This window comes from Dendrobates tinctorius, unplaced genomic scaffold (genome assembly GCF_039654945.1).
Source record: "Dendrobates tinctorius isolate UK_male_01 unplaced genomic scaffold, ASM3965494v1 ptg000070l, whole genome shotgun sequence".
Taxonomy (NCBI): Eukaryota; Metazoa; Chordata; class Amphibia; order Anura; family Dendrobatidae; genus Dendrobates; species Dendrobates tinctorius.
Genome location: NW_027361738.1, coordinates 56,507,041 through 56,579,129, shown reverse-complemented (window position 1 = coordinate 56,579,129; position 72,089 = coordinate 56,507,041).

Sequence of the window (72,089 nt, the reverse complement as noted above, 5' to 3'; positions counted from 1 at the left end):
ACAAACGGATAGGCTGAAGAGGTGAGCAATGAGGTGAGTATAAGGATTTATTTTTATTTTTTACATCTTATGCTTATTATGCTCTGAAGTCTGGAGAGAGCATAAGGGATATTACATTCGAGTAAAATAACTTTTTCCGGGAATGTTTCTTCTATAGTCATGTCTAATTTTAAAACATTGAGTAAAGCTCATTTGATTAAAATTATCAAAGTGATGAATATTCAATGTGTGGATGGATCATACAGAACCATGTAGACAATATGAGTACAAGGTTAGTATATGCAGGTATTGCTATTTATCTATCTTGCAGTTTTGAGACCGCTTTGTCGTTGGTTGATGGGCATGCATGAATTGGCCAAATTGTGTGCTAAGTGTCTCACTTTTTCCTAGTATCCAGAATCAGTATTGAAATTCATATTTCATTTATTTCACATTTACATGCTTTAGCACTACAGAGGGCAACTTTTTTTGTTTATTGTATATGAAGGTGGCTGCTCCTAGTTTGCACCTGTTCACATTAGCTTGGAAGTGCTAGTCAGTCTTTTTGCCATTATTAATCTATGTAGTACAGCCTATGGATATACTAGGCATCCCCAACTACTTGAAGCTTTCTCAGTCACATGTTATAGGCTATCATTGGGTTAATGTGTATATTATGAGCAATCAATTTCTGTTGCAGGTGGTTTGACCAGTCTTGGGAATAATTTTCCTTCTCATGTGATTCCTACCAGCAGACACAAGCCAAACTGTCAATCAAATTTAAGTACAAGAGGTCACTGCAACATCTGTCGGCTCCGCTCCCAGTGTATTTCCGCATAGATTTTCGTCTTGGAAGAGGTCTTACTAAAAATTGTTATTTATATGGAGATCTAACTAATGGGATCTCAGGAGGTTTAAGTTGGGAATTGAACTCTCCACTCCTTCTAATGTTTGTCCCCTTTGCGCAGAGATCGTACTGTAGATTAATTTATAATACAGATCACGCTGTGAATATTATCTGACTTTTCTATCTAGAAAGCATTTGCTCACACATTAGATGAACAAAAAAATTCATCCAGGCATAAAAAACAAACTATGCTACTAAGGCTGGTTTCACATTTGCGTTTTTTAGCGCTGGAAAAAAACGCTAACCTGCGCATGCGTTTTTTCCCCTATATTTAACATGGGTGCGCATACCTGCGCGCTTGTAAGCGCATGTATGCGATTTTCATGCGCTGCGTTTTTTTGGGGTGTGCGATTGGATTTTCCAGACGCATCATGTTGCATTTTTTGGCCCTGCAAAAAAGCGCATGCGCACATATGCGCACGTTTTGCGCTAAAAATGGCCATTATAGCCTATGGATGCGCATATGTGCGCACTGGCATGCTCATGTAAGCGTTTTTTTGCATATGCGTTTTTTTTTTTAACCATGGAATTTAGGGGTTTGAGTTAGAGTTAGGGTTAGTTAAGGGGGTTTAGGGTTAGGGTTAGGGTCAGGGTCAGGGTTAGGGTTGGGTTTTGGGTCAGGGTTAGGGTTAAGTATGGTTTGGTTAAGGGTTAGGGTCAGGGTTAGGGTCAGGATTAGGGTTAAGTATGGTTTTGTTAAGGGTTAGGGTCAGGGTTAGGGTCAGGGTTAGGGTCAGGGTTAGGGTCAGGGTTAGGGTTAGGGTTAGGGTTAGTTAGGGTTTAGGGTTTGGGTTAGGGTTAAGTATGATTTGGTTAAGGGTTAGGGTCAGGGTTAGGGTTAGGGTCAGGGTTAGGGTTAGGGTTAGGGTCAGGGTTAGGGTTAGTAAAGTCATGGTTTGGGTAGTGTGAGGGGCCACCTAAAAATGTTGGAAAAAAACGCAAACGCGGTAAAAACGCGCTAAAAACGCATACAAACGCATAAAAACGCTGCGTTTTTTTCATGCATGCTCATAAAAATGCTTGAAAAAAACGCAGCAGTTGTATGCTTATGTATGCGTTTTTTCAATGCGTTTTTTTGCGGGAAAAACGCGCTGCAAAAAAAAGCAAGTGTGAAACTAGCCTAAGCTCTGCTATAAGTTTCTGAAACATATGTTTCATGGCCATTGTAAATTCTTTTTATCGTCTAGCAAGGCTGGTTTTCAACAATCACACTGGGTCAATGATCAGGTTGCCACTAAACATAGCAAACTGCTTTTATTTAGCCTTTAGGTCTGGCTATTTGTGTGATAATTCTGCAATGGGAAAATACAGATTTCTTGAATTTATTTTGTTTGTTTTACTTTTAGACATAATTTCCTTTCTAATGATTGCTTAGAGAGTTTATGTATAATAACAAGCCTATTACAGCTCTCTTCAACCAGTACAAAGCGATTACGGGGCACCTTATAGAAGACTTTAGGGTCCTACTCTACCTCTATTTGACTCTTGTCTCATACACAGGCATATTTATTTTTGACATCTTTTCTGTGGGTCGTATCAGAAATATGACTATGCAGTGCTCCGTCATATGACATAGCATGAAGTTGCATGGTCAATTGCAGTAGATGATAATTGGTTTAAAATCCCCAAATTTGGCCAGACCAGACAAACATCTAATGTGTACTGGGGACTGCCAACTCTATCTTCGACATAGGATGTTGAGGATGTTGAGAGAGAGAAGGCTCAGGAAGTTGGATTTCATTGCTTAATCCATTTGTTTTCATGCGAAATGAGGCTTTTGAAGTTGTGTTTGACAGCTGCCTTCACCCTGTGCTCTCCCATTTCTCATGTATATGGGGGGATTGGGAGAGATATCTGTCAGTTGACTCAATGTTTGGGCAACCACTATCTCTTGTGTATGGCCATCTTTACTGCTACCCCTGTACTGTTTAGGACTAACCTAAGTAATCATAAATACTCTCATTACTTTCCCACGCACTGTAAATCCCACGGTACCCATGGATTAGCAGTGTGAACACTAAGCAGTGGTGGCACTATTTATATTTCCTAGGGTCAATGCTTTAGAACAATTTTGGGCATTGAGGAAAAGAGGACCTTTATTATTGTATGTGGGGTAAAAAGGGACATAATGATCGTATGGGGCACAAAGCAGGCCTGTTGTGAGTTCATTTTCCCCTTCACCGTCGATGTCTGATGAATTCCCTCTTCTGGTGAAGGAAGGTAGTGAGGCTGATTACCAATCTCTAGTGTTGAGCGATACCGTTCGATACCCCAAAATATCGTATCGGATGGTATCGCCCGATACGAAAAAAATATCGGGTATCGCCGATTCCGATACCGGAAGTCCCATTCAAGTCAATGGGACTTCCGGTATCGGAATTTAAAAAAGCCCTTTATTTCCTTGTTGGCTAATTCTACATAATTGAAAACAAATAATAATCATGTAGAATGTATTGTGGGAGGTGGAGGAGACATTAAAGGCATAGTGGTTTATTAAAATCACATGGCATAGCATTAATTCCAATATTTTTTTTCAAGACGTTCGGAGTTAAAAAGATATTGACTATGTTAACTTTTTTATATTTAGTCAGATATGTATGTTTCACAACTTCCATGCGCTTCACCTTCTTTTGTACTTCTCCCACACTTTCTCCTTCATGATCCGCAGCAGTAGCATTTTTTTCATCAACTTTTTCTTCACCTAATATTCATCTTCTTCTTCTTCACCTTTTTCCCATTAATTTTTTTTTTCCATTCTTCATATTCTTCTTATTCAGCTATTATTAATTTTCATATGCTATTTCTTCATCTTCTTCCTATTCTTCTTTTTCTTCATTTTCTTATGGTGACAGGCATTCCTGTAGTACTTATATATAAAAGTTATAAGATTACACCTTATGTTCTGCCTGTCACAAAAGATTTACAACAGGATTTGTCCGCGTTCAGTTTGGCCTGCAGCAGCAGGCATTTTCCAGGGGCACCACGAGGAGGAACGGACTCACCCCCATTTACTGCTTAGACTTCTTCTGCTTATAATTTTGATTTCTTCTATGCTGATTTTTAGTCTTATGCTTAATGTTCTTCTGCTTTCTGTTCTTCTGCTTTTGCTTCTTCTGCTTCTTGTTCTTCTGTCTTTTGTTCTGTATCTTGGTGGTTGTCTTCATGTTCTTTGTCCTCTTGGTCTTATTATTTAGGGTCATATTTCTGGTCTTCTTTGGTGTGGTCTTCAGGGTCGTCATCATCAGGGTCATCGTCATGGAGATCAATAAGGATTACCAAAGACAATTTCAAAAAGCTTGATCTTGGAAAAGTAGCAGAAGGTACAAGAAGGCTGAGAAACTGGCGAGAACCAGCTGACAGTACTGGAACCCGTAGTGGCAGCAGAAGGAACAATAGCCAATGGCACTACTGAGGAACAGCTGACGGTGCTGGACCCCGGTTACTATGCAGGAGGTACCTGTGCTAGAAACCACTACCAAGGACCAGCTGACGTTGCTGGACCTCGGATACCGAGATGGAGGCACCTAGGCCAAAGGCTCTGGCGAGAACCAGCAGACAGTGCTGGAACCCAGATGGGTAGCAGAAGGAACAAGAGCAAATGGCACTACCGAGGACCAACTGACGGTGATGGACCACGGTTACTAAGCAGAAGGTACCTGTGCTAAAATGCACTACCAAGGACCAGCTGACGGTGCTGGACTTCGGATACCGAGATGGAGGCACCTAGGCCAAAGGCTCTGGCGAGAACCAGCTGACAGTGCTGGCACCCGGATGGGTTGCAGAAGGTACCCATCCAAAGCAAAGTAGCCAGGCCGCAAGCCGGCCGCAGTTACCGAAACCCACAGTCCTACAGGCGGTCCATGTCCCATTGGCACTACGGATCCAGCCTTCAGTGCCAGTTCCCGCAGCCCACATAGGAGTCACCTAAACTGCAGGCACCGTAGAGTCGGCTAACCCGGCCGCAAGACGACAGGACAACGGATTGGTGGCATAGTGACCTTGACACTACCCGGAAACAGCTGGCGTGCTGGAACCAGGCTGGGCAACAGGGAGTACCCGTGCCAAAGACACTGCCGAGAACCACCTGACGGTGCTGGAACCCAGATGGGTAGCAAAAGCTACAAGAGCCAATGGCACTACCGAGGAACAGCTGACGTTGCTGGACCACGGATACTAGGCAGGAGGTACCTGTGCTAGAAAGCACTACCAAGGACCAACTGACGGTGATGGACCACGGTTACTAAGCAGAAGGTACCTGTGCTAAAAAGCACTACCAAGGACCAGCTGACGGTGCTGGACCTCGGATACCGAGATGGAGGCACCTAGGCCAAAGGCTCTGGCGAGAACCAGCAGACAGTGCTGGCACCCGGATGGGTAGCAGAAGGAACAAGAGCCAATGGCACTACCGAGGACCAACTGACGGTGATGGACCACGGTTACTAAGCAGAAGGTACCTGTGCTAAAAAGCACTACCAAGGACCAGCTGACGGTGCTGGACTTCAGATACCGAGATGGAGGCACCTAGGCCAAAGGCTCTGGCGAGAACCAGCTGACAGTGCTGGCACCCGGATGGGTAGCAGAAGGAACAAGAGCCAATGGCACTACCGAGGACCAACTGACGGTGATGGACCATGGTTACTAAGCAGAAGGTACCTGTGCTTAAAAGCACTACCAAGGACCAGCTGACGGTGCTGGACCTCGGATACCGAGATGGAGGCACCTAGGCCAAAGGCTCTGGCGAGAACCAGCTGACAGTGCTGGAACCCGGGTGGGTAGCAGAAGGTACCCATCCAAAGCAAAGTAGCCAGGTCGCAAGCCGGCCGCAGTTACCGAAACCCACAGTCCTACAGGGGGTCCATGTCCCATTGGCACTACGGATCCAGCCTTCAGTGCCAGTTCCCGCAGCCCACATAGGAGTCACCTAAACTGCAGGCACCGTAGAGTCGGCTAACCCGGCCGCAAGACGACAGGACAACGGATTGGTGGCATAGTGACCTTGACACTACCCGGAAACAGCTGGCGTGCTGGAACCAGGCTGGGCAACAGGGAGTACCCATGCCAAAGACACTGCCGAGCACCAACTGGTGTTGTTGGAACCCAGGGACAATCATGGTGAAGGCCGAGGCCTACTTGGTGGTAGTTTTAGATTGTTTGTAGGCTACAACAGACTGTCAACGTGCTCCAATTAGGCATCTGTCTCCACTCTGTTTCCAGGATTTCACGTGACCACCAACACTGCCAGTTTATGCGTACAGCAGCCGTCTGCCCAATCCACACGTGTTCCTGTGTTACTGGGGTTCTGTAATGTCAGCAGATCCCCTGATGTGTGTCTGCCAATGTCTCCTGCTCTGTCCACATTCCCACCACTTGCATTGGGAAGGTGGACAGCGCAGGAGACTGTGGCGGACACACTTTGTGGGATCTGCTGACATTACAGAACCCCAGTAACACAGGAACACGTGTGGAATGCACGGACGGCAACTGTGAGCAGGAACTGGCGGTGTTGGAGGTCAGGGGAAATACTAGAGACAGAGTGGAGACAGAGGCCAAATCAGAGAATGTTTAAATCTGAAGTAGTTACAATTTGGAGGCAGCAGCACTTTGCCCTCCACACAGCAGGGGATCAGCTGACGTTACCGAACCCCACTTTCACATGAACGAGTGTTTTTTTCTGTGTGGACAGCACTTCCCAACAACAACTGACGATGTTGGAGCCCAGGGATAGTCATTTTGTAGGCTGAGGCCTACTTGGAGGCAGTTTAAGATAAGACGCTGTTTGAATTTGGAGGCAGCAGGAGAGTTTGCCGTACACACAGCAGGGGATCAGCTGACGTTACCGAACCCCACTTACACATGAACAAGTGTGTTTTTCTGTGTGGACAGCACTTCCGAGCACCAACTAGTGCTGTTGGAGCCCAGGGACAATCATGGTGCAGGCCGAGGCCTACTTGGTGGCAGTTTTAGATTGTTTGTAGGCTACAACAGACTGTCAATGTGCTCCAATTAGGCATCTGTCTCCACTCTGTTTCCAGGATTTCACGTGACCACCAACACCGCCAGTTTATGCGTACAGCAGCCGTCTGCCCAATCCACACATGTTCCTGTGTTACTGGGGTTCTGTAATGTCAGCAGATCCCCTGATGTGTGTCTGCCACTGTCTCCTGCTCTGTCCACATTCCCACCGCTTGCAGTGTGAAGGTGGATCTGCTCACGTAACAGAACACCAGGAACACAGGAACACGTGTGGAATGCGCGGACGGCAACTGTGAGCAGGAACTGGCGGTGCTGGAGGTCAGGGGAAATACTAGAGACAGAGTGGAGACAGAAGCCAAATCAGAGAATGTTTAAATCTGAAGTAGTTACAATTTGGAGGCAGCAGCAGTTTGCCCTCCACACAGCAGGGGATCAGCTGACGTTACCGAACCCCACTTACACATGAGCGAGTGTTTTGTCTGTGTGGACAGCACTTCTGAGCAACAACGGGCGTTGCTGTAGCCCAGGAAATAAAGTTCAGGTCATAGAAACATGAACACAACAGGAGACCTGGATCCTGTTGCCAGCCAATTATTTATTCTGGAAGAGGACTGGCAAATTCAGGTGAGATCCAGGCCTTGTTCATTTTCACAAAAGTAAGACGGTCAACATTATCGGCGGATAGTCGCGTGCGACGGTCTGTTACCACACCACCTGCAGCACTAAAGACACGTTCCGATTATACACTGGCAGCAGGGCAAGCCAGCACCTCCAATGCATACTGGCTAAGCTCTGGCCATGTATCCAGCTTAGAGACCCAATACTTGAACGGGGAAGAGTCGTCTGGGAGTACACTAACAGGGCAAGACAAGTAGTCTGTCACCATCTGACGGAAACGTTGCCTCCTGCTGACTGGAGCCGTCTGTGATGGTGTAGCCGTTTGTGGCGGTCCCACAAAACTTTTCCACATTTGGGCCATACTGGCCTTGCCTTGTCCTGCGGCACTGCCTCTGCTACCTCTTTGTGCAGAGCTTCCTCCACTGCCTCTACCCACATGGCTGCTTTGAAAAGCACTACCAGCAACACTTGCGGGGGGAATGGAGAACATGATGGCCTGCACAAGTGTTTCTTGGTACTCCTGCATTTTTCGCTCCCGGTTCAACTGTGGTATGAGGCTTTGTAAGTTGTCCCGGTAGCGAGGATCTAGGAGGGTGTACACCCAATAATCAGCCGTGTGGAGAATGTTGGCGATGCGGCGGTGATTTAACAAGCACTGCAGCATGAAATCAACCATGTGCTGCAGACTGCCAACTGGACCAGAAACGCTGTCCCCAGCTTGAGGCAGCATCTCAGCCTGCTCAGCACCACCCCACCCTCGCTGTACACACTGACTACTAGAGCCTTGTGTACCTCCCTCCTCTGGAGAGATGTGTTCCTCCTCCATTGACTCCTCGTCATCCTCCTCACTAAGTGTCCCCTGCCTGGGCCTTTGTGTGGAGGCACGATGCGCAGACTTGCCAGAAGCATATGGCATTTCTGACTCCTCATCCTCAACCTCTTCAAAAACCTCCTCACTTAGTGCTTGTAAGGTTTTTTGAAGCAGACAGATAAGGGGGACAGTCATGCTGACTAGTGCATCATCTGCACTGGCCATCCGCGTGGAGTCATCGAAGGCACGCAAAACTTGGCAGATGTCCCTCATAGTGGCCCACTCAGTGGTGGTGAATTGTGTCCGGCGCACAGTGCGACTTGTTTGCGCCTGATGCAGCTGGTACTCCATTACTGCTGCCTGCTGCTCACACAACCGCTCCAACATATGTAACGTTGAATTCCACCTGGTGGGGAGGTCACATATGATGCGATGTTATGGCAGGCGGAATCGGCGTTGCAGAGATGCAATGCGTGATCTTGCCATGCTGGAACGCCGCAAGTGAGCACACTCAAGGCAAACCTTGTGCAGCAGTGCATCAAGATCCGGATAGTCCCTCAGAAAGCTCTGCACGACCAAATTGAGCACGTGTGCCAGACATGGTATGTGAGTGAGGTTGCCTAGGCCCAGAGCTGCCACTAGATTTCGGCCATTGTCACTCACTACCAAACCTGGCTGGAGATTCGCTGGCACAAACCACACATCTCTCTCCTGCTTGATGGCATTCCAGAGCTCCTGTGCTGTGTGGCTCCGATTCCCCAAAGAAATTATTTTAAAGACGGCCTGTTGACGTTTGGCCACACCTGTGCTCATATCTGGCCTAACAGGCTCATTCAGTGCTGATTTCCGAGGAACTAGAGTAGGAGGAGGACTCATTATGTACAGACTGCATTCCTGCAATCCTTGGAGTTGGCAGAATACGTACAGAGCCACTCTCCAGATCTGTACCCGGCTCCACAACATTAACCCAATGGGCAGTGAGGGAAAGGTATCGTCCCTGTCCATGGCTACTGGTCCACGCATCGGTGGTCAGGTGGACCTTGCTACTGACGGCGTTTAGTAGCGCATTTTTAATTTTTCCCTCCACATGCTTTTGCAGGGCAGGGACGGCTTGCCTGCTGAAATAAAAGCGGCTGGGCACATTGTATTGTGGAACTGCCAATGACATCAAGTTCCGGAAGGTGTCAGTCTCCACCAGCCTGAATGACAGCATCTCAAGGGCCAGTAGTTTGGCAATGCCGGCATTCAGAGCCAGTGCTCGGGGATGGTTTGCCGAGTATGGCCGCTTTTTCTCCCATGCCTGTGCTACCGATTGCTGGTGAGTGGCCTGGGAGTGTGCTGATGACTGAGAACGTGGTTCAGTGGGTGGAATTTCACTGGGTCTCTGGACAACAGTGGCAGTGGTTCTTCCATGGTGTTCCAGTGAGGAAGCCGAACCAGCTGTGTGTGAGCTGGAGGAAGAGGTCCCAACACGAGCTGAAGAGGTGGTAGGTGCTGCTGAAGGTTGGCCTACATCTTCAGTGTGTCTGTGTAACTCCACCTCGTGCTTGGTACGCACATGTTTCCACATATTTGTGGTATTGAGGTTGCTCACATTTTTCCCTCGTTTAACTTTCTGATGACACAGCTTGCATTTGACAAAGCAAATGTCATCTGCAACTGTGTCAAAAAAAGACCACGCACTGCAAGTCCTGGGAGGGCCCGTTTTCTGTTTTGGAAGAGGATTGCTCCTCACGGGTGCCAAAGTGGAGGCTACAGGCAACCAAGTCTGCCCCCGCCCTCTCCCTCCTCTTTTGGCCGTTCGGGGAATCTCTTCCTCAGAGCTGCTCCCACCACCTTCCTGTGGCTGATGCCATGATGGGTCAAGGACCTCATCATCTCCACTCCCCTCTTCAAGCACCGGCTGGTCCTGGGTTGTCTCGCCAGCACCGTACGCACCAGAAATTGGCAACTGAGTCTCATCATCTTCAGATGAACACTGAGGTGTGCTGACAATAGACACTGGCCCACCCGCCTCTTCAGATTCAGAGGGACAAAGCAGTTGCGCATCACTGCATACTCCCTCTTCTACACGCTCTAGAATGCTGCTTGGCTGGCCACCTCTTTCCAAGCCAACAGATTCTGAGAACAGAAGTAAAGATTGAGATGGCTCCTGTACAGGGCTCTCAGACTGCCTGGGCAATTTGGCAGGTGGTGAAGAGACAGATGGTTGCTCTTCAGTGCTCTGGCCCTGGGAGGATGTGGAAGTCATTGAAGTGGATGTGTTAGCTGCCATCCATCCGACAACGGCTTCAATTTGTTCGTCACGCAGCAGTGGGGTACGGCGAGGTCCTACAAAGCTGCGCATGAAGGACTGTTGCCTGGTAAAAGTGGGGGATGCCGGGTCACTGGTGGCCGCAGCAGACACCGAATCCCCACGTCCTATCCCTGCTGAATCCCCCCGTCCTCTCCCTGCTGAAACTCCACGGCCACAACCACGTGCCTTACTCCCTGCCTTCTTCATCTTGGTAGACTGCTAAAGATAGGCAGAAAAGTAAAAAAGGGGTGGCTTAGTGTTCTTATTCCTGAACACCTGCTAACCAGTATAAGAAACACTAGTTTGGCTAAGAGTGTGTGTACTACACTTTAATATGATCTAATGTGGCCTACACAACTGTAAAGTGGAGTGTTTGGTGAACTTTATTTCCTTTTTTTTGGGGGGGGGGGGGGGAAGAAAAGGATGTGACCAAAGTTTGAAAGCTATAGTATCACAAACTTTTTGGAGCGATTACAATGCAGGAAGCTAACCTACAATGCAATTGATGTGGCTCCAAAAAATAGGGTGATACTAGTCTGGCTGGCCCTAAAGGGCACAAGCCAGCAAAAAGGCTCCTCTATCTAATCCTATATAGTGTTTGCAACCAACCAATGACAATGGATGCGGATGGAAGCACACTAATATAGGAACAAAAATCTGGATAAATTAGCTGCAAAAAAAGGACTATGTATGAGGCAGTGACGCACGCTGAGCGGACTACAGCTAGCGGTGGCTGTAGAACACACTGCAACGTGAGCTGCACTCACACACAGAGAGACCTATCAGACAGCCAAAAACAGTGCAGAGAAATGGGCTATAGCACTGAAAGGCTGCTGAAAGGCTCCGCTGTCCACTCCTTTAGTGTTTGCAACCAACGTATATAGATACGTATGGAAGCACACTATAGAGGAGAAAAAAAAAGCAGCAATAAAATAAAAATGTGTATGAGGCAGAGACACATGCTGGGCGGCCTACAAGCAGACGTGCCTGCAGGACACACTACACAGCGTGGTTCTGCACTCACACAGCCCTTGCAGACAGCTATTAAAACAGCGCTGCTGGGCTACAAAAATGCTACAGTGGTGGATTATGTAGCCTGGGTAGAGCAATAGATATTTTAGATGATCGCTATTTCTAACTGTCCCTCACAGTCTTCAACAGCAGCCTGTCCCTAACTGAATTCACAGCAGAGTGACCAGAAATGGCGGCTGCAGCGGTTTTTATAGTGCATCATGACATCATTTCAGCAGCCAATCACAGCCATGCCAGTAGTTAACATGCCTACATGCTTAACAGGATGTGCCCACACTTCTGAGGATCCCCATTGGCTGAATCAAATCGAGCGGGTTCCTAGCATTATGGGAACTTCCGATTCCGGTATTCGATATGAAAAAAGTATCGGAACTAAGTATCGGAATTCCGATACAGCTAATATCGGCCGATACCCGATACTTGCGGTATCGGAATGCTCAACACTACCAAACACCTGATCTGGTAGATGATGACTGGGTTACAGGAACTGCTGACTGGATATAAGGCAGCCGACGCCCTTCTGAGTCGCTGGTGATTTCTCTGCTGGATTCTTGGAGACCAGTCTAATTCCTGCTTCCCAAAGATAAGTTTTTGCTCTGCTATTGAACTTATTAGTTTTGTTTTGTTTACCTTGTTTTTTGGAGTTCAGCCATCCCCGGTCGGGGGTGTGCTGAGTTCCATTTTTGTCTCTGATCAGTTTGTCTCTTTGCTCTGTCTTCAAAATTTACCTGAGTGCTGATATAGTCATTTTTGAAGTCCTAGCGACTTCAGGGCCTGTTTTTCCTATCAGACGGTTGGGACATTTTTTGGTAGGGTTTTTTGCGGATTGCAGACAGCAGCTTTTCTATCCTGTCCTTTTTAGTTAGCTTGGGCCCCATCGTTTGCTCAACCTATCTTTCTATCTGTGTTAGTGTTTTCATCTTGCTTCACCGTCATTATATGTTGGGGGCTGCCTATTGCTTTGGGGTCTGCTCTGGGGCAGTTTAAATTTCCCCTTTCTTTCTTTAGGCCTATTTAGTTCTCCGGCTGTGATCGAGGGGTCTAGGGCATCGTAGGAACCCCCCACGGTTACTGTTAGTTGTTGTGGATAGGATCAGGGGTCTGCAATCCGATAGCTACCAACCTCTCTGGTTTTCTGGACTTAGCTTGTATTTTTGTATTTTCCTCCTTCGGTGACTCATTCAGAACACAGGCCATTTCCAAAGGGACATGACATCTTCATGGGGGAAAAAAGAAGGCACTATTGCTGTGTGGAGGCACAGAGAGGGCAAACTCCCTGTGTTTAGCTAGAAGGGCTACAGTGTTAGCTGTGGAGTGTCAAAGGACTGTGGTATGGAACTGGGGGATGAAATTAATGTAACTATTATAGTGTAGGCCTCTATTTAGTTTTAGTAAGAGATGAGTAAAAGTGATGAGCCCAAATTTTTGAGTGAAATTATGCAGAAATAAGACACAAATGGTATTAAGTTGTCATGACGGTCTGGGCTGGGGAAGAATAGATGAAATCGTCTATTTTTTTGGACGCTGCAACATTACATTAACCCCTTAACAACCAGAGGTATTTTTGGTTTTGCATTTTCATTATTTGCTCCCCTTCTTCCCTGAGCCATTACATTTTAGTTTTTGGTCAAAATGGCCATGTGAGGGCTTGTACTTTTGAATGACACCATTGGTTTTACCATGTTGTGTAATAGAAAACAGGAAAAAAAATTCCAAGTGCGGTGAAATTGCACAAAAAGTGCAATCTCACACTTGTTTTTTGCTTGGCCTTTTTACTAGGTTCACTAAATGCTAAAACTGACCTGCCATTAGGATTTGTCATGGTTAGGACATGACAAATCCTGTTCTCACAGGGTTAACTTTTCCCGGCCTCTCTTTGGATCAGGGAGGGGTATTTATACTCACTCCAGACTAGCATTCTCTGTCAGCTATACTGTTATTCTGGCTGTGTGTCTGACCGACCCCCCTGGTGTGCGTGTACTGCATTGCTTGTTTGATTCCCGTGTATGACCCGGCCTGTCCCCTCACTCTGAACTCTGTCTCACATTTTAGGTACTATTGTCTTCACTGGTTCTGACCTCCTGGCTTGACTATTGTTACTCCGCTACCATTTGCACCTATTGTAGCATCTATTGCCCGTTCTGGCTTTCTGATCTATTGCTACGTCCTGACTATCCGCTCTGTCTAACCCTTTGGTACTGTCCTGCTATCTCGTGCATTGACCCCGGCTTGATCTGGTTTCCGCCCCAGTCTATGCCCCTTGGTAGCTTGTCCCGTAGTTACCTTTCTAGGAGTTTCCCTGCAGCTCCTAGCTCTGTAGAGTTTAGGCCACGCCCCCAGCAGTCACATGCTTCAGGTCCTGATAGTTTGAAGCACGCATTGTCACCACTGCTGCCCTGCTCCACAGGTATCTTTGAACACTGTTTCTGTACTCAGGACACGCGCACTGGCTCAGTGAGCGAGTGTAGTGCGGTGTTCCTGACAGGATTCTCCAGGTTATTACGAGTTCATAGACACCAAACATGTCTGGGTTCTTTTTTATCTAAGTAGTGAAAAAAAATTTCAAATTTAGTAAGAGAAAAAAAAGTTGCAATTTTCCGAGACCCGTAGCCTTCTCCATTTTTCATTATCTCGAGTTGGGTGAGGGCTTATTTTTTGTATGCCAATCTGACGTTTTAATTGATATTATTTTGATGTATATAAAATTTTTCCCATTATTGCATTTTATTTCAATATTGCAGCAACCAAAAAAACGTAATTTTGGCATTTCGATCTTTTTCTTGCTACGCCGTTTACCGATTGAATTATTTTTATATATTGATAAATCAGGTGATTCTGAACGCGGCAATGCCAAATATGTGTATATTTGATTTTCTTTTATTGTTTTATTTTGAATTGGGCGAAAGGGGGGTGATTTGAACTTTTATTTTTTTATATTTTTGAAAACTTTTTTTTACTTTTTACGTGCTTCAATAGTCTCCATGGGAGACTTGAAGCTGCAGCTGTCCAATCGCCTCTTCTACATAGAGCAGGGCTTCAGGACTGCTCCATGTAGCAGATATGCTCTCTTGCTATGAGCACTGACCACCAGGCAGCGCTCATAGCGATCCAGCAATGACATCCACAGAGGTCTTCTGCTTACCATGGGTTGTCATGCCAGCCAATCAGCGACCAGCGGTCATGTGACACAGATGCTGATGGGAGGAGACAATGATGTACTTCCTGCGCGTGCATGTTAAATGCCGCTGTCAGAGTTTGACAGCGACATTCAACATGTTAAAAGCTCTGGCTGAATCGCAATTCCATCCGCGGCTGTTCTGGGTACATGTTAGCTGTACAGATCAGCTGTCATGTGCCGGAAAAGGTGTGGCTCATTGCCATAACCTGCACCAAATAGGGCGAGGCATCCAATATCAATAAAAGGCCAGGGTCACACTTGCGAGAAACTTGTACGAGTCTTGCGTCTCAATACCCAGCATTGAGACCCGAGACCCGTGTAAGTTTCTCACAAGTGTGACCCTAACCAAAGCGTTAGCTCGGCGCACAAAAAATAAGCCCACACCCAACCCCAGATCAGAAAAAATGGAAACGCTACAGGTCTCGGAAAAAGGTGACTTTTTTTCTTTACAAATTTTTTCTTCACATGCGCTTCACAAGCTTGTATTGCTCTGCTATAGGTGGATGGTTGACATTTTCCCTATGTTTTTCCATACAACACATTAAAACAAAAAATTCAATGAACATTACTATGCTGAAGATATTACTTATTGTGCGTAAATTACATTGGCCATAAGGAACTAGTAGAACTCATTGATTTTCACAATATTTAATGATATCCTTCTAATGTATGCCAAAGCAGATAATGAAGCGACTCTACAGAAAAGGGAGATGTGCCATAAAACAAACACTAGTCAGCTGTAAATTTTAATTTTTTGTGTGCACTCTTTGTTCTGCCTAAGATGAAACCAAAGCTGCACCTAAAATAACGTACAATGAAGTAAAAGCAGATCATCATATAAAGATATATGCATCCAGTCTTTAGTGTTGTCCCATTAGGTTTACAAAAGTACTGATAGAGAACTGAAATAACAAATGCAGCCGAATGTCAATGCATTAAAATAAACAGCAGCCATGAATGTCAGCCATTGTGTGCTCTCTTTGAGAAATATCACATTGTGTGCATCGAGAATAAGTTTACATAAGTTAAGAATCATTTCTAAGAATCTAGTGGGATGCTAAATATCACAATAGAATGCATTAGCCTTCCTTTAAGCAGTGTTTTCCCTCGGAAAAGTTATTATCAGTCTTAACTCTGCTGTCTGAAGCTTGTTAAGGAAAAATAAGACGTATTCATCTTAACAAAAATGTAGCACAATTCTACAAAAATGCAACTGTATAATTAAGTATCTACTATAAGGATGTTTTTCAACAAAGTTGCCCCATAAACATATCATCAATCAAAAAGAATAAGTGATAAATAGAGTTGAGCAAAAAGATTTGTACTGCCCTAGTCTGGTGTCCAGTTCAATCCTCCATGGCAACCGGACCAAGGGAGTCTTCAAAACAGAGGGACATACTCTGTCTGGCATCCTGGGCTCCTCTATTGTTGTACTATGCTCTGTGCCATTGTGGGACTTGGTAGATATCATAGATGCCGTAGAAGCTGGCCGAGGATTCCGGTCACTGAAGTGTAGACTGCCTTTGGCTGCATGCCACAGAGGACTAAGATTGACTTTGATGCTACTGTGTTATTGTCTGACCCTGTTCTTTTGGACAGCCCTGTCCTGTCTGCAGTTACAGATAAGCTGACCTGCCCCGTTCCTAGAAACTACTCCAGAAGACCACCTGGTTCTCGTCCAGCGCGATTCCTGAGGGATCTACACAAAGGACTGTTTCCATGTTCCAGCGCACTCAAACCAAGCCAAACCGGATACATCAGCACAGTCAGGAAACAGTGCTTCTCATTCCTCCGTAATAGAGCCAGAGACTTTGTCCATGATTTGCAATGCCGTCAGGAGATTTTTCAGCCTTTCCCCTGCAAGAACTACAAGCGATAAGTTACCTTGTTTTTGTATATTTTTCTCTAGTGCATTGTGTTTGTGTGCAATTCCCATTGCTGCTGTTATTAGTCTTGCCTCCCTGCGTGGAGTATTCCTTGTTCAATTGCCTGTTCAGTAAATCCTGCTAACCCCGTCTCTGTCTCCGGCTCTCCACTGCATCCAATGAACATCTCTACCTTTACACACTATCGGTCATGGTCACGTGTGACTGGACACACCACCTCCAGCAGGGCGAATTTATATGACACGCGTGACCCTGGATACACCGCCTCCAGCAGGGTGAAATTAAATAATAGAACGTGCAGCCGGATACACCGCCTCCAGCAGGCGAATTTCAGTAGTATACGTATGTCTGGATACATCGCCTCCAGCAGGGTGAATTTCAGAATAAAGGGGAAAACCAGGAAAACAAAAAAACTGGGCCCATCACTTGGATGCAGTGTACAGGAAGAGCCAAAGCAGGCTTTATCTGCTCAGAAGGCTGAGAGCCTTCGGAGTTAGAGGGGCACTCCTTGCATCCTTCTTCAACTCTGTTGTGGCATCAGTCATCTTCTTTGGTGTGGCGTGCTGGGGTAGTGGCATATCAACCAGGGACAGGAATAGGCTGGACAAACTGATTAGAAGGGCCAGCTCTGTCCTGGGATGCCCCCTTGATCCAGTTCAGGAAGTAGGCAACAGGAGGATACTGGCCATGGTGAGCTACATGGTGCAGAATGATTCCCATCCCATGCATGAGACCATGACAAAGATGTGCAGTACTGTCAGTGACCGGCTACTTCATCCTAAATGTGCGAGGGAGCGCTATTGAAAGTCCTTCCTTCCTGCTGCAGTTAGGCTGTATAACCAGCACTGTCCAAAACGGAGAACGACCCAAACAGTGAACTGATAGATCTAAAGTTGTGACAGTCCGGTTACATTTTTATTTTCTCCCCGTATATGTACCTACCTACTGTCAATGTAATGCCTTTATGCATCTGTATCTGTACTTATTCCTGCCTTGCTACTGTAATGCTCTGAATTTCCCCATGGTGGGACGATTAAAGGATTATCTTATCTTATCTTAATTACAATGGTGGCCCTGCGATAGGGAACGGGGACGTGGAGACCTCCTGCACTCCCCTGAGTCAGTGTCTCTACACTCCTAACGATCCCTAGGCCGGTTCCGCACCGGGCGCCGATCAGGATACCTGAAATCCCTAGCTCGCCCTGAACCAATCCCTTACTAGTGAAGTGGACGGTGCAGAAACTAATCCCACCACTGCACTAAAACACACATTGAGGAAAGTGACAAACAGGGAAACCCACTTAGCTTTGCTCTGTTGCTAATGCTCCCAGCAACAGAGTCCGACACCTGAGTGCATCTTTCTCTCCAACCGGATCCAACACCTGAGTGCAGCTTTCCAGCAACAGAGTCCCGCATGTGAGTGCAGCTTTACAGCAACAGAGTCCAGCATCCGAGTGAAGCTTTCTAGCAACAGAGTCCAGCATCTGAGTGCAGCTTTCACCATAGCTGCCACTCCACCAAGCTTTGCAAGAACTCCTCGCTGACACCATAGCTGCCACTCCACCAAGCTTTGCAAGAACTCCACACTGACACCATAGCTGTCACTCCTCCAAGCTTTGCAAGAACTCCTCGCTGACACCATAGCTGCCACTCCAGGATTCTGACTGAGCTGCCCGGGACTCTTCTCAAGTTCCTTCCTTCACCAAGGATGGTTGGAAAAGACCAATATCACCAACAGTGAGTGAAACCACCTGCTACACCTTTATAGACAGGACCCAAAGAATCACACCTGCTTCATTTTCATGTACAATAACACTAACCACCACCGGGGCAAACTAGAACAAAAGACACCACCGTGCAATAACCCCAATGGCCACCGGGGGCAAAACCAACTCCAAGCAACCAGTTCAAAGGAAAAAAAAGGTTACTTATTCAAAACCTGTCATATCCAACCTGGATCATGACACTACCACTTCATTCACACAGGAGACTTTGGGCCCCCATTCTGACGATTGATTGGAATATCAGGAACTAAACCTCCAGAAAACATACATTTATCATGTGACTAGGGGATAAATGTGATTTATGGAAAAACAGAATAAGTAGTTGACTTTATAAACATTCCCAAACCGAGGCTCTCCGGATGGTTGAAAACGACACCTTACATCTCGATATGAGTTGTAGATTTACAACAAGTGGGGAAGCACAGGCCATGGAGCCCTGATTTGTGGGATGTTTTACATAATATAGTGACTAGGATATGAATGATGATATAGACATGACATAAAGATTGTGAAATATAATATCTTAGTCTCATGTGTGTAGTCCTATAGTCCTATATGTTGTTTTTATTTTGTGTTGTTTTAGACTTTTTCCTCTAAATAGCTGCCAAGTTGTTCTCTCTGCCCTTCCTGTCTATTGACAGGTCACATTTTTTTTTACTCTGCAAAGGTCAGCAGACCTTTGTGTGTTGACTTAATTTGGACGTGACATAATACCTAAATGGCTCAATTTATCTTCATCGATGCACATGGAAATCTGAAGCTTTGTTTTTTGGGATTTTATTTGAAACCCCTTAATTTAGTTAATATAGGGGTTTCCTGTAAATATAATTTTTTTTACTGTATCCGGTTAATTGAACCAGTACCTCATTGATAGGCATGTTATGTTAACTTAGTATTCCCTATTATTATATACTACTGCAATGTATATAATAGAGACTAAGGATGTGTATAGTGTCAACCACTAATTGACCGCTGATTGGACGCATATACACTGATCGTCGCCGGTTTGGACAGGCTCTCTAAATGGTCTCCACTATGCCTCTGTAGGTTTGGAATTTTAATTAAATCTTTTCTAATAAAGATAAAATAAAAATAATCATTTAGTCAGGATTGAGGAGAAATACCGGTACTGAACAAAAACAGCTATACCTAAAAAATACCTAGAGAGAGAATTACCCGTGGCACTCAGTAAAAATATCAACAGATTTTATTCCAAATTTTCAAAAGAGTACACATTGGTAACCAGTGGAATAGTACCAAGTGCAGACAGCCGTTTCGCACCCAATAGGAGACTTATCCTGGTCATTGGACCAGGAAGATGTGTCTGTTGGGTACAAAACCGCTGTTCTCTGTTCTTTCAGGGATTTCACTGGCTACCTTGCTGTACTCTTTTGAAAATTTGTAAAAAAGTCTTAATATTTTTATTCGGGTGAGGGCCGCAGTTTATCTTCTCTATATTGCCTATAATAATCATTTAGTTATACCGCATAATAACAACATATTTCACAGAGCTTTACAATTCAGATTTGATTGCATACTTGATTCCTATCCTATTTTGCTTGTTTAGTAGTTTGTGTATTTGGTTAGCCATTCATTTTATGTTACTGCAGGGTGAAATTAAAAGTCCTATAGTCCTACTTGCGGTTTCATCTTGCATAAATGTTTCAAGTACTACTGGGTTTAACTTTTGCCTTAAGACTTAATGGTTTATTTCTAAAAAAAAAAAAAATCCTATTCATTTGTATGTGATGCTAACTATAGGGTTTATTTTTTTTCCAAATTCTGAAATAGGATGGATGATCTCTGTTCTTCCTCTACTATCTGCTAAACTGCATAAAGTCATAGCAGAGAGGTGGACTATTAGTCCAAGATAGGCAAGGCATTGGACAATGGCAGGTCCAGTGCATACTGGGAACTAATGGAAAGAAAGTTCCAGCACCTCTAGTAATGGCACAGTGCTGAAGAAGAGGAACTTTCCACTGAAAAAGACCGGATGACAAGTTACGGAGCATGAAAATAACAATAGGTCATGGCAGAGTCAGACTTGGATGCCAAGGCCCCAATAGCATCATTGACCCTGGGGGAAAATTGTTAAGCTGCATGCAAATATTATTTTATTCTCATACACAAATGTATGTAATAATTCATTGAGTAGTTTGTTAAATGAATAACAAGATGATGCTTCTGCCTTGTTAGGAATCTGGGTCATTCTATGCATATGCAGCAACCCAGATTCTCACTTTTGTCTCCAGAGGCTAAGTCCTTTTTCCCTGCTTCTGAGCATGCTCACGGGACTAGCTCTCATTGGAGTTCAGGAGTCAGGTGCTCAGGTCCTGCTCCTGATTTGATTGGTTATGCTCGGGGCTCTGGAGGTTTCCAGCAGGTCCCGTACGCTATAAAAAGTGCGCATGGCCGCTATGCCATGCGCTAGTATTTTCCACACTTGCTGCTGTGTGTTTGGTGATGAATGCTTGGACTGGTGAATGACTTATTATGAAACCCCTTCCCTCTGATAATACGAATGTGTGAGTGATTGGGATACAGCCAGTGTGTGCGCTAGCGCCAGCGCACTCAAGCTCCGCCAGTTGCAGCAGCCAGCGTCCTGCTTCGCGCCTGCTATATCGCGCTTGCAGTCCGCTTTTGGCATTTGCAGTTGCGACGCCATGCACACGCCTACTTACGGTAAGTCCATTCGGGTGTAGTGCTGTTCTTAACTACTCCGGCTTTGGCTACCGCACATGTGCCGCTGAATGTCTGTGAGGCTAATACAGACTCAGCATTTTTTTGCATTTGTGTTTTGGGTACAGCGCTGTGAGTCTTAACAGAGTTGGCTTTTGTGCACCAGGTTCAGTTCTTCCTGTGCACATCTCCGTCCTGGTGCTCTGCCTTTTCAGCAGAGGTTATTACACCTGCCGCACAGTGGACCCCAGGCGGCGAACACGTTTATTTATAATTTTTTAAGCGTGTTCTGCCGCCATAATACTAGCGCCAGGGTCTGGCTAAATGGCAGATCAGCAGCAACTTGTGCAATGTGTGCGACAGCTCGAGGCTCGCTTGACTACCCTTGAGAGGGCCCTCGCAGCTTCGCAGGCCACGGATGCTGCTGTCCAGGCACTTACGGACGCTGTGGGTCGTATGTCCATGTCCGCCCTTGCGCCGACAGTTACCCGCCTCCCGTTACCTGAGAAATATTCTGGGGATGTCGCCTCCTGTACGGGTTTTATCAGCCAGTGCTCAATCCATCTGGAGCTGCTGGCTGCGCAATTCCCTACAGAATGGGCCAAGGTGGCCATTATCATTTCCCTACTGTCGGGCAAGGCGCTGGAATGGGCAACGCCACTTTGGGAGCGTGGTGACCCGGATGTTCGGACCGCAGCTAATCTCCTTACCGCTATTAAGCAGGTGTTTCTCGGTCCACGGGTTACACACGATAACTCACTCCAATTGCTTGCCTTGTCTCAAGGATCACTCTCAGTAAGCCAATACGCCGTCCGTTTTCGGACACTGAAGTCTGAGTTAGAGTGGTCTGACAAGGCACTCATCCCAGTTTTTTGGAGAGGACTAGCCGAGCACGTGAAGGATGCTCTCTCCACTAGAGAGATCCCTACCACTCTGGAGGAGCTAATCTCCATCTCCTCCCGTACTGACCTCCGTTTTTTGGAGCGTGGTTTGGAGCGTGCTCACACCAAACGTAGAGGTACTCCGGCTCCCAAATTTTTTGAGCCTTTGGATCTGCCTGAGCCAGAGGTTCTACCCCCGAGCCCATGGAGGTGTCTCGCACCATTTCGGAGACATCGCAATGGTCTGATTGCGAATCGGTTGGCGAGACTTTTGTCCCTCCTCGCCAGCGGCCTAAAGTTCTCGCGTGGGCACACGCGCCCAATGCGGACGGCCATCGTGGCTATATGCAGACCACGAAGTCACTGGCCGGTTCGTATTCGTGGCCGCACAGAGCTCGGGATGTAAAGAAATTCATTCGGGCATGTACCCTATGTGCTCGGAATAGTCTTCCCGAACGGAGAGCGGCTACGCCCGCCGATACACGGCGGCCATCTCCTAAAACTCCCATTGTTTCCCGGGTGTCCCTTCTGAGACCTGGTGATCTGGTCTCCCCCGATACCGTCTGCATCTCCCGGTTTTCGGTTTCACCTACCGGGAGATCAGGCTCGCCTTTTGACGAGTCTGAGACCTGTGCTGCTGTCGGGCACAGGCGGGTGGATCGGAGGGTTCAGGGAGGAGGGGGCCCTAGGAGGGGGGTAATGTTAGGAATCTGGGTCATTCTATGCATATGCAACAACCCAGATTCTCACATTTGTCTCCAGAGGCTATGTCCTTTTTCCCTGCTTCTGAGCATGCTCACGGGACTAGCTCTCATTGGAGTTCAGGAGTCAGGTGCTCAGGTCCTGCTCCTGATTTGATTGGTTATGCTCGGGGCTCTGGAGGTTTCCTGCAGGTCCCGTACGCTATAAAAAGTGCGCATGGCCACTATGCCATGCGCTAGTATTTTCCACACTTGCTGCTGTGTGTTTGGTGATGGATGCTTGGACTGGTGAATGACTTATTATGAAACCCCTTCCCTCTGATAATACGAATGTGTGAGTGATTGGGATACAGCCAGTGTGCGCGCTAGCGCCAGCGCGCTCAAGCTCCGCCAGTTGCAGCAGCCAGCGTCCTGCTTCGCGCCTGCTATATCGCGCTTGCAGCCCGCTTTTGGCGTTCGCAGTTGCGACGCCGAGCACACGCCTACTTACGGTAAGTCCATTCGGGTGTAGTGCTGTTCTTAACTACTCCGGCTCTGGCTACCGCACGTGTGCCGCTGAGTGTCTGTGAGGCTAATACAGACTCAGCGTTTTTTTGCATTTGTGTTTTGGTTACAGCTCTGTGAGTCTTAACAGAGTTGGCTTTTGTGCACCAGGTTCAGTTCTTCCTGTGCACATCTCCGTCCTGGTGCTCTGCCTTTTCAGCAGCGGTTATTACACCTGCCGCACGGTGGACCCCAGGCGGCGAACACGTTTATTTATATTTTTTTAAGCGTGTTCCTCCGCTGTAACATGCCTGTACATAGTGAATCCAATGTATTGTGCCAACTACTGCTCATATAAGGGAGTAAGGGGCTTCTTCCTGCATAGGGGCCCACCAGGGGATTCACCTTTTACTCTATGGGTCAGTCCGAACCTGGTACTTGGATATACTAGACTGGTATTGTATGTGCACCAGATACATTTTTAACTTGTAGTGGAAGGTAGAGGTATCAAGACCATGCTTTTACACCAGTTTTGGATAACATTACAGATACAATATTACTGCAAGTTGAACAAAATGAAGTTCTGTGTCACAAAAAAATATTTTCAACTACTTCAATAAGAAACTAATATCAAATAGTAATCTAACTTGCTCCAAAATGGAAATTTTGGGAGGAAATTTTGCTTACATATTTATTGAATGGTGGATTAATTATTATATGCTCTCCCTGTGTGAGCCTCTGGAAGTTTTTTCTTTTTTTTGTTCTAACTTTATATGCAGCATACAAATCTAGCAACTAAACACTCATAGACAGGAATGTTGCACCAAACATATTCCAACACCTCCACTCAACATCTATTTATCCTGTTAGTCCCATTGTGGTTCTGAAGTCCACAAACTTGGCTCTTGATAATGGCTTTGTCATACCATCACCTATCATCTTGTCAGAATCGCAATAAACAAACTCGAGTACACCACATTCCACTAAGTCATGCAAGTGGTGATGTTTTACATCGATCTGCTTAGTCCTTGCACTAATCTTCTCACTGCTGGCAAGTTTAATGCATTTTTAGTTGCGCTCATAGATCACTGTTGGTTGAGCTAGTGGCTTGCCAAAATCTTTACAAAGTTGTTTCAACCAAATTACTTCTTGACTTGCATAAGCAGCAGACATACAGTATATTCTGCTTCTGTAGAAGATAATACGACTGACACTAGTTTTCTGCTGGACCAAGAAATTGAATTTTCTCCTAACCTGAACAAGTAACCACTTGTTGATTTCCGATCACTTGAATCTCCAGCCCAATCTGCTTCCATATAACCTCTGAGAGTGAGATCTCCTGATACAGATACCTTAAGATTTAGTGTTAGGGTTGGCGGATTGCACTAAATAAAAAAGGGTAATAAAGGGCAATTGCAACCTGGGGTCCACTGTGCAGAGATATATAACTGCTGCTATAGAGCAATAAAGTGACACACTGTGTGAACAAAACATAATGTGACCAGCTCTGCTACGGCACAGAGAAGTACAACAAAAAAACTAAGTGCTGGGACCCTGTTACACGTCACAGGGAACTAGCACGTGGGTAAATCTCGCTCTGTGAGTTGATTGTGCTAATCACACATGGGATGATAGGTGCACAACCCTGTCGCTCTCCCAGAGAGATCTAGTCTGAGGGATGGTACTTGCTCTGTAACTCAACCGTGCTAACCACACACGTGAAGGAAACAGATGCTAAGCCAAGTAAAGTACAACAAACTAACCCTGCCTCTAGCCACGTCAATACTCTCTGGGTTAGAGCGACACATTCACATGTGCAGACTGAGTGGTAGAGTATCCACTGGCAACAACGACACATAAATACTAGCACACCAGCATGCGCCTCTGAGAGCCTTTTATACATTAGGCTCATCTCCATTTGGACAGGACCTTGCCCGTTGACAAATCCGGAGCTGCCACCTCACCAAAGCAGCTGACATCCGACCGCCACTGAGAAGACGCCACATCACGGACATGCTCAGTAAGGTGATTTCTGGACTTAGACTCCCAAGTACCAGGCTGCACCTGCATATTACTGGCTACTAAGGACTTGGCTGGAGAGCCATCAGAAACCAACCAAACCTCACAAGCTTGAGCAAGACACTGAGATCTACTTCTCTGCTGAGCAGCACCCACAGCAGCCGAACCCGAATGGGAGACTGCAGATAAGACTTGGGATCTATCCCGTGCAGCGGAAAAATCCGGACTCATAACATTTAGCCTTTCAGTTTCTTTAAGATATTGAAGAATTATCTTAATTATATTCCAGTCTCTTTGGTGTGGCTTGTTTACACATCGACAGAGAATTCTGACTGTGGCTGTGATATGCGGACGAGTTGTAGTTGCTATGTGCAGAAACGCCCCCAGTGCTTGTCTGTAACTCTCATTGCTGGGTAGCAAATCTTCTTCTCCTTCCAACTTTAAGTAGGATGGATCCATTGGTATAGATGCACCTTTGGCTCCTGACATTCCAAACTGGTTTAGTATTGCAGAAATTTTTAGAACATTGGTTGAGAAGAAAACTCCCATCTACTGCTCTCTGGATTTGGATTCCCAAATAATATGTCACTTTTCCAAAGTCCTTAGTCTCAAAGTGCTGGTTGAGAATTTCACCTAGATTTGCAATTTCTCTTTCATCTTGATGACACATGATTACATCGTCTACATATAGGAGAACATACATCCACTCCTTCGCTACATTTTTCGTATACAAACATGGATCAGCTTGAGATCTTTTAAATCCTTCATCCATCAAAAAACTTTGTTCATATTCAAGTTCCAAACTCTTGCTGACTGCTTAAGTCCATAGAGAGATTTTTGCATTTTACAAACAAGGTGCTCTTTAAGCTTTTTAACATGTCCCTCGGGTTGGCTCATGTACAACTTCAATGTCACCATGTAGGAAGGCTGTTTTAATGTCAAAATGTCTCACTGTCATCTGATGAACTGCAGCTATGGACATTAAAGTTCTGAATGTGGTTTACTTTGCAACTGAAGAAAATGTAGCATCATAATCTTCACCATACTTTTGCGAGTACCCTTTTGCGACCAATCTTGCTTTAAACCGGTGAATTTTACCTTCTGATTCATATTTGTTTTTGAAGACCCACTTACATCTGATAACTCTTTTTCCTTGTGGTAGCTCAGTAAGCTCCCATGTCTGGAGTTAGTGAAGGGACTCCATCCCCTCATTAGCGGCATTTATCCACTTCTGCTTCTCATGGACAGGCGGTTTTTGCATCTCTAGCCAGGACTGTGGCTCTGGTTCAGGAAGTGTTCTGGTCATATAAGAAAGGCGTCTAGCTGGGATACCTTTGTTTGGCCTTTCTGATCTCCTGACTGGAGGTTGACTTGGATCTTCTGTGTCTTCCTTGGTGGCTTCACAGCTTATCCACACTTTAGTGTTTTCCTTTTCTGCATCTGGGTTTGGTGACTGAGATTCTTGTTCTTGCTTCTTAGGTTGAATAACTGGTGTAACTTCATGGAATTTGAGCAATACAGAGATTTCATGAATCACTACATCTCTGCTGATTGTTACTGTGTTGGTCTCTGGGTGCAGGATTCTGTATCCCTTTTGAGTTTTGCTATAGCCCACCAGGTCTCCTTGCTTTGCATGTGATTCCCACTTGGAACATTTTTCTTTGGGAACATAAATATCAGGTGAATCATGGAAATGCTGTAGATATAGTGTATCTTGACTTCAGCAAAGCATTTGACAAAGTATCTCTCACAATCCTTATTGAAAAAATGGCTAAGTATGGAATGGACAAGGCAACTGTTAGGTGGATTCATAACTGGCTTAGTGATCGGACCCAAAGAGTGGTCGTAAATGGCTGCACATCCAGTTGGAAGAATGTCTCAAGTGGGGTACCACAGGGCTCTTTCCTGGCCCTATATTGTTCAACATCTTTATCAACGATTTAGATGAAGGAATTGAGGGTAAACTGATTAAATTTGCTGATGACACAAAGCTAGAAGGGATAGCTAATACTAGAGAAGAGAGAGAGGATTCAAAAAGATATAAATAAACTGGAGCAGTGGGCAGCAACTAACAGAATGGTTTTTAACAGGGAAAAATGAAAAGTACTACATCTAAAAAATAAAAATTAAAAAAGCATATACAGAATGGGAGGAATAGGGCTAAGCAACAGCACATGTGAAAAAGACTTGGGTATACTAATAGATCACAGACTGAATATGAGTCAACAGTGTGATGCAGCAGCAAAAAAGGCAAATGCAATTCTAGGATGTATTAACAGAAGCATAGAGTCTAGATCACATGAAGTCATTATTGCCCTCTACTCCTTTTTGGTCAGACCTCATCTGGAATACTGTGTCCAGTTTTGGGCACCACATTTTAAAAAAGACATCAACAAACTGGAGCAAGTTCAGAAAAGAGTGACCAGAATGGTGAGCGGTCTGCAAACCCTGTCTTATGAGGAAAGATTACAGGATTTGGGAATGTTTAGCTTGCAGAAGAGAAGACTGAGAGGAGACTTAATAGCTGTCTACAAATATCTCAAGGGCTGTCACATTGTAGAAGGATCATCTTTATTCTCATTTGCACAAGGAAAGACTAGAAGCAATGGGATGAAACTGAATGGGAGGAGACACAGATTAGATATTAGAAAAAACTTTTTGACAGTTAGAGTGATCAATTATTGGAACAGGCTGCCACGAGAGGTGATGAGTTGCCAAGAGAGGTGGTGAGTTCTCCTTCAATGGAAGTCTTCAAACAGAGGCTGGACAGACATCTGTCTGGGATGATTTAGTGAATCCTGCTTTTGAGCTGGGGGTTGGACCAGATGGCCCAGGAGGTCCCTTCCAACTCTACGATGCTATGATTCTAGGAAATAAACATTTTGCTTCCAAGTATCCTGAGGTGCTTCAGGTTAGGCTTCTCGCAGTTCCGTAGCTCATACGGAATTTTATTTGTAGCTTTATCTGGCACTCTGTGTTGAAGATAGCAAGCTTACATATTAAATAGAAAATGGTAGCACACCAAATATGAAATATGTGAAATACGAATAGCAAAATGGCTTTAGTAATACATTTCATAATGGCTTTTGTAAGGCATATCAAATATGAAATAAGTGAAACATGAATAGCATAATGGCTTTTGTAATCTAGAAAAACATATGAGATACTTAGCACAAAATTTGGCCAAAAGATGTGAGCCCATTCACCAACGACAAGGTGATCTCAGATTGAATGGGTCCCTATATTGACTGCCTAGTGTGAACTAACCTCTGGCTAGTAACATGATAAAGCCTGTATATATAGGACGATAGGAACCAAAACATGTGCTTGAATGCGATTAAAATCACCACTTGATGAAGGGCGGAGTGCTCAGTCAGAAAAACAGTATACAAGTAATAGAAAAACTGACGGCACATCTAGAACTAGTCTGAATAGGTGCATACCAAAAGGTGCCATTATGCTATTCATGTTTCACTTATTTCATATTTGATATGCCTTACAAAAGCCATTATGAAATGTATTACTAAAGCCATTTTGCTATTCGTATTTCACATATTTCATATTTGGTGTGCTACCATTTTCTATTTAATATGTAAGTTACCTTTTGGTATGCACCTATTCAGACTAGTTCTAGATGTGCCGTCAATTTTTCTATTACTTGTATACTGTTTTTCTGACTGAGCACTCCGCCCTTCATCAAGTGGTGATTTTAATCGCATTCAATCACATGTTTTGGTTCCTATCGTCCTATATATACAGGCTTTATCATGTTACTAGCCAGAGGTTAGTTCACACTAGGCAGTCAGTATAGGGACCCATTCAATCTGAGATCACCTTGTCGTTGGTGAATGGGCTCACATCTTTTGGCCAAATTTTGTGCTAAGTATCTCATATGTTTTTCTAAATTACAAAAGCCATTATGCTATTCATGTTTCACTTATTTCATATTTGATATGCCTTACAAAAGCCATTATGAAATGTATTACTAAAGCCATTTTGCTATTCGTATTTCACATATTTCATATTTGGTGTGCTACCATTTTCTACTTAATATGTAAGTTATCTTTTGGTATGCACCTATTCAGACTAGTTCTAGATGTGCCGTCAGTTTTTCTATTACTTGAAGATAGCAAGCTGTCATGAAAGCTTCTCCCCAATACGTTGTAGATAGATTCGCATCAAACAACATACTTCTTCCACTTTCACAGAGAGTACGGTTCTTTCTCTCTGCAATGCCATTTTGTTCTGGGCTGTTTGGAATGGTAGTCTGGAACACGATTCCATCCTTTTTCAAAATGGTTTGCACCTTAACACTTGTATATTCGGTTTCATTATCTGAACTTCATCCTTACTGTGAGCAGGCAAGCAACTGTATATCTGGAGTAGTCATCAATCAATGTGAGAAAATATCTCTTCTTGCTAGGAGTTTGAACACTTATTGGACCACATACAGTGGGGAAAAAAAGTATTTAGTCAGTCAGCAATAGTGCAAGTTCCACCACTTAAAAAGATGAGAGGTGTCTGTAATTTACATCATAGGTAGACCTCAACTATGGGAGACAAACTGAGAAAAAAAAATCCAGAAAATCACATTGTCTGTTTTTTTTTTCATTTTATTTGCATATTATGGTGGAAAATAAGTATTTGGTCAGAAACAAGCAATCAAGATTTCTGGCTCTCACAGACCTGTAACTTCTTCTTTAAGAGTCTCCTCTTTCCTCCACTCATTACCTGTAGTAATGGCACCTGTTTAAACTTGTTATCAGTATAAAAAGACACCTGTGCACACCCTCAAACAGTCTGACTCCAAACTCCACTATGGTGAAGACCAAAGAGCTGTCAAAGGACACCAGAAACAAAATTGTAGCCCTGCACCAGGCTGGGAAGACTGAATCTGCAATAGCCAACCAGCTTGGAGTGAAGAAATCAACTGTGGGAGCAATAATTAGAAAATGGAAGACATACAAGACCACTGATAATCTCCCTCGATCTGGTGCTCCACGCAAAAACCCACCCCGTGGGGTCAGAATGATCACAAGAACGGTGAGCAAAAATCCCAGAACCACGCGGGGGGACCTAGTGAATGAACTGCAGAGAGCTGGGACCAATGTAACAAGGCCTACCATAAGTAACACACTACGCCACCATGGACTCAGATCCTGCAGTGCCAGACGTGTCCCACTGCTTAAGCCTGTACATGTCCGGGCCCGTCTGAAGTTTGCTAGAGAGCATTTGGATGATCCAGAGGAGTTTTGGGAGAATGTCCTATGGTCTGATGAAACCAAACTGGAACTGTTTGGTAGAAACACAACTTGTCGTGTTTGGAGGAAAAAGAATACTGAGTTGCATCCATCATACACCATACCTACTGTAAAGCATGGTGGTGGAAACATCATGCTTTGGGGCTGTTTCTCTGCAAAGGGGCCAGGACGACTGATCCGGGTACATGAAAGAATGAATGGGGCCATGTATCGTGAGATTTTGAGTGCAAACCTCCTTCCATCAGCAAGGGCATTGAAGATGAAACATGGCTGGGTCTTTCAACATGACAATGATCCAAAGCACACTGGCAGGGTAAACGAAGAAGTGGCTTCGTAAGAAGCATTTCAAGGTCCTGGAGTGGCCTAGCCAGTCTCCAGATCTCAACCCTATAGAAAACCTTTGGAGGGAGTTGAAAGTCCGTGTTGCCAAGCGAAAAGCCAAAAACATCACTGCTCTAGAGGAGATCTGCATGGAGGAATGGGCCAACATACCAACAACAGTGTGTGGCAACCTTGTGAAGACTTACAGAAAACGTTTGACCTCTGTCATTGCCAACAAAGAATATATCACAAAGTATTGAGATGCAATTTTGTTTCTGACCAAATACTTATTTTCCACCATAATATGCAAATAAAATGAAAAAAAACAGACAATGTGATTTTCTGGATTTTTTTTTCTCAGTTTGTCTCCCATAGTTGAGGTCTACCTATGATGTAAATTACAGGCGCCTCTCATCTTTTTAAGTGGTGGAACTTGCACTATTGCTGACTGACTAAATACTTTTTTTCCCCACTGTACATCTGTATGTATCAGATCCAGTGGCTGGGCAGATCTAGTGGAGCTTATTTTAGGAAAAGATTTTCTGGACATTTTCCCTTTAAGATAGCTAGTTAACTTCATCATTTGACTACACTGATTGATTTCAATACCATTTGCAAGTTGAGCTAGCTTCCTTACTGCTTCTGGGTCTTTGTGCCCAAGACGTCTGTGCCATACATGGATACAGTTCTTAAGTAGATCTTGTCTAGCACTGTACACTCTTTCTTAGCATTATAGCTGATAAAGTTCATCTTGGATTTTTCCTTCTGCAAGAGTGTGACTCTTCTTTGAGATGATGCAGCTGTTATCAATAAAAGTAACTACATTTCCCTTCTTTACTGACAGAAGATTGCTTTCAAGGCTGGGAACATAGAGAACATCCTTTATTGAGATCTTTCTGCTTTGTGCTGAGGAAACTGGACAGTGGAGGTAGCAGTCTCCTATTCCATCTGAAGTCATATAGTGACCAATAGCTAAGATGACCTTTTCTGACTTGCTTTCATTAAATTCAGTGAAGAAATCCTTGTTATTTGTCATATGGCTGCTTCCACCAGAATCTATACGCCATATATGCTTTGCAGATGGACCTGTACTGGCAAAAAATGTAGTTTCAACAAATGCAGAATCTTTCTTTACAGCTGTTTTAACCCTTTGATGACTGTTCTGCTTTTTAAACTGACTCATTCTTGCTTTCCAAATTCTGCAGCCTGCTTTAAGGTGGCCTGGCTTTTTACAGACAAAACATTCATGAGTTTCTCTTAGATTGCTCTTATATTTAGAGAAATCCTGTGTCTTTAATGCTCTTTCTGCTCTGGATTCATTACTGCTGTGTTTTTCTCTTGAATTCATCCACAAGTTTGCCTTTAACATACTCTAGTGTCAGCTAATCAGCTGGCCGTGCATCTAGTGCGGTCACAAGTGTGTAATAACTTTCTGTAAGACCACTTAATAGAAGTGCAGCAACATGAAAATCTTTAATTTCTTCTCCAATACCCCTGAGACGTTCCACAATCTCTAGGGTGTTTCTTATATAGTCCTGCATATTCTGTCCATCACTTAGCTTAGACTGATACAGCTTTCTCATGAGATAAAGCTTATTTCTGAGATTTGAGCTTTCAAGCACGTTCTGTATCTCATCCCACATCTCCTTTGCAGTTGCACACTTGCATATATGCACCATCTGATTATCATCTACGCTGAGGGAGACCGTGCTTTGTGCTTTCTGATCCTTCTCTAGCCAATCATCTGGTAATGGATGAGGCACTTGTTCCTGAGTATATTTCCACGTACCTTCTCTTATGAGCAGCATCTTCACTTTGAATTTCCAGAACTTGTAGTTCTGGTTAGTGAGGCTTGGCACTGAGAACTTGACAGGATTGTTGCTAGTTGACATCTTCTCTGTTGCTCTGTGCTGCTTTTGCTTTGGGCTTCGGTTGCTGTGTTAGTTTGGGGTTCGGTGTCACTCTGGGCCCATAACTTGTTGGCAGCAGATTATTCAGGATACTCTCCAAACGTGTAACAACAGAGCTTCTTTATTCAGGAACAATATATGATACACTTAATAGATCAGGAAAAAATCTTTTGTGCGTCTCTATCTGTGCATCATCTACAGCAGGCTGCTTCTCTCATACACAGACATAGGAAAAACAGGAAATACGGTCACATGCTCTGTGTGAGCCTCTGGGAGTTTTTCTTTTTGTTCTAACTTTATAAACAGCATAGAAATCTAGCAATTAAACACTCATAGACAGGAATGGAGTTGTTACACCAAACATATTCCAACATGATTGCTGATTCATAGCTCGCATTCTTAACAGGGTGCCCACATAATTGTCAGTTGGTATATGAACCCACATATAAAAAAAAGTCTGTCTACAACAAAAACTATCATCCAAAAGGCTTGTGACAAATGATTGCATACATTTATTTCTCCAAGTACATAACACAATGGAAACTACAGAAAAACGTTAAAAATGTTGGAATGTAAGGGACATATCTACTGATCACAATTAGACTTTCAGTATATATGACATTTCAGTTCTGAGAAGTGTGGGTCAAATGTTATTTTCAATGTTGTCTGTAGATCACAGGTTAGATCAATATTTTTGAATGTCACGTTAAGTTGATCGGTTTTGACACATGAAAGTATGTTATATTACATTTAGCATTTACAGATGTGCTGATGGAGCAGTAATACTATAGGCAGGTACGGTATATAGTTTTTATTATGATGTCTGATTTAAGATAATATGAACAGGATATCTACGGAACTTTATAAAACTATTTTTATTGCTTTACTTTAAATGAGTATTTTTCTTATAAAGGCTCGTGCAGTATAAATTGGATGAGTGCTCTCCGTTGTTTTGACTGGTAGCACTATTACCAATGTTATTTTATGGGTCTGTGCACATGTCCATTTTTTTCCTCGTACCGAGTGGTCTGAAGAAGAAAAACACAGCATGCACAATTTGCCTCCGAGAATCGAAAGGCACTTGTCCATGCATGTCTATTAGTGATGAGCAAAAGTGCTCAGTAATACTGGGATATCACTTGAGTATCTGGGTGCTCGGAAATGCTCAGCACTCGCCAAGCATTGGCTGGTGCACTGACTAAATGCTCGAATCCCTGCCCCGCATGTTTGGCGCCTGTTACACAATCAATAAACATGCGGGGATTACCTACCAGTCACTGTAATTACGTAAACAAAGAATAAACATATGCCAGCTCACCAGTAACCTGCCGCAGACCTCGGAACTCCGTGTAGACTGACGTGAGAGCAATCAGGAAAAAAGTTATTCATTCCAGCTGGAACAAATAACTTTTTTCCTGACTGTAATTACGTAGACATCTTGGTAATGGCATTACTGTGATTGGCTGGCCGCATTACCTCATCAGAGGTTATAAAATGACCGGAGCCACCACACTTGGCATAATGTCACCATTGCACAGCTCAGAGACAGTTCTTATTGGTCTTCACACTAGACATTACAAATCAAGGTCCCAAAGTCTGGCGGAAGAGTGGAGAGGCACACAATCCAAGCTGCTTGAGGTCTAGTGTATAAGATTAAACTTATCTAAAGAACGACGTCTTCAAAATGAAAGTGCTCTGTTGAACATGTTTTGAAAAGAAAACATTTTGATTTAGTGTGAAGTTTCCACAATCAGTGATGGTTTGGCTAGCCATGTCATCTGCTGGTGTAGGTCCACTGTGTTTTATCAAGACCAAAGTCAGTGCAGCCGTCTACCAGGAAATTTTAGAGAACTTCATGCTTCTCTCTACTGACAAGCTTTTAGGAGATGGAAATTTCACTCTCCAGCAGGACTTGGCACCTGTCCACACTGCCAAAAGTACCAATACCTGGTTTAAAAACATCAGTATCACTGTGCTTGATTGGCCAGCAAACTCACCTGACCTTAACCCCATAGATAATCTATGGGGTATTGAACAGAGGAAGATGAGAGACACCAGACCCAACAATGCAGACGAGCTGAATGCTGCAATCAAAGCAACCTGGGCTTCCATAACCCCTCAGCAGTGCCACAGGCTGATCGCCTCCATGCCACGCCGCATTGATGCAGTAATTGATGCCAAAGGAGCCCCGACCAAGTATTGAGTGCATTTACTGAACATACATTTCAGTAGGCCAACATTTCTGATTTTAAAATAATTTTTTCAAGCTGGTGTTATAAAGTATTCTAATTTACTGAGATAATGACATTTGAGTTTTCATTGGCTGTAAGCCATAATCATCACCATTAGCAGAAATAAACACTTGAAATAGATCACTCTGTGTGTAATGACTCTAAATAATATGAGTTTCACTTTTTGAATTGAAGAACTGAAATAGATTAACTTTTTGATGATATTCTAATTGTATATTTTTTTTACTTTATGATGAGCAATTTACCTGTTAAGGAAGTGAATTTGTATAGAGTTGTTTTGTCTTTCATAGAGAAGCACGTGAGGTGTTCAGCTCTGGTAAAGAGTTTATATTGGAGGTAAATTCTTGTTTGGCCTGAGATTGCCAGCAAATGTAGTCTTATTTGGTTTCTATTTGGATGGCTTGAGTCTGCCATAATAGGGGACCCCTTCTATAATATCCAGCAGAAATCCCGTTCATCTACTCTTTGAGGTCTAAACAGTCAAATACATCTAAAAGGACTAAAATCGCACACTCTCTTCACTCTTTAGCTTCTCTTCTTCTTTTGTTTGCTACCTGTAAACTTTCCTAATATGCTATTTACTCCTCAGTAGATTATGTCCCTCTAAAGATCATTTTCCATCCTTCCGCCATGTAGAAATCTATTTATATTCCTATAAACCTGCTGTAAAACAGGAATAAAAATTGCAGTCGCAGTCTCTCTTCCCCTGAGCATCCTGCCCATTGCATAACCTGTTACCGTGACAACCAGAGGGGAAAAAATGAAAACCTTATAGCTAAGATGTACCTCAATCACTGATGTAAATTTTACTCAAGGAGGTAGAATCACATTTTCCTGAAACAAACCATTACCACACATGAAAAGTCCAAGCAAAATTATATAAAATTGGATTGCACATAATAAGGGCTGTTATTTCCTAAATAGATATAAAAATGCTGTGTTCTCCGCGCTTTGCCGTTTCTTACATAAAATTAGACAAACTTTGTTATACTTTATGGATTTAATAAAGTTAAATAATGCCGTTGTTCCTTTCGGTGTAACGCATAATTGGTCTATAGCCTGTCAGTCTCACAGAATGTGATGCACTATGTGTGCTCAGGAAGAAATGGGTGGAAGTATGCACAAGTATAAGACCGTCTCCATTGTTGCTCACATGCTTCTCAGTCATGTTACTAATCATGTGGGAAAGCAGAACTTAGAAGCATGCGACATATCTTTATATTTTAAGTAATAGGTCAATCATATCTAGGAAGTGCCTAACCGTTTTTAACACCTACAAGTAAAAGTATACAGCGCAGTATATGCCTTTTGAGGTGGCATTTTATAGGACAGTGCAGGCTAATATCTGTTTATATAATTGCCTTGTAATGTTTTCATTTCCTGTTCTGTCCAGATGTCACCGTATCCCAGAATTCCAATCGGAGGAAGTTCACCGACCACCATATTGGGACACCCAATTGATGGGTGTCTCAATATGGAAACTGTTGCTGGTACCAACCTATTGCACGGTACCACCAGCGGAACACCGTCGCACCACACACACAGTGTATACGCTGCATGTACCACACACACACACACACTCACAGTCAAACTCACACACACACACACTTACAGACTCATACACTCACACAATCATACACTCACACACTCACATTCACACTCTCACACTCACAGTCACACTCACACACTCATAGTCACACTCACACACTCATATTCACACTCACACACTCACATTCACACTCTCACACTCACGCAGCCTCTTGTGTTTTACCACCAGTGGAACACCGTTGCACTGCGCCTGAGTGAATTACACGCAAGCGCAGTGAATCATTCGGCTGATCCCGGAGGCAGATGCGCGATGTGTCTATAGGCAGAGGAAGCCGGTCTCATTAAAGGGGTTTTCCCACAAACAAAAGTTCATTTAAAAAATTGTCTGTGTCTGACTGTGTATGGAGCATACCACATCCTGGGCAGGGGGGGAAGCAAAAGACAATACTGACATTACAGCAGGGGATCACAGAGGATTCATTTTGTGAAGTATAATATCTCACTGACTGTTTTTAAACAATATTTTACCTCACAAAATGTATCCTCTATGATCTCCCGCTGTAATGTCAGTATTGTCTTTTGCTTCCTCCCCTGCCCAGGAGCTGTGGTATGTTCTGTACACAGTCAGACACAGGGGTGAGAGAGACAGAGCACAGGGGGGAGACATCTCTAATGGGACAGCACATGAGGGGAGAACACAGCACAGAAAGGAGAGAGACAGCAGACAAGGGGGATAGCACATGGGGTGGACAGGTCAAAGAAGAGAGCACAGATGGGAGAAGTCAGGACATGGGGAAAGAGAGACTGGATAGGTGGGTGAGCACATGGGAGGGAGAGATTCTCAAAGCTGCAAAGCCTGCCCCCATCGTGACATTACCACCCTCCCGATGTGATAGCATCGGGCCTCCATCTAGTGCTTATGGAGCGCCCCGCAGGGCCATAGGTTACTCGGTACCGGGCCAGTCAGGCTCTTTTAAAGGGGAAGTGTGTCACAGGGGTGATAGTGACCCAGTCCGTGGCCCTGGGTGTCCAATGAAGATGGAAGTTCAATGAGGGGGAAGATGGTAGGATAATCATAGGGAAAGGGGAATCGTGACACCACCTGTGTTATTCGGCAAGGGTAGCCGACACTGCAATGCAGATCCACTGGGACGGTGTTAGGGCAGCAGAGATGGTGAAGCTCTCCACAGGCAGAGCTGTGTCCCAGGACAGTTGAGCCAGTGGCGGTGATGGTGAATGCGGTGTAAAGCAGGTAAGATGTTAATAACATGAAGGACACAGTTGGGTGCAGTTTCTGGGTTTTTACTCACAATTCTTGTGCACACGATGACCCGCTTGGCACTGTGTCCTCCGGGGGAGGGGTCCAGCCAACTCTCAGTTAAATTGGTGACACCGTTTCAGGAATTCTCTTTATGTCTCCACTCTAGGCCGTGTCTCTGCGCTGATCTCTCCCTTCTTTCCTGCCCTGCGCCTTCATAAGCAGTGTCCCCAATCCAGCAGCCTCGGACCTTGCCGAGCGACGTGGGTCAGGCCCCCGGGTCCTTTATCTTTACAGCTGCCTTTTTGAGGAATGCTTGTGGATTTGGCTGAGGCACTTAAAGTTACCTCAGCCTCCGGCTTTCTAGCTGAGCCTTGTAGTTCTCCACTAGCCTCAGAGGCCAGCTCCCTTACTATGACCTGGTCCTTCCTTTCCAGGACACGGGCCCCACGGTTGGCTTTCGCACTACCCGTGCCCTAAGGACCCCTTCTTTTCTCCTAGGAGCTTCTTCTAGATGTTTCTTGCTTCTCTGACCCTCACTCCTCTCACATCAGTCCTGCTCTTCCACTGTCCTGCCACCAACTGACTGACTGGATCTTTCCAGGACAATCTTCCGTTTACCTCACACTAACTCCTCCCACTAACTGTCACCTCACTGTCACTGCTTGGATGTCCTCAATCACTCCACTTCCTAAGCTCCTCCCCTTCTACCTACCTTCCCCACTAACTCCCCAACACCCTTTCCTAGCCAGCCTGGGATGAGGCCATCCTCCCGAAGGGTACACCCAGATGCCCTGACTAAACTAGTGTGTGTTGGGTGCAAGTGTTAGGAGTCCTGGGTGGTGCTCCCTCCTTACCTGAGGATGGGATACAACACCTCTGGATGAGGTGCAGTACCTCTGTAGCGACTGGACCCTCAGGGGCGCCACATATACATATTAATTAAAAAGTAGGTATATGCCAGTACACTTTAAGGAAGCATGCTTTTGACCTCTGTCAGCTCAGTAGTAGTACACGGCATCATTATCAACATTGGTATTGGTTATTTCCGAACACTTTAGTCAGCCCCCGAACCCAAATGGAAATAATCGTTGACACCTGGGTGGGTTTTATGGGAACCTCACCCCTCTTAGTCCTCAATACACTGTACATTTGTTAGGACTGTTTCTGAAAAATAGGGGCAGCCTTGGCAAATTTGGGACAGTTGGCAAGTAAGCTATGGCTATGGTAAGCACAACTGCTGGGAGCGTTCCTGGCATACAGGTTTACATAAGTCTGTTGGCATGGGGGTGGATCCACTGCACCATGGACTGGGCTTACCCTGAAGGTGTGTGACTAAGTGACTACCTGATTTTCGCTAGAGCCTCTGGTAGTGAGGATAGGCTTGGCTGCAGAGTAGTTTCCCGGGTCACTAAAGGGCAGTCTCTGGACCTGCAGCAGCTATCCATGGGTCAGATTAGGTAGGAGAGCAAGGCAGAAGAGTGGTAAGATAGTCCAAGGTTCGGGCAGGCAGAACAGATTCTCAATACAAAGCTGAGGCCAGGAGATGAGAGATCAGACAGAACAGGTAAATTAACAGGGTCAGTGACAAGGAAGATGAGACAAGAAAACACACTTGACCTCTGAAGACGGACAGGAACAGGTACCTAAATAAAAGGCTGGGGAAGCCAAGTCGTGCCGGACACAGCAGGGTAAATGTCATGAGGAATCTGGCTGCACCTCTGTATAGCCAGGTGGAGAAAGCAGGGATATGCAGCCAAGTTGGAAGCGCTGCATGGCGACTCCTATGCGTTACCGAAGTGACAATAATATGTGAGCACAACCTTATTGTTCTTTCCTACACTGAGGAAGCCACTTCTTTTTACTCTCTCTAGACCTACCATAATATCTTGTCAGCCATTTTTACAACCAAATACATTTATTGCTAGTCACTAGAGAGGACTTCGCAGCTTGTACTTAAAGCCTCTGAATACAGAGGAAACTTTAAAGTCAAAGTCTACTACTAGTTATCCAGAATTCTGCACATCAGTATCAAGTACATACAGAGATGAAACAAAAATAAAGAGGCAAATAGGCAATAAAGACAAATTACACAGTGATATATTATTCTATAATATAAGTAGAAGATTCAACTTATCTAAAGAATGACGTCTTCAAAATGAAGGTGCTCTGTTGAACATCTTTTGAAAAGAAAATATTTTTATTTAGTGTGTAGTTTCTACAATCAGTGATGGTTTCGGGAGCCATGTCATCTGCAGGTGTAGGTCCAGGAAATTTTAGAGAACTTCATGCTTCACTCTGCCGACAAGCTTATTGGAGATGGAAATTTCATTTTCCAGCAGGGCTTGGCACCTGTCCACACTGCCAAAAGTACCAATACCTGGTTTAAAAACAACAGTATCACTGTGCTTGATTTGCCTGCAAACTCATCTGGCCTTAGCCCCATAGAGAATCTGTGGAGTATTGTCAAGAGGAAGATGAGAGACACCAGACCCAACAATGCAGACGACCTGAAGGCTGCTGTCAAAGAAACCTGGGCTTCCATAACACCTCAGAAGTGCCACAGGCTAATCACCTACATGCCACACCACATTGATGCAGTAATTGATGCAAAAGGAGCCCCAACCAAGTACTGAGTGCAATTACTGAACATACATTTCAGTAGGCCAACATTTCAGATTTGGTGATATAAAGTATTATAATTTACTGAGTTAATGACTTTTGGGTAGAGTTGAGCGACTTTTGGTTTTTTAGGGTCGCGTTTCGTTTCGTGAAACCCGACTTTTCCAAAAGTCGGGTCGAGCAAGATCGTCCGATTATAGGGAAAAGTCGGGGTCGTCCCGAAACACGAAACCCAATGTAAGTCAATGGGGAATAAAAGTCGGCAGTGAGAGGAGGACAGGAAACACACCTACAGTGCCCATTTGAATGTCAAAAGCATCAATTCTTCTTACTTAAGCTTGTCAACCTTAATTAACTTCATAATACAAGTTACGCACTGAAAAATGGGGGTTATTTGGCTAAAGTTGTGGGGGGGGAGGGCTGGCTGCAGGTTTTCATGTGCCCTGGGCGAAAGAGCGCCCCTTTAACACATACCACAACTCATCATGCTCCGATACGGCAGAGAAATAGCGGTATAGTACAATGAAAAATACCTCACTTTTTACATCTCATGACGAGGCCCATCTATTTCTCCATACAAAATCATTGGTCCCATATAATGTTTGAAACAGTATATGATGAGCTCCACATAATGCTACAGTATATGTTGGTCCCCATGGATGAAGCTCCACTGTCTTATGGGCCCAAATAATGCTCCAAACATAATGGGCCCCATTTCTAATGCTCTAGTGTATAATGGGCCCTGTAAATGCTGCTCCAGTGTCTGATGTCCACCTTTGGAATGTTCCAGTGTATGGTGGGCCCCATCTATCATTCTCCAGAGTATAGTGCTCCCCAAAAATTGCTGTCCCAACATTGAAAACAATCAAATAAGTCTCCTCGCTAGGGAATCCCTGTACTTGTCTGGACTCCTCGTCGTCCCCATCTTCCATCTCACTGCACAGTATTTCAACTTTGCAAGTGCTGTGATCCTGGGCAAGCAGGGGGGGCCCACTCGTTGGCGACGGCACTGGCACAGGGCCCCTGATAGTACGGTGGTGTGTCTGATGGCGGGTGGGCCGAACCTGCACTTTCATCTGCAGCTTCCTCTTTGTCACCGTGTAAGATGGAACTGTATATGGGAAGGGTAACCTGAGTTTCATCAGGGTCAGATTCAGGTCGTGTAGCGTGCACGGGGAATGTAGTGGTCTGGGTCAATGTACCAGCAGATTCATCGAGCAGTGGCTGGGCATCAGTGCACTTGTGTCGCCCCCAGGAGTACGGTCGCCACAGTGGCATTACCTTCTTCCTAGGGAGTGTGATGTCATGCTTGGGAGCAACGAACGATCTCTCTAGCAGGTTAACTGATTGGGCGGCGTTATTCCCACGAGTCATGACCCTCCAAACAGCGTTCATGAAGGCAAAGTGTTTGTTTTACATGGGCAGTATGGTTGCAAAGCTGAACCTTAAAGGGATGTCCAGAAGGGCACCACCAGGAGTGGAGCCTACGGTTAAATTCGACTCCACCTGGGAAACCTCAACCATGCCAGCTACAGAACAGATGCACACATTGCAAGCTTAATTCCGTTAATGAACGAGACTCCGTCATGCCCCGCAGTCCGAGTCCGGCTTACTAGAGGGACACGTGAGGCTCTGGCACATGAGATTGGCCAATAACTGGTGTGTCATGCCCTTACATGTCCGTGGCTGCATGTGCGCTACACTGAAAAGGCCAGCGTTTGTCGCTTACAGGTGCAGATAACCCGCTGAACAACGTTAGTGATGGGGATCACTGATTACAATTATTACCCGCGAACAATGATTTCCCAGTAAGTGCAGGTCAACCGCAGTTCCGGAATTAGGCCTAACCGTCATTCCTGAAAAAATGAAAAACTTACGTGCGCAAACCACAGGTGCTGTAGCTTGCTTAACAGCTCGCCAGCCGTTCTCACGCCCAGTATGGATTACACGTGATTGCACAAAGGTGAGAAAGGGTACCGTATCCCCAGATAACATGTATGGATAGCGTACACATTCAAAATATATGTCTATACATCAGGAGGCAGGCTCAGACGGTGTTAGGCCCAGTATGGATTGCACGTGATTGCACAAAGGTTAGAAAGGGTACCGTATCCCCGGATAACATGTATGGATAGCGTACACATTCAAAATATATGTCTATACATCAGGAGGCAGGCTCAGACGGTGTAAGGCCCAGTATGGCTTGCAAGTGATTGCACAAAGGTTAGAAAGGGTACCGTATCCCCAGATAACATGTATGGATAGCGTACACATTCAAAATATATGTCTATACATCAGGAGGCAGGCTCAGACGGTGTTAGGCCCAGTATGGATTGCACGTGATTGCACAAAGGTTAGAAAGGGTACCGTATCCCCAGATAACATGTATGGATAGCGTACACATTAAAAATATATGTCTATACATCAGGAGGCAGGAAGTCGGTGTTAGGCCCAGTATGGATTGCACGTGATTGCACAAAGGTTAGAAAGGGTACCGTTTCCCCGGATAACATGTATGGATAGCGTACACATTCAAAATATATGTCTATACATCAGGAGGCAGGCTCAGACGGTGTTAGGCCCAGTATGGATTGCACGTGATTGCACAAAGGTTAGAAAGGGTACCGTATCCCCAGATAACATGTATGGATAGCGTACACATTCAAAATATATGTCTATACATCAGGAGGCAGGCTCAGACGGTGTCAGGCACAGTATGGATTTGACGGTCCAGACTACACAGCGGAGGAGCAGGGAGAGGTAAAGATTGCAAATGCTGGGGCCCTGCCCAAGCAAGGGGGGCCCACTCGTGGGCGTCGGTACTGGCACTGGGCCCCTCATAGTACGGCGGTGTGTCTGATGGCGGGTGTGCACCACCACCATCAGAGACACTTGATTGCACTATGAAGGACCCTGTGCCAGTGCCCGAGCCCAAGAGTCGGCCTACCCACCTGTTCAGGGCAATGGCACTCGCACGGTGTCGTGCGCTAGGTGGTGACCCCGGCCATGGGGGGGAGGCAGCACAGTTAGGGAGTTTTAGAAAGTGGCATATGTTGATGTTGGACATTCAGCTGATGCAAAAGGTGAAATAGGTCAAGTCCCAGGAAGAGGTGGACCAAAGCAAGCCATTTTTCTGTCACCCTATGTGTCATCAGGGGAAGGTGGGACAAAGTCCTTGGAAACCCATGCGTGGTTCATTTTAATGAAGGTTAGATCATCCACATTTTGGGTTGACAGACGGGTCCTTTTTTCTGTCAGGATTGATCCAGCTGCACTGGAGACTCTTTCCGATAGCACACTTGCAGCTGGGCAAGCGAGCTCCTGTAAGGCATATTGTGCCAATTCAGGCCAGGTGTCCAGTTTAGCGGCCCAATAGTCAAAGGGGAATGACCTGTGTGGGAGAACATCGATATGGGAGGAAAAGTAGTTTGTAACCATAGTTGACAACTGCTGTCTCCTGTCACTTTCCATCGATGCAGTATTACCAGTTGTGTGAGCGGTACTTGAAAAATCAGTCCACAACATTGTCATGAAACCCCTGTCTCCAACGCCACTTCTGCTGTGTGCACCACGAACACCTCTGCCAAGCTGCCCCCGGCCCGTACGGCTCATGTGAGAACCATCACCGCTGCTGTGTGCTGGGAATGCCTCAAGCAACAGATTTACCAGAGTTGCTTGTTTATTAGCCAATATTAGGTCAAGGTTCTCCTGTGGCATGATGTTTTGTAATTTGCCTTTATAGCGTGGATCCAGGATGCTGGCCAACCAGTAGTCGTCATCGTTCATCATTTTGGCAATGCGTGGGTCCCTTTTTAGGATCTGCAAGGCATAATCTGACATGTGGGCCAATGTTCCCGGTGTCAATGATGCACTGCGAGTGCTGGTTGGAGGAGCTCTTTCTGGCAAATCCACATCCCTCCAGTCACGCACAAACCCTGTACCAGACCTTGCCACGCCAACATTTTCACTTGCCCCACGAGATGCATCCTCCTCCCCTAAGTAATCATCCCCATCATCCTCCTCCTCCTCCTCTTCTTCCTCCACCTCATCCAGGAGAGGTCCCTGAGCAGACAATGGCTGAATGTCATCAAGGATTCCCTCCTCCTCTTCCTCCTCATCAACATTGGCTGCAGACGCCTGCTCCTTAAGGTGCGTCAAAGTTTGCATGAGCAGACGCATAAGTGGGATGCTCATGCTTAGGATGGCGTCGTCTGCGCTTACCAGCCGTGTGCATTCCTCAAAACACTGAAGGACTTTACAGAGGTCTTTCAGCTTCGACCACTGCACACCTGTCAACTCCATGTCTGCTCTCAAAGTGCCTGGCCGTGTATCCTCCCACAAATGCATTATGGCCTGCCTCTGCTCGCACAGCCGCTCCACCATGTGCAGGGTGGAGTTCCACCTTGTTGCAATGTCGATAATGAGGCGGTGGTTGGGAAGGTGGAGCAATCGCTGCAGCTTCTGCATATGAACGGAGTGTACAGGCGACCGGCGGATGTGCGCGCACAGTCTTTGCACCTTCTGGAGCAGGGCTGTTAACTCCGGATAATTTTTGAGGAAGCACTGCACCACCAGGTTCAAGGAGTGAGCCAAGCAAGGTATATGGCTGAGTTTTGAAAGGGCTATGGCTGCCACAAAATTACGGCCGTTATCACTAACTACCTTGCCTGCCTCAAGATGTACACTGCCCAGCCATGACTCAGTTTGTCGCTTCAAGTACTCGGCCAGCACCTCGGCGGTGTGTCTGTTGCCCAAACACATCATCTGCAACACAGCCTGCTGACGCTTTCCACTAGCTGCTCGATAGGGGGACACATCGTGTGCAACAGTGGCGGCTGCAGATGGAGTGCTCGTACGACTGCGCTCTGTGGACGAGCTTTCGCTTCTGGAGGAGGAGGAGGGTCGAACGCCTACAGCCAACTGTTTCCTATACCGTGGGCTAGGCAGCACTGTCCCACCACCGCTGTCCCCTGTGGACCCTGCATCCACCACATTAACCCAGTGCGCAGTGATGGACACGTAACAGCCCTTGCCATGCCGACTGGACCATGCATCAGTTGTGAAGGGGAAGAGTCTTGAGGAGATCATTTGCATATTCCCAGTGCCTTCTGGGATAAGTGAAGAGTCTCCGCGAGCTCAACGATCACTGGGTTTTGGCCGTTGCAGCTGAAAAGAGGAAATCGGAAAAACTTTGGCTCATCTTTCATCGTTTTTAAGAAATCTCAAGATGGAAGAGGCCAGGAGCCATTTGGTGAGCTGCATTTCTTGCTACATGTTCACAGATTTACCAGTGGAAAAGCCAAACTTCACATGCCACAAATGCAAGCTTGTGTCCCTGTTGGAGGAAAAGTTGCAAAATCTCGAAGAGAGGTTAGCTACGTTGAAGATCATTAAGGAAGGTGAAGAGTTCTTGGACAGAGCAGAATTATCTCTTCATGTTACAGAAAGAGAAGAAATTCGAAGTGCACCTGAAGAAACAGAGGAATGGAGACATGTGACCCAGAGAAGCAGGAGGATCAGGAGGCAGTCAGCACCCATACTGCTCAGAAACCAGTACCAGGCTCTCACGCAGGAAAACGATGAAGAAATACATCAGGATAAGACTTTGCCAACAAACAGCAACCTTGTACGCCCTCAGAGTCCTCCTGGATGGAGAAAGAAAAATGTTGTGAAGAAGAAACGGAGAGTGGTGGTCATGGGGGATTCCCTGCTGAGAGGAACAGAGGCCGCTATCTGCAGACCGGATATAACTACAAGAGAAATGTGCTGTCTTCCAGGTGCAAAAATTAAAGATGTGTCTGACAGGATATCAGGACTCTTCAGACCTACAGATGACTACCCATTCCTGCTACTACATGTGGGGACAAATGACACCGCAAGAAACGACCTGGAAATCATCTGCAGAGACTTTGAAGACTTAGGCAAGAAAGTGAAAGAACTGGGAGCGCAGGTGGTCTTCTCTTCCATCCTCCCAATGGATGGCCATGGAACAAGGAGGTGGAATAAGATTCTGCAGGTGAACAACTGGCTACGTCGATGGTGCCGTCAGCAACGATTTGGATTTCTGGATCACGGAGTGAACTACTTATACAATGGACTACTTGCTAGAGATGGGGTGCACCTTACGAAGACTGGAAAGCATGTATTTGGAAGTCGCCTTGCTACACTTGTAAGGAGAGCTTTAAACTAGAACAACATGGGAAGGGAAGCAAAAGACCAGAAAAAGCCATACACCTGACAAATGCTATTGAGAACTCTGCTATTAGAAGTGGAAAGGAAGAACAAAGACGAAAGAATCTAATTAATAAAAATATTGGAGAAAGAGAAACCAATCACAAACTAAAATGTTTCTATACTAATGCACAAAGCATGGGCAACAAACAAGGAGAATTGGAACTACTAACACAGGAAAAGAAATATGATGTAATTGGAATCACTGAAACTTGGTGGGACAATACACATGATTGGAATACAAGACTAGAAGGATACAACTTATTTGCAAGAAACAGACTTGATAAACGAGGAGGGGGTGTCGCATTGTATGTTCGAAACGCGTATATCTGCACAGAGATTGAAGCTTCAGAGACTGGGAGTTCTGTGGAAACTGTTTGGGTAAGAATACAAGGACAGAACAATGGAAAGGACACCATTGTAGGCATTTACTACAGGCCGCCTGTGCAAGCCGAAGATATAGATGAACTCTTTATGCATCAGATGGCCAAGTTCTCCAAAAAATATGACATAGTTGTCATGGGAGATTTCAACTATCCAGACATTTGTTGGGAATCTCTCTCAGGCAAAACTAACAGGTCAAGGAAATTCTTATCCTCTCTTGCTGACAACTTTATCTTCCAAAAGGTAAGGGAGAAAACAAGGGGAACTGCTACCTTGGATCTAATCCTTATAAACAGGGAGGAAATGGTTGAGGAGGTAAAAGTGGCTGGGACCCTAGGAGGTAGCGACCATGCTATTTTAGAATTTTGGATAACTAGAGGTGGAAGACCTGTGAAGACTCAGACGTCAAGGTTAGATTTCAGAAAGGCAGATTTTAAGGGATTCAGAAAGAGAATTGGAGGGATCCAATGGCTGGATATCCTTAAAGACAAAAATGTCCAGGAAGGATGGGAAATCTTGAAAAATGAAATTCTCAAAGCACAGTTGTTAACAATTCCGAAAAGAGGGAAGAATAGGAAGCATTTAAGGAAACCAGGATGGATGAACACAGAACTTAAGCACATGCTAAAAAGGAAGAAAAAAATGTTTATAAAATGGAAAGAGGGAGGCATATCTAAAGAAGAATATAATGCTGTCTGCAGAACCTGCAGGGCACAAATCAGATTATCTAAAGCTGAAAATGAACTGAGGCTTGCAAGAGATGTCAAAAGCAATAATAAAGGATTTTGGGGACATGTCAAAAGTAAAAGAAAAGTCTAAGATGCTATAGGATTTTTACAGGATGAAAATGATGAAATGGTAAGACAGGATGTTGAGAAGGCTGAACTTTTAAATTCCTATTTTGCATCTGTTTTCTCTCAGAAAGGAAATGCAACATCAACTGTTATTCACTGTCCTATTAAGGGAATAGAAGAATCCAGGATATCTATAAATAGAAAGATAGTGAGGAAACACTTAGCTAACCTAAATGAATTCAAGTCTCCAGGTCCAGATGAATTACACCCCAGAATACTGAAGGAGATAGCAGAAGAAATTTTTGAACCCCTCTCCATAATCTTTGAAAATTCTTGGAGAACAGGAGAAGTGCCAGAAGACTGGAGAAGAGCAAATGTTGTTCCTATCTTCAAAAAGGGGAAGAAGGTGGACCCAGGCAACTATAGGCCGGTGAGTCTGACTTCTATACCAGGAAAGATCTTTGAACAAATTATTAAACAACATGTATGTCAATACCTGGATAAGAATGAAGTGATTAAACAGAGTCAGCATGGGTTTCTAACTAATAAGTCATGTCAGACTAACTTAATTTCCTTCTATGACGGTATCACTGATTGGGTGGATCAAGGAAATGCTGTAGATATAGTATATCTTGACTTCAGCAAAGCATTTGACAAAGTCTCTCATACAATCCTTATTGAAAAAATGACTAAGTATGGAATGGACAAGGCAACTGTTAGGTGGATTCATAACTGGCTTAGTGATCGGACCCAAAGAGTGGTCGTAAATGGCTGCACATCCAGTTGGAAGAATGTCTCAAGTGGGGTACCACAGGGCTCTGTCCTGGGCCCTGTATTGTTCAACATCTTTATCAACGATTTAGATGAAGGAATTGAGGGTAAACTGATTAAATTTGCTGATGACACAAAGCTAGGAGGGATAGCTAATACTAGAGAAGAGAGAGAGAGGATTCAAAAAGATTTAAATAAACTGGAGAAGTGGGCAGCAACTAACAGAATGGTTTTTAACAGGGAGAAATGCAAAGTACTACATCTGGGCAATAAAAATGAAAAAAGCATATATAGAATGGGAGGAATAGGGCTAAGTGACAGCACATGTGAAAAAGACTTGGGTATACTAATAGATCACAGACTGAATATGAGTCAACAGTGTGATGCAGCAGCAAAAAAGGCAAATGCAATTCTAGGATGTATTAACAGAAGCATACAGTCTAGATCACGTGAAGTCATTATTTCCCTCTACTCCTCTTTGGTCAGACCTCATCTGGAATATTGTGTCCAGTTTTGGGCACCACATTTTAAAAAAGACATCAACAAACTGGAGCAAGTTCAGAAAAGAGCGACCAGAATGGTGACCGGTCTGCAAACCCTGTCTTATGAGAAAAGGTTGCAGGATTTGGGAATGTTTAGTTTGCAAAAGGGAAGACTGAGAGGAGACTTAATAGCTGTCTACAAATATCTAAAGGGCTGTCACATTGTAGAAGGATCAACTTTATTCTCATTTGCACAAGGAAAGACTAGAAGCAATGGGCTGAAACTGAATGGGAAGAGACACAGATTAGATATTAGAAAAAACTTTTTGACAGTTAGAGTGATCAATGAGTGGAACAGGCTGCCACGAGAAGTGGTGAGTTCTCCTTCAATGGAAGTCTTCAAACAGAGGCTGGACAGACATCTGACTGGGATGATTTAGCGAATCCTGCTTTGAGCAGGGGGTTGGACCAGATGGCCCAGGAGGTCCCTTCCAACTCTACGATTCTATGATTCTATGATTCTATGATTCTATGATTCTATGAGGTGCACCTTTCCGCTCACTGACTGCTTGAGTGCATGGACAATGCGGTATTTCACATGATGGTGGAGGGCTGGGATGGCTTTGCGAGAGAAGAAGTGGCGACTGGGTAGGTCATAGCGTGGTACTGCATAGGCCATGAGTTCGCGGAAAGCTGTGCTTTCCACCAACCGAAAGGGCATCATCTCAGACGAGATTAGTTTGGCAATGTGGGCGTTCAAACCCAGTGTACGCGGATGAGAGACTGAGTACTTTCTTGACCTACTCATAGTGTCTGGGAGGGTGAGCTGGACTTGAGAGCTGCATATGGTGGAAGTAGCGGTGGACAGGGCGGACTGAGAGAGGGTTGATGATGGTGATGGAGTTGGTGTTCTTTCTGATGGCCTAGAATCAGTCTTTCGTTGATATAACAGTGGGATTCCCTGACTGCTGTGGCCTTGCAACGACACCTCAACATTTGCTGCTGTGCTAACCGGTGGGCTTACAGTGGGGGAAACAATGTAGCGTTGCTGACTACCTTCGTTGTGATCAGTTGCACATGTGGCACTTGAGGTTTGGTGTTGTGTCCACGCTTGCAAGTGCATGCTGGTTAAATGTCTAAGCATGCAACTGGTATTCAAATTTTTCAGATTTTTCCCTCGGCTAAAGGTCTTTGCGCACTTCTTACAGATAACCTTGGCCTGATCATGAGGATTTTGTTCAAAAAAGTGCCACACTGCACTCTTCCTACTTTGGCAGACATTTTGCGGCCTAGCACGCTGTGATCTTTTGACCCTCTGGACAAGCTGTCCAGCAACTCTTTTGATGTTTGGAACCTGTCTTTGGAGTGCTCCGGGTCTGCCAGATAACAGCTGTTGCGATGTCGATGTCTGCTGTGGATGCTCCTCATCTGAGCTATTGGAAGCAGCACCCTCTTCCCCCAATGGATGCCAATCTGGGTCAACAACTGGGTCATCCATCACCTCCTCTTCTATGTCATGTGCACCTTCCTCTGTGTCACCGTGTATGGTGGTATAGTATGCGGGAAGGGGCACCTGAGTCTCATCAGGGTCAGAATCTGCCTCTGTACACTGCGAGGACAATGTAGTGCTCTGAGTGAATGTACCAGCAGAATCATCCATCAGCGGCTGTGCATCAGTGCACTCCATGTCAGATTCATCTTGGCCTGGGTAATTCACCATTTGACTTGATAATCCAGGCATGGTATGTGAAAACAGCTCCATGGAGTAATCAGTAGTATGGCCTGCGTCATCCTTCAATCTTGGTTGGGGTGAAGGACACAAGGAAAGGTGTGGTTAATGAACATGAGCCTCCAATGACGACTCAGTGCTTTTACTTTTTACAACTGAAGAAGAGGAGGCGATAGAGCTGGAGGCTGAGTCAGCAATGTAAGACAAAACTTTTTCCTGATGCTCTGTCTTTAAAAGCGGTTTGCCAACTCCTAGAAAACTAAGCGTTCGAGGCCTTATGTAGCCAGACGATGACGCAGGCTCAACACCTCCTGCATTCGGTCCTATTTTGCTCTTGCCACTACCATCAGATCCACCACCAACACCATCATTACCAGCTGTCAACCCCCGCCCAATTCCACGGCCTCTTCCACCAGCCTTCCTCATTTTTGGTAGAAATGTAGACAAAATCCAACAAACTATATAGTAATGTAAAACAAGGTACAAGGTGTCTATAGGACAGGGGAGATTTTGAATTTCTGCAGACACTTGTGGACACTGGACACTTTTGGATTGTGTGAGGCCCACTGATATCTGAGTGCTATGTCACAGGCTCGATGGCACAGCTGTGACAAAAGTGACGAGAGGATAAGGGAGATTTTGAATTTCTGCAGACACTTGTGGACACTGGACACTTTTGGATTGTGTGAGGGCCACTGATATCTGAGCGCTATGTGACAGGCTCGATGGCACAGCTGTGACAAAAGTGACGAGAGGATAAGGGAGATTTTGAATTTCTGCAGACACTTGTGGACACTGGACACTTTTGGATTGTGTGAGGCCCACTGATATCTGAGCGCTATGTCACAGGCTCGATGGCACAGCTGTGACAAAAGTGACGAGAGGATAAGGGAGATTTTGAATTTCTGCAGACACTTGTGGACACTGGACACTTTTGGATTGTGTAAGGGCCACTGATATCTGAGCGCTATGTCACAGGCTCGATGGCACAGCTGTGACAAAAGTGACGAGAGGATAAGGGAGATTTTGAATTTCTGCACACGATTATGGACACTGGACACTTTTGGATTGTGTGAGACCCAATGAATATCTGAGCGCTATGTGACAGGCTCGATGGCACAGCTGTGACCAAAGTGACTAGAGGATAAGGGAGATTTTGAATTTCTGCACACACTTGTGGACACTGGACACTTTTGGATTGTGTGAGGCCCAATGAATATCTGAGCGCTATGTGACAGGCTCGATGGCACAGCTGTGACCAAAGTGACTAGAGGATAAGGGAGATTTTGAATTTCTGCACACACTTGTGGACACTGGACACTTTTGGATTGTGTGAGGCCCAATGAATATCTGAGCGCTATGTGACAGGCTCGATGGCACAGCTGTGACCAAAGTGACTAGAGGATAAGGGAGATTTTGAATTTCTGCAGACACTTGTGGACACTGGACACTTTTGGATTGTGTGAGGGCCACTGATATCTGAGCGCTATGTCACAGGCTCGATGGCACAGCTGTGACAAAAGTGACGAGAGGATAAGGGAGATTTTGAATTTCTGCAGACACTTGTGGACACTGGACACTTTTGGATTGTGTGAGGCCCACTGATATCTGAGCGCTATGTCACAGGCTCGATGGCACAGCTGTGACAAAAGTGACTAGAGGATAAGGGAGATTGGATTGCTTTTAAAAAAGCAGTTTGCAGAGCAGTGGGTAAACAGCAATGGCAGCCTGTCAGGAAGCCTTAAAAGGCAGCCCAACAACCAACACCACTGATACACCACAATATAGCCTCCCCTTGCTCTGCACACACAGTGACTGGTGTGTTGTGCAGGCCAAATCGCTAGCAGCAGAAGCAGTTTTTTTTTCTTCTCAGCAGGACAAAAAAAAATAATTGGGATTGCTTTTAAAAAAGCAGTTTGCGGAGCAGTGGGTAAACAGCAATGCAGGAATGTCAGGAAGCCTTAGAAGGCAGCCCAACAACCAACACCACTGATACACCACTATATAGCCTCCCCTTGCACTGCACACACAGTGACTGGTGTGTTGTACAGGCCAAATCGCTAGCAGCAGAAACAGTTTTTTTGTCTTCTTCCCTGCCTAACGCTCTCCCTACAGAATCAGCAGCAACCTCTCCCTATACTGAGATCGGCAGAAGTAAGATGGCGGTCGGCGTGCACGCCCTTTTATACCCCCTGTGACGCCCACCAAAGCAAGCCAATCACTTGCATGCCCTTCTGAAAGATGGTGGTGACCCCTGCCTATGTCATCACGTTGCCCACAGTGTCCGTGGATCCTGATTGGCTGAAAAAGAGCGCAAAACAAACTTTTGAAACGCGACTTTGGCGAGTAAGTCGCCGACCTCGTGGCCGACCTCATCCTAGGGTCGGGTTTCGTTTCATGAAACCCGACTTTGCCAAAAGTCGGCGACTTTTGAAATTTTTCGACCCATTTCGCTCAACTCTACTTTTGGGTCTTCATTGGCTGTGAGCCATAATCATCAACATTAACAGAAATAAATACTTGAAATAGATCTTGGTGCCGAGATCTCCATCTGCGCATGCGCCGCCCCTGGTGGCCATTTTCCTGAAGTCCGCCACACAGGAAACCATGGAACTGCCGGAGCTCTGGCATTTCACAAAATGTCGGCAGAGCCTCGGCAGCAATGGAGGCCCTCGTATCAGCACCGGAGACCCCAGCAGCACCACTGAGCATGCGCAGCACTGCTGGACACCCTTTCATCTCAGCCTACGGCCTGCAGCAATGGTACTGGTAAGGTATATACGCATTATAAGACGCACCCCCATTGCCCCCCAAATCTGGGGGGGGGAGTGCATCTTATAATCTGAAAAATACAATAATATCAGTCTCATTTATTTATTCATTCTTCAGTTCTCATTTCTTTTAAGTCATCATCATGTGTTTCTATCACTTTCATCCTTTTCTTTCTCTTCTTTTCCTTTTGCTTGTTTACATAAGCTGCTTTTGCTCACAGAGCACACAACTCCAGCTCTGAGCATTTAAAATCCCATTTTTCAAGACAGATGCATGCGCACTTTTTCTTTTGATGCCGACACCTCCGCATGCAAGCGCTTGACATTCTCGACTTTTTCCGCCAGCTTTCGGCTTGTGCATGCGCAGTCTACATTTTGGGACACCGGCCGATGTGACTCAGGAAACATATAAAACACAGAGTGCACACGGCCAAGCACCAAGGCACTTGTGGACACCTTACTCGTGCACACCTGTCGACCTTACTTACAGGTAATTGGTTACAGCTAACAATTATTGTGCTTCAAGTTATGGTATCCATTCTTTGTACTGTTCTTTATTATATTTCTTCTTCTATATACCTCAGTGACTATACTTGTGAGATAAACTTTCATAAACATTGTAATCTACATCATTATGCCCCTTACATATTTACATTTGGATGCAACAGATTTCTTCTTTGGAAGTCTAACATCTATACAATCACAGTATGCTGTAAAGGAATGTATCATGTTGTCTTGATTTATTATGCCGATTCAATTTTTTTCATGCATGTATAAAATGTACACAAAATGTATTAGGATTTAATATATAGGCATTAGAGGTTTATTATATTTTGATACCATGACCCAACATTTATTTAGTACAATGTCACCTGTTGTGTCTTTAATATGCAGATATTCAGTGGGGCAAAAAAGTATTTAGTCAGTCAGCAATAGTGCAAGTTCCACCACTTAAAAAGATGAGAGGCGTCTGTAATTTACATCATAGGTAGACCTCAACTATGGGAGACAAACTGAGAAAAAAAAATCCAGAAAATCACATTGTCTGTTTTTTTTTCATTTTATTTGCATATTATGGTGGAAAATAAGTATTTGGTCAGAAACAAGCAAACAAGATTTCTGGCTCTCACAGACCTGTAACTTCTTCTTTAAGAGTCTCCTCTTTCCTCCACTCATTACCTGTAGTAATGGCACCTGTTTAAACTTGTTATCAGTATAAAAAGACACCTGTGCACACCCTCAAACAGTCTGACTCCAAACTCCACTATGGTGAAGACCAAAGAGCTGTCAAAGGACACCAGAAACAAAATTGTAGCCCTGCACCAGGCTGGGAAGACTGAATCTGCAATAGCCAACCAGCTTGGAGTGAAGAAATCAACTGTGGGAGCAATAATTAGAAAATGGAAGACATACAAGACCACTGATAATCTCCCTCGATCTGGTGCTCCACGCAAAATCCCACCCCGTGGGGTCAGAATGATCACAAGAACGGTGAGCAAAAATCCCAGAACCACGCGGGGGGACCTAGTGAATGAACTGCAGAGAGCTGGGACCAATGTAACAAGGCCTACCATAAGTAACACACTACGCCACCATGGACTCAGATCCTGCAGTGCCAGACGTGTCCCACTGCTTAAGCCTGTACATGTCCGGGCCCGTCTGAAGTTTGCTAGAGAGCATTTGGATGATCCAGAGGAGTTTTGGGAGAATGTCCTATGGTCTGATGAAACCAAACTGGAACTGTTTGGTAGAAACACAACTTGTCGTGTTTGGAGGAAAAAGAATACTGAGTTGCATCCATCAAACACCATACCTACTGTAAAGCATGGTGGTGGAAACATCATGCTTTGGGGCTGTTTCTCTGCAAAGGGGCCAGGACGACTGATCCGGGTACATGAAAGAATGAATGGGGCCATGTATCGTGAGATTTTGAGTGCAAACCTCCTTCCATCAGCAAGGGCATTGAAGATGAAACGTGGCTGGGTCTTTCAACATGACAATGATCCAAAGCACACCGCCAGGGCAACGAAGGAGTGGCTTCGTAAGAAGCATTTCAAGGTCCTGGAGTGGCCTAGCCAGTCTCCAGATCTCAACCCTATAGAAAACCTTTGGAGGGAGTTGAAAGTCCGTGTTGCCAAGCGAAAAGCCAAAAACATCACTGCTCTAGAGGAGATCTGCATGGAGGAATGGGCCAACATACCAACAACAGTGTGTGGCAACTTTGTGAAGACTTACAGAAAACGTTTGACCTCTGTCATTGCCAACAAAAGATATATCACAAAGTATTGAGATGAAATTTTGTTTCTGACCAAATACTTATTTTCCACCATAATATGCAAATAAAATGAAAAAAAACAGACAATGTGATTTTCTGGATTTTTTTTTCTCACTTTGTCTCCCATAGTTGAGGTCTACCTATGATGTAAATTACAGACGCCTCTCATCTTTTTAAGTGGTGGAACTTGCACTATTGCTGACTGACTAAATACTTTTTTGCCCCACTGTATCTTGAAAAAGGCTATTATGTACCGAAACTTCAATCTAATACATATCTGAATTTACTTGGGTCTGATTTCTTTTCTCCTGCCTTATGTTCAATAAATTCTCCTTTTAGAGTGTATTTTATTTCCCACGCAGGTAAGGGAATTACAGTATGCTCTTTGGGAAGAATATTTGTCTCATGACAGTAACATTTGTATTGCTCGGATTGTAGTAGAGATTGCAAATCCATATATAAAAAGGTCCACGTGCCGTGGGTCATTTAGATTTTCTCATCACAATATATGCATCATTATGCATTGCTGATGAATATGCAATTGTTTATCAAATGTATTGTTTGTTACAGTTATTTAAAGGGGTTTTCTGGTTTATTTTTAAAATTTACATTTGAGTGCCATGCTGATAAAAGGAGAAATGAAGTTGGAATCTGCTCCCAGTCTGAGCGCACCTGTTTTGCATCAGACCAGAAGTGATGACAGTAACCTGACTGGTGTGGTCACTGATTGGGTGCCAGCAGGGTCGGCTCCAGGTTTTCCTGGGTCCTGGAAAAAAAAATCTCAGTGGGCTCCTTTAAGTAGTATGAGCACCACATAGTCATCTGTACAATATTATGGGCACCTCATAGAGGCGTAGCTAGAGTTTGGTTCAGGGGGAGAAATACTTGAGTGGGCCCCTAGCCAGGTAACCCTGATTACAGCTATGATGGCACATCATAATTGTAGATATTGTGGAACCTCAGCAGATGCCAGAGCCGTTACTGCAATAAGTCTCTATACAAAGACCATCATTGATATAAACAGTATTATGGACCCGCATATTGCTCCATACAGTGTAATGGCCCTACATAGTGCTCCAGACAGTATAATGGGCTCCATATATTGCTCCATACAGTATGATGGACCCCATATATTACTTGATTTATAAAAAATAAATAAAATAAATAATCAAATACTCACCTCTCCCCATTCAGCTTCTTCTGACCCTCTGCACTGCTCAGCCAGAGGACTTGCTGTATTGACATCATTGCGCCCTTTGTGCTGAGACGTCACTGAGCTCAGACACAGAGGGGGAATTATAAGAATCAGTGGCTGGTGCATGTGTGCATCATTGTGATGCTCAGCTCTGGTGCATGCACACATACGCTATTAAGCTGGGACGTACACCAAAAGTAATTTGAATTTGACTGACCGAGACTGGAAAGCTAGAGATCAACATCCCTATGACTGAAACAGATGGTATAGCGCACCACAGTCCTATTACTCCAGAACGCCATGACGCAACGAGATAACATGACTAGGTTATGCAATGTCGTCACATGACACCCTCACTTCCGGGTATAGATGCCATTTAAACCCGGTATACCCACCAGGCACACAGCGCTTACCATAGCAACATAGTTTGCACACTCCATGTGCTAGCCTTCACAGGTTCCTTCCTCCTCACGGCATTCAGATAACATTCTTCCGTGATGTCGGTTATATAATAGTGTCGCTGCAGATATCACCTTGCATATGTGTTACTATGGTTTTTTTATCAGATTCTCTAAAGACCATACTAAGACAACCTTTTATCTTATGCATTGAGGCCAATCATACATTCACGCCCTACACCATTAGTACTACACTGGTGTTGCTGCATATCCCGCATAACCCTTCAATTGATTACTCTTTATACACTAGCTAATCCGTATGCTGCTTGTACACTACCTCAAAATACCATACCGGGACAACGATGTGCATTAATTCCAACTTTGCACTTATTCTCTATATCTTTGTACTACACGTTTGTTACTACATATCCTGGACAACTCGTCATCAGATACCTCCTCATACTCCTGCTATACGGTATGATACATCTAAACTACCCCAAATCCAAAGTATTCCATCCACCATTGTGTTCTATAAGTTTGGCTTTCCACACCATATGCAGCACTATTCTGCATGTGATCTCACCCCCCAGGTATACTGTGACTTTTTAGAAATACCAGTGTACTACCAGAATCCTGCACTGAAAATCTGAGATTTCTGCACCTCTTCATCCTGCTTCAGGTGGACCCACAGGCTGGACTCCCCCCCTGTGCCTTTACTGTGATGCACCTATACCCTTTTCTCAATCACCTTTAATGTAACTTTCAATATTACCAAGTCCATGTTATACCAGATCCTTTTCAACAACACCATATATTATATTAAAATAACGAACGATTCTGGTTTCTGAATAGGTTTCCATGGCATCGGCTTATTGACCTATTTTTTTGGCATATGCTTAACAATATATTTTTTTGTAAATTGAGAACCTAATGTTGTTGTAAGTACTATGCTAAGATGTTGTATGTTCTGACATATTTTTCCCTTTTTCTTGTTTTCTGTACACCCTTTTACTCCCAGTTTTTTATTTAGTTCCGACAAAGGTCCCCATCAGGACTTTAGCAAACAATGAATGCACCATAAAATAAACTTTATTCTCACAAAATATTGCCTTCAGAGTACCAAGTCTATTTGATACTGTATAATACGGGCTGGATACCCTACTCGAGCACCTCATCTCATATTGGAAGTGTGCCGAGTACTTACTGTACTGTGAAACAGATGGAATGTGGGGTAATCATCAAAATATGAAAAATGTTGTTTGCGATAAATACTGGGACAAAAAAAAATAATTGGGATTGCTTTTAAAAAAGCAGTTTGCGGAGCAGTGGGTAAACAGCAATGCAGGAATGTCAGGAAGCCTTAGAAGGCAGCCCAACAACCAACACCACTGATACACCACTATATAGCCTCCCCTTGCACTGCACACACAGTGACTGGTGTGTTGTACAGGCCAAATCGCTAGCAGCAGAAGCAGTTTTTTTTTCTTCTCAGCAGGACAAAAAAAAAAAATTGTTATTGCTTTTAAAAAAGCAGTTTGCGGAGCAGTGGGTAAACAGCAATGCAGGAATGTCAGGAAGCCTTAGAAGGCAGCCCAACAACCAACACCACTGATACACCACTATATAGCCTCCCCTTGCACTGCACACACAGTGACTGGTGTGTTGTGCAGGCCAAATCGCTAGCAGCAGAAGCAGTTTTTTTGTCTTCTTCCCTGCCTAACGCTCTCCCTACAGAATCAGCAGCAACCTCTCCCTATACTGAGATCGGCAGAAGTAAGATGGCGGTCGGCGTGCACGCCCTTTTATACCCCCTGTGACGCCCACCAAAGCAAGCCAATCACTTGCATGCCCTTCTGAAAGATGGTGGTGACCCCTGCCTATGTCATCACGTTGCCCACAGTGTCCGTGGATCCTGATTGGCTGAAAAAGAGCGCAAAACAAACTTTTGAAACGCGACTTTGGCGCGTAAGTCGCCGACCTCGTGGCCGACCTCATCCTAGGGTCGGGTTTCGTTTCATGAAACCCGACTTTGCCAAAAGTCGGCGACTTTTGAAATTTTTCGACCCGTTTTGCTCAACTCTACTTTTGGGTCTTCATTGGCTGTGAGCCATAATCATCAACATTAACAGAAATAAATACTTGAAATAGATCTTGGTGCCGAGATCTCCATCTGCGCATGCGCCGCCCCTGGTGGCCATTTTCCTGAAGTCCGCCACACAGGAAACCATGGAACTGCCGGAGCTCTGGCATTTCACAAAATGTCGGCAGAGCCTCGGCAGCAATGGAGGCCCTCGTATCAGCACCGGAGACCCCAGCAGCACCACTGAGCATGCGCAGCACTGCTGGACACCCTTTCATCTCAGCCTACGGCCTGCAGCAATGGTACTGGTAAGGTATATACGCATTATAAGACGCACCCCCATTGCCCCCCAAATCTGGGGGGGGGGGGAGTGCATCTTATAATCTGAAAAATACAATAATATCAGTCTCATTTATTTATTCATTCTTCAGTTCTCATTTCTTTTAAGTCATCATCATGTGTTTCTATCACTTTCATCCTTTTCTTTCTCTTCTTTTCCTTTTGCTTGTTTACATAAGCTGCTTTTGCTCACAGAGCACACAACTCCAGCTCTGAGCATTTAAAATCCCATTTTTCAAGACAGATGCATGCGCACTTTTTCTTTTGATGCCGACACCTCCGCATGCAAGCGCTTGACATTCTCGACTTTTTCCGCCAGCTTTCGGCTTGTGCATGCGCAGTCTACATTTTGGGACACCGGCCGATGTGACTCAGGAAACATATAAAACACAGAGTGCACACGGCCAAGCACCAAGGCACTTGTGGACACCTTACTCGTGCACACCTGTCGACCTTACTTACAGGTAATTGGTTACAGCTAACAATTATTGTGCTTCAAGTTATGGTATCCATTCTTTGTACTGTTCTTTATTATATTTCTTCTTCTATATACCTCAGTGACTATACTTGTGAGATAAACTTTCATAAACATTGTAATCTACATCATTATGCCCCTTACATATTTACATTTGGATGCAACAGATTTCTTCTTTGGAAGTCTAACATCTATACAATCACAGTATGCTGTAAAGGAATGTATCATGTTGTCTTGATTTATTATGCCGATTCAATTTTTTTCATGCATGTATAAAATGTACACAAAATGTATTAGGATTTATTATATAGGCATTAGAGGTTTATTATATTTTGATACCATGACCCAACATTTATTTCGTACAATGTCACCTGTTGTGTCTTTAATATGCAGATATATCTTGAAAAAGGCTATTATGTACCGAAAATTCAAATTAATACATATCTGAATTTACTAGGGTCTTATTTCTTTTCTCCTGCCTTATGTTCAATAAATTCTCCTTTTAGAGTGCCGAAGTTTGCTATTCATTTCATTTACGGAACTATTTTCTTCAGAGCACCCATTGGTGAACTTCTGACCATCTTTGCTTCTGTGAGCAGTAACGGACAGGAGGCAGAGCAAGGGTTAACACTAATTTTACTTGAACAAGGGGGATACTCCATGCAGGGGAGAGAAGGGAGAGTCAGGGGTAAGGCAGATGATATGAGCACAATAGATTTGCAGGGTGAGGTAACAATTATAATAAGTATAGCAACGGTTCATTAAGGGTTAATTTCTCAGTCCAACGGCTTCCTGACTGCAAAGTCCTAGGTTCAAACGGTGCCGCCAATGAAGTTAGCACGTGATGAGTCCGGTGTCGTCCTGAAGGCGTTGATGATCCGGTTCCTAGCAGTGACAGTGAGTCCTCGACGTCTTGTGCAGGGTCTTGAGACTATGATTCATGGTGCGAAGTGAAGTGCAGTCTCTAACACTGCCGGAGCTTAACGTAACTTGGCAGAAGTATGCGGGTGAGCAAGGGCACAGTTTTTGGTGAATCACCCGATCTTTTAGGCGGCACGTGCACAGTATTTACTGACCTGGAGCGTTTGGCATCTTCAGTTGTGGGAGCCAACAGGCATACGGCAAGTCTCTGGTCACAGTCTCTGTAAGTGGCAGCAGGATTCTATAGTGTGGACCTTTCCTGTCACAGTGCTCAGCGGATGGAGCACCAAACTTCCACTGTGTGTTCCTGACAAGACTCCCCGCTCTTTCGCACGCTCTGGCCTTTTAACTTAGCCATGCCCCCTGCTGTCGAATGCAAAGGTTGGTCCGGGTTTCTAAGCTTTCCCCCTGACAAAGGTGACAGCCCCGACAGTTCCGGACCCGGCGCAAGAGAGGAACCCCTAATAATGATGATAATAATAATAAATTTTATTTATATAGCGCCAACATATTCCGCAGCACTATACATTTCAGAGGGGACTTGTACAGACAATAGACGTTACAGCATAACAATAATCTCATAGATCATAACAGATACCATGAGGAATGAGGGCCCTGCTCGCAAGCTTACAGTCTATGAGGAAAAAGGTAGACACAAAAGGTGGGTGGTAACAATTGCCCTGATTGTTTGGACCAGCCATAATGTTAAGTGTGTAACAGTACAGACACAGAGGGCTAATGGATGCATAAAGCATGTGGGAACATGATGCGGGGAACCTGGTTATAGTAAAACTTTTGACTGTGCCACACAGGGATAGTTAGGTTAATGTGTTGAGGTGGTAGGCCAGTCTGAATAAATGCATTTTCAAGGCATGCTTAAAATTGTAGGGATTGGGGACTAATCGTATTGACCTGGGAAGTGCATTCCAAAGAATTGGCACAGCACATGTATAGTCTTGGAGACAGGAGTGGGAGGTTCTGATTATTGAGGATGCTAACCTCAGGTCATCAGCAGAACGGAGGGCATGGGTAGAGTGGTAGACTGAAACGAGGGAGGAGATGTAGGGTGGTGCTGAGCCATGGAGGGCTTTGTGGGTGAGGGTAATAAGAAGGACCCTGGTCCGATCCTTCTTCTTACACTTCCATGAGACTCTCCCTCTCTAGCATACTCTTTTTATACACAGTCATGTGACTTACCGGTAGTTGAAAATTGACCTTCCAACTGGTTTTCATTAGTTTCACTTACTTTTCCAGCCTTTTGTGTCCCAACTTTTTTGAGATGTGTTGCTGCCATAAATGAGTTAATTTTTTCAGATGAAATGGAAAAATGTCTGACATTCATCTTTTGATCTGGGTTCTATGTTCTGTTGAGAACAAAATCTGGCTATGAGAGATTTCCAAATCATGGCATTCTTGTTTCTTTTACATTTTACAGAGCGCCCAAACTATTTTGGAATCGGGGTTGTGTTTATATACAGTATGACACACTTTTTTATTGTATCAGTCTAGAACAGATAATATATTGGAACTGATGACATTAATAAAAGAACACACTAAACATTTTTCCCTTTAATATGTATTTAATATTTAAAAATGCAATCAATGGATTAATCCATATTTTGTATTCAGGTTTCTCTTTCATTATTTGAGCATGTAAGTAGGTCGTTGGCGTGTCAAACCGCCCTCTGGAATGTTTAAAAAGAATGTAAATTAACAACTATAAAAAGGATTCAGTCTGAAAATCAGCATTTACATTTTAAGATGGATTGAGAATTTTCTGCTCGCTGCGAGTAAAAGGTAAAGGTGCTAATACTGATTATGCAGCTGTAACTAAGGATGAGCACATATTTTCTCTAGAGCCAAAATAATTAAACTCAAACTTTTTCCCATGAATTGTATTTTATTTCCCACGCAGGTAAGGGAATTACAGTATGCTCTTTGGGAAGAATATTTGTCTCATGACAGTAACATTTGTATTGCTCGGATTGTAGTAGAGATTGCAAATCCATATATAAAAAGGTCCACGTGCCGTGGGTCATTTAGATTTTCTCATCACAATATATGCATCATTATGCGTTGATGATGAATATGCAATTGTTTATCAAATGTATTGTTTGTTACAGTTCTTTAAAGGGGTTTTCTGGTTTATTTTTAAAATTTACATTTGAGTGCCATGCTGATAAAAGGAGAAATGAAGTTGGAATCTGCTCCCAGTCTGAGCGCACCTGTTTTGCATCAGACCAGAAGTGATGACAGTAACCTGACTGGTGTGGTCACTGATTGGGTGCCAGCAGGGTCGGCTCCAGGTTTTCCTGGGTCCTGGAAAAAAAAATCTCAGTGGGCCCCTTTAAGTAGTATGAGCACCACATAGTCGTCTGTGCAATATTATGGGCACCTCATAGAGGCGTAGCTAGAGTTTGGTTCAGGGGGGAGAAATACTTGAGTGGGCCCCTAACCAGGTAACCCTGATTACAGCTATGATGGCACACCATAATTGTTGATATTGTGGAACCTCAGCAGATGACAGAGCCGTTACTGCAATAAATCTCTATACAAAGACCATCATTGCTATAAACAGTATTATGGACCCACATATTGCTCTATACAGTGTAATGGCCCTACATAGTGCTCCAGACAGTATAATGGGCTCCATATATTGCTCCATACAGTATGATGGACCCCATATATTACTTGATTTATAAAAAATAAATAAAATAAATAATCAAATTCTCACCTCTCCCCATTCAGCTTCTTCTGACCCTCTGCACTGCTCAGCACAGAGGACTTGCTGTATTGACATCATTGCGCCCTTTGTGCTGAGACGTCACTGAGCTCAGACACAGAGGGGGAATTATAAGAATCAGTGGCTGGTGCATGTGTGCATCATTGTGATGCTCAGCTCTGGTGCATGCACACATACGCTATTACGCTGGGACATACACCAAAAGTAATTTGACTGACCGAGACTGGAAAGCTAGAGATCTCCATCCCTATGACTGAAACAGATGGTATAGCGCACCACAGTCCTATTACTCCAGAACGCCATGACGCAACGAGATAACATGACTAGGTTATGCAATGTCGTCACATGACACCCTCACTTCCGGGTATAGATGCCATTTAAACCCGGTATACCCACCAGGCACACAGCGCTTACCATAGCAACATAGTTTGCACACTCCATGTGCTAGCCTTCACAGGTTCCTTCCTCCTCACGGCATTCAGATAACATTCTTCCGTGATGTCGGTTATATAATAGTGTCGCTGCAGATATCACCTTGCATATGTGTTACTATGGTTTTTTTTATCACCTTCTCTAAAGACCATACTAAGACAACCTTTTATCTTATGCATTGAGGCCAATCATACATTCACTCCCTACACCATTAGTACTACACTGGTGTTGCTGCATAAACTGCATAACCCTTCACTTGATTACTCTTTATACACTAGCTAATCCGTATGCTGCTTGTACACTACCTCAAAATACCATACCGGGACAACGATGTGCATTAATTCCAACTTTGCACTTATTCTCTATATCTTTGTACTACACGTTTGTTACTACATATCCTGGACAACTCGTCATCAGATACCTCCTCATACTCCTGCTATACGGTATGATACATCTAAACTACCCCAAATCCAAAGTATTCCATCCACCATTGTGTTCTATAAGTTTGGCTTTCCACACCATATGCAGCACTATTCTGCATGTGATCTCACCCCCCAGGTATACTGTGACTTTTTAGAAATACCAGTGTACTACCAGAATCCTGCACTGAAAATCTGAGATTTCTGCACCTCTTCATCCTGCTTCAGGTGGACCCACAGGCTGGACTCCCCCCCTGTGCCTTTACTGTGATGCACCTATACCCTTTTCTCAATCACCTTTAATGTAACTTTCAATATTACCAAGTCCATGTTATACCAGATCCTTTTCAACAACACCATATATTATATTAAAATAACGAACGATTCTGGTTTCTGAATAGGTTTCCATGGCATCGGCTTATTGACCTATTTTTTTGGCATATGCTTAACAATATATTTTTTTGTAAATTGAGAACCTAATGTTGTTGTAAGTACCATGCTAAGATGTTGTATGTTCTGACATATTTTTCCCTTTTTCTTGTTTTCTGTACACCCTTTTACTCCCAGTTTTTTATTTATTTCCGACGAAGGTCCCCATCAGGACTTTAGCAAACAATGAATGCACCATAAAATAAACTTTATTCTCACAAAATATTGCCTTCAGAGTACCAAGTCTATTTGATACTGTATAATACGGGCTGGATACCCTACTCGAGCACCTCATCTCATATTGGAAGTGTGCCGAGTACTTACTGTACTGTGAAACAGATGGAATGTGGGGTAATCATCAAAATATGAAAAATGTTGTTTGCGATAAATACTGGGACATTTTGCTTGAGAAAAACATGTTAGTGATGCAATGTGCATCACTAACAAGACATTGGGGGCAGTTTAATAGCAAAAAAGGACATGACAGGTTCCCTTTAAATGAAAGGAGGAGTTACTAGTGTGAGACATGTAACTAACATAGAAAAGAAGAGCTGAACTTTGTCTCATTACAAAAATGTTTTCAGCTGTAGCTGTCATGAAGTGTGACTGGCCCTGCGTGATGCAACCCGACGATCGGTCTGTCACCAAAACAACTGGACAAACAAAGGGACACCGGGGATACAATTACAATGGTGAGCCCTTCTATAGGGAACAGGGAAAGGGACACCTTCTGCACTCTGCTGCGGCTGAGTCCTGGACTAACCTGACGTCCCTATACAGGTTTTTCAACCTGTCGCCGAGCAGGATACCTTAGCCCTCACTTGCCCTGCACCTATCCATCAATAGGGAATTGGTAAGTGTGGACACTGGTCCCACCGCTGCATTAATATAACACCAAGGAAAGATAACAGACAAGGTAAGACAAACAGCACTTAGCTTTTTCTGCTGCCAATGCACCGTGCAGCAGAGTAAGGCTCCAGATCAGCATACAGCTGAAGCACCACTGCACTCAGCCAGCTCCTGTCTTCACCACGGTTGGTATCCAAAAGGAAGTGTATCACCAACACCAGCTGATGCCTCAGGTGACCTTATATAGGAAGGTGGCAGTGGTCACCACCAGCAGACTAACTAAACATGTAGTAACACCAGCGGCCACCGGGGGGAAAAACTGACATTAACCCCCGATGGCGAGAAAGGAAAGAAGCTTAAATGTGAGCAGCCCAAACTGACACAGATCCAAAAATGGATAGTTACAGTAGCTCTCACAGCTCTGCTGTATTGTAACCCTTTCTACTGGTGGGATAGAAACTGAAGCACTGAGAGGAACTTTCCAAGGTGTCAGTTAGGCTACATGCACACATTCAGTAGTTAATCAGTATTTTACATCAGTATTTGTGAGCCAAAATCAGGACTGGAACAATCAGTGGAAAAGTATAATAGAAAAATGTCACCACTTCCTTATTTATCACCCACTCCTGGTTTTGGCTTACAAATATTGATGTAAAATACTGACCAAATACTGAATGTGTGAATGTGGCATTATAATCACACACAGCACTGAGTTGAGATCATCAGAGCAGAGAGCGGCCATTATACATCACACTGGTAGCACTTTATTTAATTTAAAATAAGCTCTGGAGGCAGATTCTCACAGAGATCTATGTCCGAGCCATAGTCCTGAACAGCTCATTTACATCCTCCTGGATGGAGAAAGAAAAATGTTGTGAAGAAGAAACGGAGAGTGGTGGTCATGGCGGATTCCCTGTTGAGAGGAACTGAGGCCGCTATCTGCAGACCGGATATAACTTCAAGAGAAATGTGTTGTCTTCCAGGTGCAAAAATTAAAGATGTGTCTGACAGGATATCAGGACTCTTCAGACCTACAGATGACTACCCATTCCTGCTACTACATGTGGGGACAAATGACACTGCAAGAAACGACCTGGAAACCATCTGCAGAGACTTTGAAGACTTAGGCAAGAAAGTGAAAGAACTGGGAGCGCAGGTGGTCTTCTCTTCCATCCTCCCAGTGGATGGCCATGGAACAAGGAGGTGGAATAAGATTCTGCAGGTGAACAACTGGCTACGTCGATGGTGCCGTCAGCAACGATTTGGATTTCTGGATCACGGAGTGAACTACTTATACGATGGACTACTTGCTAGAGATGGGGTGCACCTTACGAAGACTGGTAAGCATGTATTTGGAAGTCGCCTTGCTACACTTGTAAGGAGAGCTTTAAACTAGAACAACATGGGAAGGGAAGCAAAAGACCAGAAAAAGCCATACACCTGACAAATGCTATTGAGAACTCTGCTATTAGAAGTGGAAAGGAAGAACAAAGACGAAAGAATCTAATTAATAAAAATATTGGAGAAAGAGAAACCAATCACAAACTAAAATGTTTCTATACTAATGCACAAAGCATGGGCAACAAACAAGGAGAATTGGAACTACTAACACAGGAAAAGAAATATGATGTCATTGGAATCACTGAAACTTGGTGGGACAATACACATGATTGGAATACAAGACTAGAAGGATACAACTTATTTGCAAGAAACAGACTTGATAAACGAGGAGGGGGTGTCGCATTGTATGTTAGAAACGCGTATATCTGCACAGAGATTGAAGCTTCAGAGACTGGGAGTTCTGTGGAAACTGTTTGGGTAAGAATACAAGGACAGAACAATGGAAAGGACACCATTGTAGGCATTTACTACAGGCCGCCTGTGCAAGCTGAAGCTATGGATGAACTCTTTATGCATCAAATGGCCAAGTTCTCCAAAAAATATGACATAGTTGTCATGGGAGATTTCAACTATCCAGACATTTGTTGGGAATCTCTCTCAGGCAAAACTAACAGGTCAAGGAAATTCTTATCCTCTCTTGCTGACAACTTTATCTTCCAAAAGGTAAGGGAGAAAACAAGGGGAACTGCTACCTTGGATCTAATCCTTATAAACAGGGAGGAAATGGTTGAGGAGGTAAAAGTGGCTGGGACCCTAGGAGGTAGCGACCATGCTATTTTAGAATTTTGGATAACTAGAGGCGGAAGACCTGTGAAGACTCAGACGTCAAGGTTAGATTTCAGAAAGGCAGATTTTAAGGGATTCAGAAAGAGAATTGGAGGGATCCAATGGCTGGATATCCTTAAAGACAAAAATGTCCAGGAAGGATGGGAAATCTTGAAAAATGAAATTCTCAAAGCACAGTTGTTAACAATTCCGAAAAGAGGGAAGAATAGGAAGCAGTTAAGGAAACCAGGATGGATGAACACAGAACTTAAGCACATGCTAAAAAGGAAGAAAAAAATGTTTATAAAATGGAAAGAGGGAGGCATATCTAAAGAAGAATATAATGCTGTCTGCAGAACCTGCAGGGCACAAATCAGATTAGCTAAAGCTGAAAATGAATTGAGGCTTGCAAGAGATGTCAAAAGCAATAATAAAGGATTTTGGGGATATGTCAAAAGTAAAAGAAAAGTCAAAGATGCTATAGGATTTTTACAGGATGAAAATGATGAAATGGTAAGACAGGATGTTGAGAAGGCTGAACTTTTAAATTCCTATTTTGCATCTGTTTTCTCTCAGAAAGGAAATGTAACATCAACTGTTATTCACTGTCCTATTAAGGGAATAGAAGAATCCAGGATATCTATAAACAGAAAGATAGTGAGGAAACACTTAGCTAGCCTAAATGAATTCAAGTCTCCAGGTCCAGATGAATTACACCCCAGAGTACTGAAGGAGATAGCAGAAGAAATTTTTGAACCCCTCTCTATAATCTTTGAAAATTCTTGGAGAACAGGAGAAGTGCCAGAAGACTGGAGAAGAGCAAATGTTGTTCCTATCTTCAAAAAGGGGAAGAAGGTGGACCCAGGTAACTATAGGCCGGTGAGTCTGACTTCTATACCAGGAAAGATCTTTGAACAAATTATTAAACAACATGTATGTCAATACCTGGATAAGAATGAAGTGATTAAACAGAGTCAGCATGGGTTTGTAACTAATAAGTCATGTCAGACTAACTTAATTTCCTTCTATGACGGTATCACTGATTGGGTGGATAAAGGAAATGCTGTAGATATAGTATATCTTGACTTCAGCAAAGCATTTGACAAAGTCTCTCATACAATCCTTATTGAAAAAATGATTAAGTATGGAATGGACAAGGCAACTGTTAGGTGGATTCATAACTGGCTTAGTGATCGGACCCAAAGAGTGGTCGTAAATGGCTGCACATCCAGTTGGAAGAATGTCTCAAGTGGGGTACCACAGGGCTCTGTCCTGGGCCCTGTATTGTTCAACATCTTTATCAACGATTTAGATGAAGGAATTGAGGGTAAACTGATTAAATTTGCTGATGACACAAAGCTAGGAGGGATAGCTAATACTAGAGAAGAGAGAGAGAGGATTCAAAAAGATTTAAATAAACTGGAGAAGTGGGCAGCAACTAACAGAATGTTTTTTAACAGGGAGAAATGCAAAGTACTACATCTGGGCAATAAAAATGGAAAAAGCATATATAGAATGGGAGGAATAGGGCTAAGTGACAGCACATGTGAAAAAGACTTGGGTATACAAATAGATCACAGACTGAATATGAGTCAACAGTGTGATGCAGCAGCAAAAAAGGCAAATGCAATTCTAGGATGTATTAACAGAAGCATACAGTCTAGATCACGTGAAGTCATTATTTCCCTCTACTCCTCTTTGGTCAGACCTCATCTGGAATATTGTGTCCAGTTTTGGGCACCACATTTTAAAAAAGACATCAACAAACTGGAGCAAGTTCAGAAAAGAGCGACCAGAATGGTGACCGGTCTGCAAACCCTGTCTTATGAGGAAAGGTTGCAGGATTTGGGAATGTTTAGTTTGCAAAAGAGAAGACTGAGAGGAGACTTAATAGCTGTCTACAAATATCTAAAGGGCTGTCACATTGTAGAAGGATCAACTTTATTCTCATTTGCACAAGGAAAGACTAGAAGCAATGGGATGAAACTGAATGGGAGGAGACACAGATTAGATATTAGAAAAAACTTTTTGACAGTTAGAGTGATCAATGAGTGGAACAGGCTGCCACGAGAAGTGGTGAGTTCTCCTTCAATGGAAGTCTTCAAACAGAGGCTGGACAGACATCTGACTGGGATGATTTAGCGAATCCTGCTTTGAGCAGGGGGTTGGACCAGATGGCCCAGGAGGTCCCTTCCAACTCTACGATTCTATGATTCTATGATTCTATGATTCTATGACATAAAAATGTGAATTTCTCTGGAATAGGATATCATCAGATCGCACGTTTCAAGGTATGATTTTATTCAGCTGATTTCTATGCCCATATAGATGGCTTAGATGGGTTGATCGCACTGTCAGATTCCCTTTCACAAATCTTTGTACACTGGCTAATGGACTAGTCCAGTCATCCTGTATTGAAAGTATATAGCCAGGAAGAGATAAGGGGGAAAGTTCAGATGTGAAAAAACACTCATCTGCCAGATGCCTTGTGCTTTACTGAATTTCATATGCAACTTAATGTCCAAATTTAAATCTCAGGTTCCATATTTCTCAGTGGAAAACACATGGTTTTGTAAAAAATTAGATTTCTGTGAGCATCATAATTCGATTTCCCTGAGCATTTGCAAGTGGTGCACGTCCCTATAAAATAGGTAGATACAATGTGTTAAACATATACAGTATATAATTTTATTTTTTACTTCTTTTTGTCTCATAACACTGACCTAGGCTGATATCTGCCAGCAATATGCTACTATAAATCCGTTCTATTGAAAAACAGCACTTCTGGGATCCTCAGCTCAGATTTATATCACCATATTTTACAGCAGTTAAAGGGAGAGTCTCTGCAGAATTCCAAAGGAAAAATAATCGTAGAGTTACTGCTGACATACTGGATCCATTTATCAGTCAAATAACTGCAGGCTTGTGAATCATCACATCACACGTTCGATTCTCCAGTGCTGGCGCCGGGAGCAGCAGGCGCGTGAATGGAAGTATGTGATTTGCATATTTGCAGTAATGTGCCAACTAGATAGAGGCAAACTTGCTCAATGCAAGGGTACTGATACAGTCTAGTCAGAATGTGGCCGGAATTATGCAAATCACATACTTTCATCACATGACCTCCCCCTCTCAGAGCCAGCACCGGAGAATCCTCACAGCACCTAGTGCGCGTGATGTGATTATTCTCATTTCTGTAGTCACGCAGAGTGACTGCAGACTTGAAGTTTAAAGGGGTGATCCAAAGTCAAACTAAATTTCTCTCTGAATCCCTATCTATTTAGTGCCATAATCTAAGCTAATTTCTAATATGCTTGAATTAAAATACCCTACTGTTCCATAAGTACACAGTCTAACAGCTATTCTACTTTTTTCCTATTTCCTGTGTGATGATGCTTTGTTTGAGAATCCATCCCTGTAAGACCTGCCAACTAGAGATGAACAAACCCGAACTGTAAAGCTTGAGGTTCATACTGGACACCTAGTATCAGGTGCTGAACTCTGAGCACAGACTTCTCCTGGAAATCCATTTTACAGTTTGAGAATTCGAGGCAGAGAGAGAGATTTTCCAGCTCCAAAGTTTGGGTCACCATAGATTTCTATTGGGCTTGGGTTCAGATTCAAGTTTGGGCACAGTTCTGGTACCCGAACCGAACATTGGACTACAGTTCAGTTGAACCAAATGAACCCGAACTTCCACGGGTCCGTTCATGCCCACTGACAACCTCTTTAATGTTTAACAATTAGTGATAAAAGCTAACAACTTTTCTAATGTTTCAATTAAAAATTCCATAACGTTCTCCCTCT